Consider the following 71,190-nt stretch of genomic DNA (forward strand, 5'->3'; position numbering starts at 1 on the left):
GAGCAGGTCTTCAACTATGCCAGAGCAATCTGGTACGCGCAGCAACAGCAGGTACAAGGATACCTCATGGGATCTCTCTCTCGAGAAGTTCTCGCGCAAGTGGCGATGCTCCAGACGTCGGCCGAGGTATGGACTTCCATCCATGCCATGTTTGCTGCACAAACACAAGCCCAAAAGATCAACACAAGGATGGCCCTCACCAATCTGCAAAAAGGTAATCTAACCATGGCAGAATACCTTGGAAAGATCAAAACCCTTACAGATGAAGTTGTGTGCGCCGATGCACCGCTCGGAGATGCCGAGATCATCTCTCGCGTCATAGCCGGCCTCGACATCGACTACAACCCCGTGATCTCGGCCTTGGCCGCGCGGGTCGAACCGGTCATGGTTCAGGAGCTCTACAGCCAGCTTCTAAGCTTCGACGCCTGGCTCAGTATGCTGCAAGGAACCAATCTACGCCAATCCTCTGCCAACGCCGCCTCCCGCGGACGTGGCCGTGGGCGTGGACAGCAAGGGCGCAGACGCGGAAACGGCGGTGGAGGACGTGCCGGAAACCAGGGTCAGGCTCGCCCTGGTGGTGGTGGTGACCGCGGCGGCGGTGATCGCGGCGGTGGCTACAACAACGGCTACAACGGCGGTGGCTACAACAACAATTGCCGACCAAGATGCCAGCTTTGCAAGAAGCCGGGCCACGAAGTCATTGACTGCTGGCACCGGTATGATGAGGACTACACGCCCGAAACACGGCAAGCTGCTGCCGCCACACGGGAACACGGTGGAGCCGATGGTGAGATGGTTTGGTACGCCGACTCCGGCGCCAGAGACCATGTCACGAATGAGCTAGAGAAGCTGGCTCTCCGGGAGAGGTACCACGGCAACGACCAGATTCACACCGCAAGTGGTGGAGGTATGGATATTCTTCACATTGGTCAATCCTCTATTAATTCCCCTAGCCTCAAACGTGATCTTGTTCTTAAAGATGTTCTCCATGTTCCACAAGCCGATAAGAATCTAGCTTCCATGTCCCGTTTGACATCCGACAACAATATTTTCTTTGAAACTCATCCTACTTATTTTTTTCATTAAGGATCGGGCAACAAGGGAACTCATCCATCGCGGTAGATGCATTGGAGGACTATACCCCATCACATCAAGAGTCTTTAATCGACAGCGTCATCGCCAAGTTTACTCTGGCACCAAGCTGTCACTAGCCAGATGGCACCAAAGATTAGGGCATCCTTCTTCAAATATAGTTAAGCAAGTAGTCAATAAAGGCAATCTTGCATTGTCAAGTAGTTCCAATACAGAGTCTGTTTGTGAAGCTTGTCAATGTGCCAAGAGTCACCAACTTCCCTATCCCTTGTCAAATAGTGTGTCTCATGCTCCTTTAGAGCTTATTTGCAGTGATGTATGGGGTCATGCAAGAGATTCTTTTGGTAGAAAGAAATATTATGTCAGTTTCATCGATGATATAGCAAGTTCACATGGATCTATTTGCTTAAAAACAAATCTGAAGTTTTTCTGTCTTTCAAGAATTCCAAACACTTGTTGAGAGACAATTTGACAAAAAGATCCTTGGAGTTCAAAGTGACTGGGGAGGAGAGTATGAGAAACTTAACTCCTTCTTTCGTAGCATTGGGATTATTCACCATGTCTCTTGTCCCCATGATCATCAACAAAATGGTTCGGCCGAACGAAAACACCGTCATATTGTTGAAGTTGGCCTATCCCTTCTAGCTCACACATCCATGCCACTTAAATATTGGGATGAGGCCTTTATCACGACCACATACCTTATAAATCGTTTGCCTAGTCGAGTCATTGGCAACACTACTCCATTGGAACGTTTGTTTCATCAAAAACCACACTACAGTTCTCTCAAAATCTTTGGGTGTGCATGTTACCCAAACCTTCGTCCCTATAATCATCATAAACTCGAGTTTCGGTCCACACAATGTGTGTTCCTTGGTTATAGTAATCTCCATAAAGGCTACAAGTGTCTACACATCTCATCCGGTCGTATCTATATTTCCCGTGATGTTATTTTTGATGAAACCATGTTTCCCTTCGCTAAACTCCATCCTAATGCGGGAGCTCTTTTGCGTGTCGAAATCTCCCTTCTTTCCGAGCCTATTTCATCTTCTAATCATGGGGGTGAATTAATTAGGACCAATCATGTGAAAAATATCATGGAATCTGTTGAAACTGACGTTGAAAATGCGATCCGAGGTTGCCACCCAGCGCAGTCTGCCCGACGCGGAGTTCCAGGCGGATTCTCCCGCGCCAACACCCGCGCCAACCGCCCGCAACCGCGTGGTCGACAGCACCCCACCTGCGGGGTTCACCCGCATCGGCGGCTCCCACGCGCCAATCGCCAGCGGCGCCCGCGTGGCCGACAACGCCCCCCGTGTGGAGCCCAACTGCGTCGGTGGATCCCAGGAGGATCCTCCCGCGCCAACCGACAGCGCCCCACGTGCGGCGCCCACCCGCGTCAGCGCCGCCTTCGACGAGATCCCAGGCGCGGTGCCCATTGGCTCCACCAACAGTGGGCCGCCTTCTAGCACTGTTGGTGCGGGGGCCAGCCCGACCGGCTCGACTGGATCCTCTGCGGCTGACTCTTCTGTGGACAGACCTGCAGCAACTTCAGCTCCTCCTCCTCGTCGTCATACACGGTCTCGGTCAGGTGTTGTCAAGGATAAGAAATATACAGACGGTACAGTCAGGTATGACACACACAAATGTGCTTTCCTCACAAGTACTGGTGAACAAATAACTTTGCATGATGCCCTTGCTCACAAGGAATGGAAGAAAGCCATGGATGTTGAGTATGATGCACTGATTCAAAATAAAACATGGCGGTTAGTCTCACCAAAGAAAGGTGCAAATGTGATAGATTGCAAATGGGTATATAAAATCAAAAAAAAAGCTGATGGTAGTATAGAGAGATACAAAGCTAGACTGGTTGCAAAAGGGTTTCAACAAAGGTTTGGTATTGATTATGAGGATACTTTCAGCCCTGTTATTAAGTCAGCCACTATTCGACTTGTACTGTCTATTGCTATTTCCAGAGGTTGGAGCCTACGACAACTAGACGTCCAGAACGCGTTTCTTCATGGTGTTCTTGAGGAAGAAGTGTTCATGCGGCAACCATCAGGGTATGAAAACATGAACACACCACATCATGTCTGCAAGTTGGATAAAGCTTTGTATGGGTTGAAACAGGCCCCAAGAGCCTGGTATTCAAGGTTAAGTACACAGTTACAAAAACTTGGGTTCACACCATCAAAGGCAGATACCTCCTTATTCTTCTACAGTAAGAACAGTGTTACTATATTTGTTCTTGTTTATGTTGATGATATAATTGTTGCCAGCTCAAGTCCAGATGCTATAACTTGTCTGCTTAAAGATTTAAAGCTAGAGTTTGCTCTTAAAGATCTAGGAGATATTCACTACTTTCTTGGAATAGAGGTAAAGAAGGTAAAAGATGGTATACTTCTTACACAAGAAAGGTATACTACTGATATTCTCAAAAGAATAGGTATGGAAAAATGTAAGCCAGTTAGTACACCTATCTCTACTTCAGAAAAACTCACTGGTGAGAGTGGAGAAGCACTTGGGCCAGATGATGCAACAAACTATAGGAGTATTGTAGGAGCATTGCAGTATTTAACTCTCACACGACCTGATATTTCATATTCTGTCAACAAAGTATGTCAATACTTACATGCTCCTACTACTTCTCATTGGACAGCAGTAAAAAGAATTTTGAGGTATCTTAAGTTTACAGAAGGACTTGGTCTTCAAATTGTAAAATCTCTATCTATGCTTGTGTCAGCCTACTCTGATGCAGACTGGGCAGGATGTGCTGATGACAGAAGATCAACAGGTGGTTTTGTTGTGTTTCTGGGAACAAATCTTGTGTCATGGAGTGCAAGGAAGCAGGCAACAGTCTCAAGGTCTAGTACTGAGGCTGAATATAAGGCTTTAGCAAATGCAACAGCCGAGGTAATGTGGATTCAGACTTTGCTACATGAACTTGGAATCAAGGTGCCTCAGGCTGCCAGATTATGGTGTGACAATCTTGGTGCAACCTATCTCTCAGCTAATCCTGTTTTTCATGCATTAACAAGACATATTGAGGTTGATTTTCACTTTGTCAGAGAAAGAGTAACACGCAAATTACTTGATATAAGGTTCATTCCAACAGGTGATCAACTTGCTGACGGGTTCACCAAACCTCTCACAATGAGGAGGCTAGATGATTTTAAGTACAATCTCAACCTTGCTAAATAGGGTTTAGATTGAGGGGGAGTGTTAGACAATTGTATAGAATATGGTTGTAGTTTAAACCCTTTTCTATCTCTTCTCTGGTATTCCTTATCTCACGTAACCTCTTGATAAAATCTTGCCTTGTACTCCAAGATATTGTGCTATAAATACATTGCGGCCCGAGACAAAGGGTTCCACGCTTCGTCATACAAATACCTCAATCACAGCCTGACAGAACTTATACATTAACATCAGACATGTTGTCTCCCTCATACGTACATACTCATTCGATCTTGAAACGTCCGAACCAGCTCAGTTCAGTTCCAATTGTCAAGAGCGTTTTAGTGGCTCGCGTTTGAGATTCTCCGAGAGTGAGAGCAACGGCGCACGCCAAAAACACCCCGTCGTAAAACCGCGTTTTCCCTCCCCGCCAACAAGCCGGACGAAATCGTACCGTACACAAGCTCACCCAACAACCAGCCCGCCCACGACCGCGTCCGCAAAGCACACACTGACAGACACACAAACGCGCGCATGCGTCCAGCTCCGGCCAATATATAAACACCCACCCGCGGTTCTTGCTCGCCACCTACTATCCACCATTCCTCGCAAGCACAGAGCCACGCCGCGCCAACACCCAAGAACGGCGGCAGCCAGCCAGCTTTCAGGCTCGAGGCTCGGGGCCGGCCGTCTCCATGGACCGGTCGCTTTCTGCGGGGAGAGGGTACTACTACTCGGCGGCGCCGGTGGGCACGGGCGTGGGCATGGGCCCGCTCGCCGGCCAGCTCGGCGAGTGGCTGCTCCGCGCCGTGCAGCCGCCGCCGCCCACGCCGTGCGGGTCGCCCGGCGGGCCCCCGGTCACCGCCCCGCGGGTCCGGATGAGGGACGGCCGGCACCTGGCGTACGAGGAGTCCGGCGTGCCCAAGGAGACCGCCCGGTTCAAGGTCGTCTTCTCCCACGGCTTCACCGGCTCCCGCCTCGACAGCCTCCGCGCGTCGCCGGTTAGTGCTGCGCATACATTCTCCTGACCCGTCGTCCCGCCGCCCCCGCACGGCCGGCGAGCTCATTTTAATATGATCGCGCGTCTCTCTCGCCGTCGCTCACGCCGTCCGCGCAACGATTTGATTCCAGGAGGTGGCCGAGGAGCTTGGCGTGTACATGGTGGGCTTCGACCGCGCCGGCTACGGCGAGAGCGACCCAAACCCGGGCCGCTCCGTGGAGAGCGCGGCGCAGGACATGGAGGACCTGGCCGACGCGCTGGGGCTCGGCGACAAGTTCCACGTCGTCGGCTTCTCCCTCGGCTGCCACGCCGTGTGGGGCGCGCTCAGGTACATCCCGGAGCGGATCGCCGGGGCCGCCATGCTGGCGCCGGTGGTGAACTACTGGTGGCCCGGGTTCCCGGCGGAGCTGGCGGCGCGGGAGTACGGCCGGCAGGAGCGCGGCGACCAGTGGGCGCTGCGCGTGGCACACCACGCCCCCGGCATGATACACTGGTGGATGGAGCAGAGCTGGCTGCCCCTGCCCACCTCCACCGTCGTCGACAACACCACCCACCTCCCCAACAAGCGCGACGCCGAGATCCGGCGCACCCTCACCGCCGACGGCACCCTCCGGAAGAAGAGGGAGATGGCGACGCAGCAGGGGATCCAGGAGTCGTACTACAGGGACATGGCGGTCATGTTCGGCAAGTGGGAGTTCGACCCAATGGCACTGCCGGAGCCGCCGTGCCCGGTGCACCTGTGGCAGGGCGACGAGGACGGCCTCGTGCCCGTCGCGCTGCAGCGGCACGTCGCCGGGAGGCTCGGCTGGGTCAACTACCACGAGCTCCCCGGCACCGGCCACTTCCTGTCCGCCGTCCCAGAGCTCGGAGACACCGTTCTCCGGACACTTTTCGGTTGATGATCCACCAATACCAGAAAAGTAGTTAGCTTTAGTCGATGAAGAAAATTCGGAGAAAGAGTTGGCTTTTAGCTAGCTTGGCGTACGAGGCAATCTGGCAAAGTGCAGTACATTATGTCTATTTCTTGATTAATTAATTTATACAGCATGTAGATTTTGTATTTCTTGTTCTTTTGTTTTCGTTTGTTTTGTAATGAAAACTCTGAAAATTCAGTTTAGAAACTGTCAACCATGCGTTCTGAAGTTTTTATGTACAAATTGAGACTGTGACTGTGAGTGTTTTTTATTTTGTTTTCGTCTTTAGACAACAGAAGCAGGTTGGGATGTGTTGGTTAAAGAAATGAAGAGGTTTTATCTTATTACATACACTCAACGAGACCTGGTCTTGATGTCATTGATGATATCATTGGTGGTGGTAGATATAGAGGAAAATTGGACCACTTCCTCAACAAGGCAGCAAACACAATCAAGAATCAAAATAACTAGTACAAATTCGTAGTTCAGAGAAGAACTGGTAAGTTGGTGAAGCCGTGTCCTCCATCCCTACAAATGTCAACACTATATTATTGAGACAGAAACAAGGGAGTGCTTAGAACTCGGCTAGCTGAGATTTTTTATGGTCTCATTTATATAATACAATATTTTTGTATTATGTATTTGTTCTTTTTGTTTTCTTTAGCCGATCATTTTATTTTTTTGGGCTCACATGTCATATTTTGGTTGTTGCTATGCGTCCCATCTCATTCGATTCTTGTTGTTGCACGTTGCATCTTTTAAAAAAGAAATCGTCGATAAAGAAAAAAAAGAATAAGCAAAAAAAATTACGTAATGACTTGTTAGTTTCAACTACTTTGACCACTAAACATTCTTGTACAAAGAAGTAGTGTGTCCTTATTATATGAATTGTGATGTAATAATTTGTTTTTTTAGTAAAAAACAATTTGATTCTAGCTTTTCCATGTAGTTGTTGCATAAGTAAGATTTGCAGTTGCGACCCGATTATAAATACTTGCAATTGCGTCCCGACTATGAATACTTGCAACTGCGACTTGACTTTGAATATTTACAGTTGCGGTTAGACTTTAAATACTTACAATTGCGACCCTATTTTGAATACTTGCAGTTGCGGTCCGACTTCGAATACTTGCAATTGCGACCTGACTTTGAATATTTGCAGTTGCGATTAGACTTTGAATACTTGCAATTGCGACCCTACTTTGAATACTTGCAGTTGCGCCTCACTTCGAATACTTGCAATTGCGAGCTGACTTGGAATATTTGCAGTTGCGATTAGACTTTGAATACTTGCAACTGCGATCCGACTTTGAATACTAGCAATTGCGGCCAAACTTTAAATACATGCAATTGTCACCCGATTTTGAATACTTGTAGTTGCGACCCGACTTCAAATATTTACCGTCGCGGCCACATTTCAAATCTTGCAGTTGCGACCCGATTTTAAATATTAATGTCATGAAAGAGCTACACGTAAAAATTAAAAAAAAACTCATGAAAGGAAAAGTGAAAAATAAAAAACTACATGAGAAAATAAAAAATAAAAAAATAATGAAAGAAAAAGGAATAAAAAATATATTAAAACAGATAAAAAAGGCAGCGGTTCTTGTATGCAATGATGTAGCGGGCCAAGGGGGCTGGAAATAAACGGCCAGGAGAAACGGACCGCTAGCTGAAGAAAAGAGCTCCAAACAACGAACAACAGCGTGATACACAACCTGTCCAGCTAGGAAACGCACAAGAAAAAAGCTGACATGAAAAAACATTCAATGGCCGATACGATGAATGATGCCAAAGCCGCAGAAACAACGCTCCGTTGATGGCAAATTATATTTAGAAAATATAAGATGTTTTGCATGCAGTTGCTCGCCTCCCTTCCTCTCCTCGTTGTTGTTCACTGCGACATCCCCTTCTTTGACAAAGAAGCCACCTAATCCGAGTGGTGATCGTCACCGGTTACAATGTGTTCCTGGCTTGGCCGGTTGGGTCATCCCGCCTCACCGCATCGCCCCCGCCTTCAGCCTCGGCAATGCTTCTCTTATGCCTTCTTCCTTTTCCTTTATCACATACAAGAACAATAACAACAACAATAATAAAGCCAAATAAGTTAGGATAAATTAAAGGTGAAATTCATAAGATCTCGCGATCAACTCATGATTCTCGTACAAGGATAGCAAGCTTTCACGCATCCCTGTTCATGGCTAGTTCTCTGTTGATACTCGAGTCCTTCAAATCATTCTTTATGGACTTTTTTCATGTCAAATTCAGTCTGCCGCGACCTCTTCTAACATTATCAACATGCTTTAGTCGTCCGCTATGCACTGAAGATTCAGGAGATCTACGCTGAATATGACCAAACCAGTTCAGACAATGTTAAACAAGCTTCTCATCAATCAGCATTACCACAACTCTATCTCATATATCTCGTATGTCATCATCCTGGACTCGGGTTCTTTCTTGTGTGGCCACACATTCATCTTCCTGTATCAATGAATGCTTCTAAAAAATTCAGTTGCCTAATAAATAGCAAAAGTGAATTGAATTTGCTTTTTTGTTGCTGTGTGCATATTACTATTGTACTATATATATTAAAAAATTGCATACTTCTAAGTCTGATTCTAGTAGACATATCTCTGAGCTATTTTCTCCGCCCAAATTATTTGAAGCCCTAGCTTTGTCTTAACTCGAAAAAATAAGTTTAACCAAATTCATAGATAGTATGTCAATATCTATAACACCAAACTAATTTCAGTACATTCAACATATCAAAATATATTTTCACAATATATATATTTTTTGATAGAGAGTATATATTAATATCATAAAGATATCAATTATACCCAGTCTATGCAACAACGCAATGCCCTAATGGCATGACGGATGCACACAGTCAAAAAATGAAGAAGAAGCAAAAGAAGGAAAATTCCCACCACAAAGTTTCAATATTTGTAGCAGCAGCACAACAACCATCAAGACAACACCTAATGTCCAAGTACTTCAAAAACGACAGTTGTTGTTGATGCGGCGTCCCCTTCTTCGACAAGGAAGCTACCTAATCCGAGTGGCGATCGTCACCGGTTACAATGCGCTCCTGGCTCGGCCGGTCGGGGTCATCCCGCCTCAGTGGTGCTCGCCGGAGCGCCCCCGCCTTCCGCCTCGTCAATGCTTCTCTTCTGCCTATCTCGGTTGTTCTCCTCTTTTCTGTAACGATGAACAACGACAACGACGACAACAACAACAACAACAATAACAAAGCAAAATAAGTTAGGATAGGCTAAAGGTGAAATCCATAAGATATTAACTCATGGTTCTCGCATATGGATAGCCAAACTTATGGATAGTATGTCAATATCTATAACATGAAATTAATTTCAGTACATTCAACATATAAAAATATATATTCACAATATATATATTTGATCAAATATAAAGAAGTTTTCCCCCAAAGTTTGACTTCGAGTAATGTTAAAACTTTTAAAAAAATTAGAACGGAAAGATAGGTGCCAGCCAAGTCTAAAGATGGAATCTAGAAAATCAAACAGGCCAAGGAGTACTCCACCTTTACCACAGCACAATGTGCATTGACAAATTATGGTGAACAAGAGAAACTTAGGATAAGTCTTCACCTACTAAGAGCAACGTCCGCCGCCGTCCGTTTGGAACGGCGTGGACACAAAAGGCGGCTCAACGCGCCGATCCAAACGGACGCGCGTTCGGTTTTCGTCCGCGGGTGACTCATTTCCAACGCATTTTTAAGCCGGATTTGCATCGGCGCGGACACACGGCGGACACGTGCACGCTCGCCTTCTCCTCCCCCAGACCCGCTAGTCGGTGGCTATGGCCTCCCCCATCCAACCCTCGCCCGCCTCCTTCGTCGCCGACGCCGCCGCCCATTTTCCGACGACTCTCCCAGGTGTTAGTGCCTCCACATCCGCCCAGCAACGCCGCCCACTCCCACGTCGCCCGCCACCACCGTCTTGCCGCCGGGGAGCCGTCTGCTTCCCACTCCCCCCCCCCACCACCACCACCACCACACAGCCCGCCCCGACCAAGAAGCCACCTCGCCGCCCGGCCAGATCCTCACCCGCACACTCGTCGGACACCGGCCCACTCGTCGGACGTCGGAAGGGCAGCTAGCTGGTCGTGCGCGCCGCGACTCCCTTCGTCGATGCCCGCAAGTTGTTCGACAGTTTGTCAAGGTACAAAATGGACTCCGCCGACGAGTTATTTTTTCACAATTTCCTTTGCGACTCCGACGATTCGTCGTCCAATGACGACGAGGAGGTATTGGCTGTCGTGTTGGTCCATCACCACCTCAACATCCAGCGGCCGTTGTTCCGTGGCTCCATTCTGGGCCACCTTCCGGCGTTGAATCGCAACCGAGAGAGCGGGCATTTCCTTCTTTTGGAAGGACTACTTTGATACAACAAACCGTTGTTCAAACATCAAAAATTCCGCCGCCGTTTCCGCATGAGTAGGCATCTTTTCAATCGTATTATATAGGGGGTGGTCGGCTATGATGACTATTTCGAGTGCAAAGAGGATGCAGTTGGCAAGATAGGTTTTTCCTCTTATCAGAAATGCACTGCCGCCATCTGAATGCTTGCATACGGAGTGCCCGATGATCTCATTGATGAGTACGTCCGTATGAGCGAGTCTACTTGCCTAGAGTCCATGTATAAGTTCTGCAAGGCTGTTATTGTTGTGTTTGGCCCTGAAGACTTGAGAGAGCCGACTGCTCAAGATACCGCCCGTTTGTTGGCGATGAATGCGAGTAGAGGCTTCCCAGGGATGCTTGGTAGCATAGACTGCATGCACTGGGAGTGGAAGAATTGCCCTTCTGCTTGGCAAGGGAAGTATAAGGGTCATGTCAAGGCTTGCACTGTCATACTAAAGGCCGTGGCGTTTGAAGATCTCTGGATCTGGTATTCTTTCTTTGCCATGGTCGGATCACATAATAATATTAATGTGCTTCAGCGCTCGCTGGTGTTTGCTAGGCTTGCCGAAGGCAACAGCCTTCCGGTAACTTTACTGTCAACGGCCGCAAGTACGACAAAGGATACTACCTGGGTGACGGTATCTATCCTTAGTGGACCACTATTGTCAAGACAATACCCAACCATGTCGGGGAGAAGAGGAAAAGATTTTCCCAAGAGCAAGAGAGTGCTAGGAAGGATGTCGAGCGTGTCTTTGGTGTTTTGCAATCTCGATGGGGTATCGTTCGGTATCCTGCTAATGCATGGAGCACGAAGAAACTGTGGGAGGTGATAACTGCTTGTGTGATCATGCATATGATCGTAGAAGACGAGCGCCCGGAACGTCTGTACGATCAAGGGTTTCAGTTTCAGGGTGAGAATGTTGTGCTTGAGCATGGAGGAGCGGCAACGTTTGAACAGTTCACCCAATTTCATCAAGACATGCGTGATTGGAAAACTCACGCGCAACTGTAAAATGATTTGGTTGAACATATGTGGGCTCATGTTGGCAACCAATAGATTTATCTTCTTTTATTCGTTTGCAAAACTATGTGAGAACTATGTGGGACTTTTTTTTTATTCGGCTTGTAATAACTATGCTATTTTATTCGGTCCAAATTATATTTTATTTGATTCAAACTATGAAAATCATGCAAAATAGGGCGACCAGCCGGTCACGTCGGCACATATGGGTCGACGCGTTGGACGCGCTGTCGACCCATATCTAAAACAGGGAGATGCCGGACGATCGGCCGACCCAAACGGATAAAAAATGAACAAAATCGCCGTCCGTTTGGATCGTCCCATTGAAGTTGCTCTAAGAGAAACTCTAGCAGACCCTGTATAATCACGACCTGCAAATGCGTTTTGCAGTTCGACGAAATGGGGGTTTGCGGGACGAAAGTTGCGCTGCAGAACAGAAACTGCATAATTTGAAAAATAAACATTCGCGGGCGAAATTGGAACCACGGTCATGATCATAGAAACTACATTCAGTACTAGAGGGGGGGCATCACCTAGTGGAGCTCATCGGAGCTCACCAGAGCTACTACCTATCCTACCGCACTACGCAAAATGGAGCTCACCGGAGTCGAGCTCGTGCAGTAGTAGATATCCTACATTCAGTAGTCGTCCTCGTCATCCTCGTCGGAGGAGAGCTCGACGTAGATGCGCTTCTGCGCAGTCGCTTCGTGGAGCCACTCCTCCACCTTGTGGCCGAAGGCGATGGCCGACAAGACACCCTGCTCGTAGAGCACGATGTCGATCTCCTCCTCCCTCCGGGGGCGCTGCTCGTCCTCTTCCGCCTCTCGTGCACTCCGCGCCAGCAGCACGGGCAGGAGGCTATCTGCCTCTGCCGGAGGGAGGAAATCCTCTGGTCCGACGACGGCCCCGACACGTCGCTCCAGCACCGCTTCGGCCTCCGGCTCCATCTTCACCGACGGGAGCTCTTCGAGCTCCCTCTTCATCGGTGGGAGGGAGGAGGACGAGCGCGAGCTCGACGCCTCGAATGAGCTGCTGCCGGAGAAGAGGCGGCCGCGGGCGCGGTCGTACTCCTCTGTCTCGCGACGGAGGAGCGACGGCGACGGCGTCAGGCCCCACCGCGTGTACCGGCGGGCGGCGCGCTTACGGGCGGCGTCGGATCTAACGCAACGAGCCCTCTCGGGGTCGTCGTTCCTACAGCTACCGGAGCTGGCCATCAAGGGCGGTGGATTGGAGCGGCTACGCGGCGGAATGGAGGCGCGCGACGGCGGATTGGAGGCGCCTGTGGTGAGGTGGGGGGCTTTTCGCGGCGGCGGAGGGATAGGGTTTCGACCCGCATCGAGCGGTCGAACACGCAGTTATACCGGTCGAGCGATCGCGTTTACGGGCCATCGCAAAAAATTTACGAGTCGGACCGCATTTGCAGTGTCTGCTCTGGCAGAAAAACCAGACCAAACCTGTATAGTCGTCGGATTTTTTACGGGCCGACCGTTTTGCGATGTTCGCTAGACCGGAAGGTTACGTCCTCATCCTCACACTGGCCATTAGCCTACAGGCTCTCTCAACAATCGACAGGTCACCATTTGGGGTTGGTGAGAAGATTTCAGAAAGGTACTTTGACATGAGATGCCAAAGAGAAGAGAAAGTGAGATTAATTGTGCATTAGTCTGTTTCTCCATTCACACTTCTTCGCCAACTCTAACTACAAATCTAATGGATGACGTTCTCCTCCAAAAAGGAGTGTTGGTAGACAGAATAGATTCTTGGTGGTACCACTCCTCCATAGAAAACAACGGATGCTTTTGTGAAAAAATGGTCATATATGTCACACCCACGTAAATAAAGAAACTTCATTTTTATTCTAATAATGGTGGTTGCCCCGGCCTATGCATCATCATGATGCATGCATCCATTTTATATTAAAAATTTAAAGTGTGAATAAATCATGAAAACAGAAAAGAGGGGGATGATGGTTAAAACACGACCACAACAAGTCAAAAATGAGATTACATGATTCGAACACATAATCTACTACTGACTCGGTGGCCAAATCGAGTGAATAATCCCCGTGCGAACGTCTTCAAACGGCTGCATCCAAAGGCCTTGTTATACTGAGCGTCCACACATTGAAGGAATGTGCATGTATGAATCGACAACATAGCCTTGATGATAAACTGCAACGTTTTTGGTATAAATGATTTGTTAAAGACGCGGTCGTTTCTTCCAAATAGCTCATAGAAGGGCACAAGCTCCAACACAGAGGTTTCCGTTAGTTTTGAATGGATAACGCCCAGCCAATGGTCAAATAAATTTGTTTACTCGTTGTTGAAGACAAATTATGCGCAACATGAATCGTGCGTCAAATCAAGGTTGTGAAAGGGCAAGATAGAAAAAGATGATGTGTTTTCTATCACAGAAGCAACCTTTTTTACTACCCTGCCAGTCTCGTTTTGCTGTATATCGTTAATAAGAATTATCTGCGTGAACCACATGAAAACTTTAATTCTAGTGACAATCTTAATTTTTCGTATGTGTTGTGTGTGAAAAATAGGTCCAGTACTAATGAGGTCCACGTGGCCTTTATAGTGCCAACACTATTACTTCCTCCGTCCCATAATATAAAAATATATTAATATTAACATAATGTTTAGAACGCTTTTATATTATGAAACGGAGGGAGTATTATTCAGCCATCATTTACTGGAAAGGCCAATGTACATGAAAGAATTGTCGGGAGAGTATATCTAGCAATTTGATACTACAAAGACAGTATTTAGCAATTTGGATGATTGTCTTTTTTTAGCAAAATTTGGATAATTGTCGGGAGAGTAGAATTGGGGCAGCGATTTGGCGATTGCGGAGAGAGTATGCTTTCAAATTTTACCATAGACTACTATAGGGCCGGTTGTTGCGTAAGTGACCTTCTCGAGCTCGGTTATGAACAATAATTCCAAATTAATAATAAATAAATAATATGTTTTTTTGGCGAACTTTGACCAGTGTTTTCAATGCTTGCAAAACTTCATCATCGAATGACATTCATGAAAGCCGTGGAAAAAAAATCTGCAGCCCAGAATGCTTTTAAAAATAATGTTTTTGGAGCATCAATTTTGTTTTCCTGCCACGTCTTTCAAAAATGGCATTTCATGATGAAATTTGCGAGCAATCAAAAAAACATTTGCCAATGTTTGGTCTGTTTTTCCTTCATTTTTTTGGATTTATAATTCAGCAGAGCTCATATGAGCTCCAGCTCAAATAATCCGCGTCCCAGTAGTTGCCTTCTTTGGCTTCTTTGTGTTAAACCATCTCTTATAATTAATTAAAAAGGCACTCTTTCGGCATGAGCAGTAAGCTATCTGAAATCATATGATAAATAACTTAATAAAATAAGGCAAATCCTTCGCATTTATTTTGGAATTTTTAATTAAATTTGTAGAAATAATATGGTTGCAAACATACAATTCATTTCAATATTATACAAGTACTATTCTGGGATTGCCTTGCACTTGTAAGCTTGATTTTAGCACATGTTTCTTCGTGTAAATAACATAGGAAGGATAAGCAGCTAGCTGCTAACCAAGTCTAAAGAGAGATCCTAGCAAAGCAACCAGATGGGAGGAGTGGTGCACCTTGACCACCACACAATGTGCATTGACAAATTATTGTGAAACACACCGAACTTCTGAAACAAGTCTTTACCTACCAAGAACACTACCGACCCAGAAGGCCATCGTCATCCCCTCATTGGCCATGCTCGACAGGTCGCCATTGTTGGGGTTGGTGAGAAGATTCCAGAAAGGTGGGTACGTACTTTGACATGAGCTGACAGGGTGAAGAGAAGATTGTGTTGGTTCGTTTTCTCCATTCACACTTCTTCACCAACTCCAACCGCAAATTTGATGGAATATGTTCTCCTGAAAACGGAGGCAGGAGAGACAAGAATAGAGTTTTGGTGGTGGCGCCATTCATCATGGAGAGCAACAGTGCGTGTAAACTTTTTGTAAGACATCATCACCTATGTCACACCTATACAAATAAAAGAGAGCCATATTAAAGATCCGTGTACGACTTTCCAATTGTACATACTCCACCCCTTTCAAAAAACTTGTCTTAGATTGTGTAGATATGAATCTATCTAGTCACGTTTTAGTATTTTGATACAATCATTTTTAGACAAACCTAATACAAGAATTTTGAGACAAAAGGAGTATAAGTCTTTTTAGAGATTTTACTATGAAGTACATACTGATGTATAGAGACATATTTTAGAGTATATAGATTCATTTGTTTTGTTTTGTATGTAGTCTACAATGAAATTTTTAAAAGACTTATATTTAAAAACAGAGGGTGTAGATCATCGCCGGTCTCATGGTCCACTTGCATCCACAGGTTATTCGGTTCAAGACCTCAGTATTTTGACCACCATTAGTACAAAATGAGTATTAGCCCAAACCTAATCTATGGAGGTATGTTACATCACCCACCCACGCACACACACAGACACGAGATTGTTTAGGAGAGTTGTTGGTAATATTGCCTCCTACATTTTGTAGGATGAGTTTTTACGAAAAAACTTTTAATCTATTCATCAATTGTTAAGATAGTGCAAAGAACATCAGAAATAAAAATTATATCCAGTTTGTACACAACCTAGCGACGATTGCATAATAATGAATTCATGTCCTAAAAATTTCTTCAGCACCCGCGCAACCTTCCGGAGTATGGATAAAAGTTCTTATTCTTTATTAAAAATCCTCTATTTGTCCTCCAAATAATATTTTGTGCCCAAAAAAGCTTCAAGGAAAAGGACTCCTACCTGTGAGGTGTGCTTGGGAAGACCCCTTGAGTGAAAATTTGTGGTAGGTGAAGAGGGTTTTGCTAGGGATAATAATGCATACACATATGTACAAGGGCGTTGGTAGGTCGTGCCCTGGCCTCCACTACCTACGTACTGCATTTTCTTTCAGCAAAGTGTCACCACTATTCAGCTAGCACCAGCACTAGCTTGGGCCAATACCCAACATATTAAGCAGTCCTCCTCCTGCTCCAACAACGCCACACATCCTACTCCATTTCGATAAGGACCCCCAAAGCTCCAGCTCCTGCCGCCTCCCCTCCAATGGCGGCTGCCGCTGCTGCTTCCACAGGTAACAATGGCGCAAAGAAAACTGAGGGGAAACGATAAGGCAGCAGTTTTGGTGATCAGAGTCAGACGAATGCATGCATGCATGCACACGTTGCCGTGTACTGCTACGTGTGGTGTGGTATATTAACCAGTTGTGCGTCCATGGTGTGCAGGGAACGGGAGCCCGCCGGTGGGTCTGCTGGTGCTCATGGTGCTGGCATTGGCGGCCGGGTGGTTCGCGAACGCCGTCCGCCCGCCGCCGCCGACGCCGTGCGGGGCACCGGGCGGGCCTCCGGTGACGGCGCCGAGGGCGCGGATGCGCGACGGGCGGTTCCTGGCGTACGCCGAGTCCGGCGTGAGCCGGGACGGCGCGCGGTTCAAGGTCGTCTACTCGCACGGCTTCTCCGGCGGCCGCATGGACTCGCCCCGCGCCTCGCAGGCGCTGCTGGAGGAGCTTGGGGTGTACATGGTGGCGTTCGACCGCGCCGGCTACGGCGAGAGCGACCCCGACCCTCGCCGGTCGCTCCAGAGCGCGGCGCTCGACATCAGGGACCTCGCCGACGCGCTGGACCTCGGTGACAAGTTCCACCTCGTCTGCTCCTCCCTCGGCTGCCACGCCGGCTGGGCCTCCGTCAAGTACATCCCGCACAGGCTGGCCGGGGTGGCGATGATGGCGCCGGTGATCAACTACCGGTGGTCGGGGCTGCCCCGGGGGCTGGCGCGGCAGCTGTACCGGCGGCAGCCGCGGGGCGACCAGTGGTCGCTCCGCGTCGCCTACTACGCGCCGTGGCTGCTGCACTGGTGGATGAGCCAGCCATGGCTGCCCACCTCCACCGTCGTCAGCGGCTCCGGCTCCTTCCCCAACGCCCTCGACGAGAAGAACCGCCTCATGGCCCTCTCCACCGGAATGTTCCAAAAGGTTCGTTCGTCGTCCCTTCCCTCAGCTCCCCCATTGTCGATCTCGATCCAAGACCCGGCGATATAACCCAGACGCGACGATCGTGCGCTTTGCTTTGCGCAGAGGGCACAGGCGGCGACGCAGCAGGGGGTGCAGGAGTCCTTCTACCGCGACATGGCGGTGATGTTCGGGCGGTGGCCGGAGTTCGAGCCGACGGACCTCGTGGAGGCGCCGCCGTTCCCAGTGCACCTCTTCCAGGGCGACGAGGACGGTGTTGTGCCGGTGCAGCTGCAGCGGCACATATGCCACCGGCTAGGCTGGGTCAGCTACCACGAGCTCGCCGGGGTGGGGCACTTCCTGTCGGCGGTGCCGGGGCTCGGAGACAGGATCATCAGCACCCTATTGCCAGGGCCGGCGGGTAATGATAACAGCTCGACCGCGGCTGCCGGCGTCCGTGCGTACTGAAACCAAAGAGGACTGATGACTGATCTTCACTAGGTAGAGGACTGTAGGAAGCAATGCTGAAGGATGTATATAGACGCATTCTAGTGTGTTTGTTCGCTCGTTTCGGCCTGTATGTAGTCCGTATTGAAATATGTAAAACATCTTAGAAATGCATTTCATGTGCGGTCAGCTGAACCACTACTGTACTCGTGTACTGTACAAAGAGACTGAAGAGATTGTGGCATAATCTATATATCATTAGGGAGTGATTTGATGTCATTTTACATAGAATCTTATATCATCAGGATCAGAAGAAGCAAATGCCCATCCAAACCGTGTAATTTACATGCAGCTACAAAGAGCAGTAACTGGCTGGTGACTTCCAGGCTATGATCTAGACTCACTCACAGGCTCGTATGACATTACACAACAGATGTGAGCCAAATGTTACAACAATACAGTGAAAACTACGGCAGCCAAAAGCTGCAGGATCGATCACCAAAACACCAAAATCTTGGCCGTAAAACGGGAGAAAAAGAAACACAGCCGGGGAGGAAAGAATAACCGCCGATCATCTCCCGCATTGAGCTGCTATCAATCCAAATATATTCACAACCAGGTAAGGAGGAATCAAGCGTTGATTTCGGCATTGCACTGCTGTTCCCTCTGACAGCTTCTGCGACTCCAGAACATGCCTGAGCAAGTGGTCCGGTCAACATCCTGCTCTCCCCTCTTATCCAGCTCTGCGCTCGTGCTGTGCGAGGGCCGTGGAGATTGCGCCTCGGAGCCATCCAGCGTTTCTGTTGAGCCGCATGGATCGTCGTCACTGCACCTGCATGTTGGGAGGGCGGACGACGGAAATGGGCTGCAGGTCAGTGGACAGACCAACTCGGAAGAGAGAGCTGCCACACGGTTGCGCCTGATTTCAGCTTTACAGACAGTTGCTGGGGAGTCCACAGAACGGGTATTCAAAATGCATGGATTGCAGAATGTGAGTGCTGAGCTTGATTTGAGCCCTTCTGTCAGTGTGCTCGGTAGCTTGGTGAACGACATGATTCCATTCCGACAGAGAGGGCATGGGATCGACCCAGCTGGGCCTGTAAACTCCACACGAACGTTGCTCGTTGAGCAAAGATAAAGAGCGCATTTGATGCAGAACTCATGACCACAGCCTGAAAGAACAGAATGTAATGTTAGGATACCACCATTGCATTTTTCATCTGGTGGTGTACTGTAATGTGATGTACAGGCAGGCTCAGGCAATGCAAGTGAAATCCTATTGAAAATAACATGACTTCATGAAACCTTAAAATCACTCCACACAGGCAGGTTCAGGTTATGCAAGTGTCATCGGTGCTTTCGTATTTGGTTTCATGTTTCTGCTATTATCACTGTATATTAGCATTGTTTGAAACAAGGATATTTTATTAACATTGTTGAAACAAGGAAATTCACAAAAGGGTGGCAGCAACATATGCCCTTGTAAGGGTTGCATCGCCCGAAATTATCATTATAGAAAGTAATATTTGCAAACTCATCAACTGCTTTGAGTTTTTGATCGAATAAAACAGTCTTGGTGTTCTTTTTTCGAAAAACCAGTCTATGTGTTCTAACAAAATCAAATAACAAATTTCAATTTTTCAAGTGCTAAGATGCATAGTATTGTTCTCCAACAAAAAATGTAAGGATAATAAGATGATTCACTGGTGCATATTCAAGCTTACAAAGTAAATATGAACAAATGCATTGACAAATAGATGGAGCTTAGTAGATTGGATTAGACAGGACCGTGTCTATCTCCTGACAAATTGTTATGATTTTTTTTACCCAATGATCATTGAGCAGTCTGTAAAATATGCTTATGCCCTTAGTTAAGGAATGGGATAATGTTCATGCAAAGTGTGTCATGTAGCCCCCACCTTCAGCAGCTACAGAGCAAGATCGCTCCAGGCAAACTGCACAAAGGTCACTATCATCCACAGAGGATACGGTGTGTTGCAACCCAAATTCTCTGCAAAGCATATAAAGGAAATCTATAAGCAAAAGATCTGACAAGCGCATTCCTCGTTTTGAATATTGAACATGGAAGTGTCTATATTTTTTTATTTTTTTGAGGGGGCGTGTCTATAATTGAAACCATTATATGGTGACTGAACAGCGAGCACTTGTATCCAAGGTGAAATAAGTCAAGAAAGGCAAGCTCAACTCACTCTACGGTAACAACACCATAAAGATTGAACTCATTGAAGATGACAAAACACAAGAAGATAAGTAATGATATTTGCTCTATGTTCATTCCTACTCAAGAACAGACTTTAGCAGTTGCCTTGTTCAGGTATGCCTTTCTGCAAGTAACATTGCGGAAACCATTGTAATTCCGCAAGATACATGAACTGTCCCAATTGTTTACAAGAACCAGATCAGCTGGTATACAAAACGAAACTGTTTTCATTGCACCCTTGTGTGCTTTCTCAAAAAGCATAGATTCAGAAATCAAGCAGCACTCATTGTTGTCCATAAAAGTAACAGTTGTCATTATATTTTTCTTAGGACTGAAAATATGTAAAGTGGTGTGTGGTGAGTTGTAGGCACTAACCTGGCTATATTAAGTATGCTCATCAGTGGCAACGCAAGATAACTGGATGGCTGAATTGCTGGAATAATCGTGTGTGAATTTGGAGAAAGTAATGGCTCCAAGCAACGGCGTCCAAATATCCTAGCAACATCCATGGGAAGCCACCTAAAGAACAAGATCCGTGTTAGTATCATTTCAACAAGAAGATACACATCAGGTTCAAGTAGAGTCGGTCAAGCTAATATAATAAAATATCTGCGATGGGCAGAGTCAATCAAAATTTTGAAATACATCTTGGCATTAATAATTAGACAACTGATTCTTACCCATTGCAGTTGAGTGTCAACCTGCTAGCACCTTTTGAAAGAAGTACCTGTGATGATGGCATTAACAAACATTAGAATGTATGAATTCATCATGCGACAAGTACAGCCGAGAAATGGTACTTGTCCAAAAAATGCGATGCTCGTTTATGACAGTTACATACCTGGCAACACTCCAGACTCCCCCCGCCAGCTGCGTAATGCAAAGGAGTACTGCCAGCTCCTGATCCATAAAGATATAATTTGAGAACTCATTTTAGATAAGAAAAACATCATTATCTACTGCATATCGTCTGAAATAAGAATCATCACTTGCCTATCAAATTCGATGTAGTTCCGTAGGGAAATGTGACAGCCGAGACATTAGCACCTAACTCAATCAACAATTGCATGCAATCGAAATGGCCATTCAAAGCTGCCATGTGAAGAGCTGTAACACCGCCATCAGCAGGTTTGTTGATGTACCTCACACGAGCACTGAACAAAAACAAGGTACAGCTGATTACTAGTTATTTCAAACAAAATAGACAACACTAGATCAACACTTGACAAAATACATACGGTTCATTGAACTTTAATCCCAGTGAAGAAGTAGGGCTGCTGCCGCTATTCGCCTGAGAATCACCGCCATCTGCAACCGAAGAGGCAGTGTCGTCCAAGGGCCCGCTCGGGATGAAGTCAGCAAGTAACAGCCTTACACACCGAACAAGTCCGTCGTGCGCTGCAAAGTGCAATGCCGTTCGACCACTCAAGTAATCCGCCCTGGTAACCTTCCAAGCAACCCAAACACAAGCAGCAGTCAGCACCTTCCTTGTCTCAGGGCACACATTGTAATCACAAATACCGCCATACATTGCATCTGAAGAGCAGAAGCATCTGAACCACCTCCCAGTGTCCATGCCGACACGCATGCATCAACGCAGTCTTCATTCGCACATCCAAATAAACAAAAAACAATCAGCTAAATGTTTCACCTCGCAAAAGGATTGTAGAGACTAGAGACGGATCGGAATGTAACACGTATGTATCCCGTGGGCGAGCACAGAGCAGGACACCACGAGAGCCCAACAAGAATTCAATTTTCGGCTTGTCCCGATATTGCAAAGATCAGGTACTACTTTCACTAGAAACGCGACGCGGTGGCTGCCAGTTTCAGCAGGTATAAATGGCAGATCTTCCATTTTTGGGGTGGGATTCCTACATGCCTGTCCATGAAACGATACTCGGAAGGAAAGATCTACCTGGCCGCAGTAGTTCCGCGCGTTCACATCCGCGCCCTTCTCCAGCAGCAGCGTCACAATCTGGAAAACAGCCCAGGCAAAAAAAACACCAGCCCGTCAGTCGAATCAAATCGAACGGGAAACCACGCAAGCACGCACGCGGACGCGTAGAATCACGAGGGAAGCGGCACGGACGTCGAGGTGGCCCTTGGCGGCGGCGAAGTGGAGCGGGGAGTTGAGGCCGCCGAAGGTGGAGTAGCGCGCGAGCGCCGGGCTGAGCTCGAGCAGCATGCGCGCCTCGACGGCGTCCCCGTCCCGCGCCGCGGACACCAGCCGCTCGCCGGACGCGGAGCACCCCAGCGAGTTCCCCATCGCCGCTGCCGCCGCCGCCGCGGCCGGCGCTCCTCAGCCCGCGCCGGCGAGCGGCGTCCTCGTGGGCACGGGCACGCCGCCGGGGCGAACGAAGCGCGGGGGCCGACGACGGTCGGCGGGATCGCCGGCGGCGAGGCGTGCGGCCGTAATTTCGGGGCGGGGGCGGGGGCGGTGGTGGGTCGTCTTCGCGTCCTGCGTTCTGGGGTCTCAAATTTTTCCCAGGCCCGGAAGAAGGGGGGGAGGAGGAGGAGCAGAAGGCTTTTGATTTGATTTTGTATTTCCGTCGTCGCTTTATATATTCTTCGGTTTAAAATGTGCTAGTGCTAGTGTTTTAATTTAAATAGTGATTTGGCATGGCTCATGTGGCACTGGGACCAGATAATCCTGCATAGATTAGTAGCAGCTTGTGTGGGTGTGATTGTGCTTGGTGACTGATGATGGGGGTTGGTTGTAGATGATGGTCACGGGCCAAGCTTTTTTTCATCTTGCTTTTTTTTTTTTTGCTTGGATGAAGCGTGATGGATCATGGATGGATGGATGAGCCACGAGATTTCAAGTTGTTGTTTTCACTTCTTTTTGTTTGATTTTAGCGAGCCCGATAAAGTCGCCCTTCATGGCTGATTGGCAATACCACCTAACAAGTACCCACTAATCGACCCCTCTTTGTATCATCTTTAAACACAAAAACGTCTCTTTCCCCACCCTTCCCGTGGTGATGTGTAGTATACATAGCATACATACATTGATACATACCTACATACATACATACATACCCCGTAAAAAAAATGCATACATACATGATGGATGCCCGGTGTGTGTATCATACACTTATAACCGTCATCAGGCGAAAAATGAAACAGAAATGGGGTCAACATGGTAGGCGCGGTGTGCATCCTATTACTGCACTTGTTTTCCACGCCTGTATTTCATGATAAGAAAAAATAAAACGTGAAGAAAAAAAGGTCAATGTGGTAGGCGAGCGGGTTGTGCGCTGGGCGCTCGCAAATCACATGTTTTGATATGGACGGCGGGTTTGTCCTCCGATGATGCCCACAAGGAAAGGAAAGCAGGTCGGAGCACGGGACAAAGTTTGCTCAAGTGGACCGATGGACGGCACTAGTTAGTGACCACATGTACGGCCCAAGATCACCCGCTCAACTCAATGTGATTTTATCTCTCGCTAGCTCTAGCTCTAGGTGTATGCTTATTGAACATGTCGCCGTCGATGATGAGTGATTTATTTATATCGGGTCGGTGTCGCTGACGGTTCATGGGTAAGCATACCATCGTGTCATTATTAATGGGCGAGTGTATGAGTGACTCCTTGCATCAGACTCTGATGGATACATACTTACTACTCCCCGCTGTTTTGTTGACTTAAATGTTTCCTAATGAACTCGCAACATTGCCTGTAGAAGCATTGCTAGGCTGTGTGCGTACGATGTCGCAATTTATATCCGAAAAGTTTCTAGAAGAAAAAAGAAAAGAATCTTTTTGCCAGATATTTGTCCTCTCCTAACACGCATGGCCAGGAGAAATATCGCCACTCGTGCCGTGTCAGCCAACTTGTCACAACCGAGACAACAACCTTGCACGTAAAGTATCCGGGGTAAAGGACACGTCCTTGGCTATCTGGTGAGGTTTCGTTGAGCTGCCACACTACACTTGTCATCTTCCCTTCCCTTCCCTTTCCCTCTCTGCAGATCGCACCGGAAAGCCAAGATAAACAACTTGCTTCATCATATTCATTCATATCGGAGGCACATGCAAGTGGACCAGCCTCTTCTTTTAAAAGGAGTCCATTTGATTGTCAATACTACCAGATCTGGTGATCTGCTCGTACTCCGTGTGTACTAGTATTGCACTTGCATTGAAGCAATGCATATGCAGTTATGCTGGCCTTGATGGTCGAAAACGCGTCTGCTGGTAACTTGGCCAAGTCAAATGGTGTCCACCATGACTAAGCATGGGATATGGGATTCGAATTTTGACTAAGCATGACGTCATCATTGTCATGCATCACTGGGAAAATTCTGAATGCTGGAAACGAGCAACATGCTATTCTTTCATCAAACGGCATAAACACATACACTTAAAACAGGGGCCCACATCGATGCGGGCCTGGGCGCTGCTGGGCACATGCCACGCTTGCTGCCCTTTTCTAGCTCCAGGCCGAAGAGTCTACTCTGGATGAATCCACCACGAGACATGGATATGCTCCCGTTGTCCATTCTCGTCGTCTCCATACGCACAGAGGCGCCGTGAAAAAGTCACCGCTTCTCCAGCCGCCACCTCTTCACTTCCTCATATGCTCAGGAATGATCCGGTGGAGCAGCTCAACAGGGAGGCCTTCCAGCTCTGCGGCACACCATGCCCATGGGTTGCAACAGGTAAGGGTACAGAAAAAGCGCAACGCTCCACTTTTCAGTTCAAAATAATCGCACAGTCTTAGCTTTGTTTAGAGAAAGAAACTATGTATAGTTGTTATTTACCAGCTCCCGTGAAGTTGAACAATGGTGGTAATGGCCGTCCATTTGGCAAGCAGGTCTTGGGATCCCGCAGTTCATCAAAGAATGGATGGGCACATGCGTCAACCTGCAAAAATGTCTTAGTCAGATAGTACTCGGCTTTTTCAGGGATTTCTCTTCTTCATTCATGAGATTAGTAGGGCCGTGATACATAGATGCCAGGACAACACAACACTCTTTTTAGAAGCAATCAAAATTGTACTTTTACGTTAGCTAGAGAAAAATGTATAATTTAGCGTTGGCAAGCAATGAATCTGTGCTGACTTGTTCATAGCTTGGCTCAAATAGCCCAAGAATAAAATCATTCTTACAGCTGTGCAGCGCAGATTTGGTGAGTACTGAAGTAGCCTTGACACAAGATCAACTGCTTCAGGTGGCATGCGCTTGCCAAAAAGCTGTGTGCAGAAGAAAATTAGGCAAGCAGGTTGCAGCGGTCTAGGCTAACTGAATACAAATAGAGAGGTTACTAACCTTGTGCCAGGGATGAGCTTTTATCTGAGGGAACTTAAATTCAGAGTAGTTTGGGTTCATGCACCTGATTTCTTCCCTTGTTGGGGTACCCAAAATCTAGAATAGGGAGAAGGAATGATGACTTCAACCTACTGATCTAAATTACTGGACTTTAATGGTTTGGCGGGAGATACAAACCTTTATAATTTCAACCAACTGATCAACGCCACTTTCTCCAGGAAACAGAGGCTGCAATTTCCCCCAAAAAAAGAGAACTCAACAAAAAAAGTCCAGCTCATGTACAGAAAAGAGTTTGTCGACAGGAAAGTAATTATCAACTTGATTTTTTCCATGAAAGTATTAGCCCTCTAAAGTGAAGCAACTTCAAATGAATTTGATAACATATGCGTAGTTTAACAGAGCTTGATTTGTGCAATATTTGCTTATCCAAATATGCTTCAATGATACGATATGAGGCCTTGTAGATGTTACTGATCACACTCTAATGTTGAGAAACAAAGGAGTAATACGATCTATAATGATAAACAAAAAATTATGTGTCCACAGAAATCAATTGGTCTTGTTCAAGTAAGCATAACTTCAACTAATGAACTTGGCTGCAGGAAAACTGAGCTTATAGAATGAGATTCTATACCTGACCAATCAGAAGCTCAGCTACTACACAACCAACAGACCAGATATCAATTGCTGTGGTATACTCTGTAGCTCCAAATATTAGTTCAGGAGCCCTATAATACCGCGAGCAGATGTATGAGATGTTTGGCTCTCCAGGGACCTGAAATAAAGCCATGTACTGTCAAATACATGCAAAAACACAAGACCAAGAAAATAAGTGACAAAAGCATACCAGTTTTTTAGCACTCCCGAAATCACAAAGCTTAAGTTGATGCGTATGAGGATTGACCTGGAAGATCAATCCATTGCTGTAAGTTGATCGTTATTTATGATACAATCAAATAATATTTGGAAATATTGCAGGCAGTCATCATTGAAGGAGGGAATCTGCAAGCATGCAATGACACTGCACGTTCAAGCAAGAAGATATGTCTAATAATAGTCTAATGAACTTACCAACAGATTTTGCGGCTTAATATCTCGATGGCATACACCAACAACACGATGGATATATGCAAGGGCCCGGCACATCTATGCAAAGATGGAACAACAAATAACTTCTTGAGAATCACCGGAAGTAACTGAGAGAAAGAATATATAAACTACAATGGGACATCTTCACAAACCTGATATGCATACAACTTAACATATAGTATGGGTACACGCTGGTTCAGCCGACAATAATATTTGGCAACACGATAAACTGTCTCCGAGACATATTCAAGTACAAGGTTTAGGTACACTTCACCCCTCTCGGTTGTCGAAAAGAAGTGATGCTTTAGCTGAACTACATTTGGATGGTCAAGTAACTGCATTGTTTGCAGCTCTCTGTTCTTATATCTCTTATCCTGCAGCACCTTCTTAATGGCAACAGTCTCTCCAGTTTCCAAGCACTTGGCCTGTTGTACCAGATATTATCAATGACTTAAGGCCCAGCATTAGATATATCCACTAACAGAAACTGTAGTGTGATATACAAGGGGGAAAGACGGCAAATTAACACACCTGATACACTACACCAAACGAACCAGTCCCAACGACGCGTTCTGCCATGTATGAGACCTTCTGTAAAACAGTTGGAGTATAAGTATTATAATTACTGGGCCGTCCAATGTTCTGAGGAATAAATGCAGTAAGAGTTCCCCAGAACAAATAAACTCTCAGTCCATGGACCATACAGAGGTTTCCAATATGGAAATACTGCATCTAGAATCCGGCAGTAGAATATGTATGAGAGTAGTAAAGATATTGATCAAGGCATGACCTGCTTTGGCTTCCCATTTTGACCTCCTATTGTTGTCACAATGATCTGGCCAGCTTCTGTTCCATTTCCATCAACGATAATCCCTTCAGCTTCCTATAGTCAGAGAAGCCATCACATAAATAGCAAAAGAATAAATGACATCAGGTCAACAAGTCATGGGCAAAGAATTGAAATAACCTTATCATTATTATGGCCATCAACTTTATTATCGTTTATTGTCATATCATGCATTCCTTTCGGAAGATCTGCACCTGTGTCTTCAGCTTTAGCAGGATTCATACTAGTAGATGTGCTTGCCTCAGCATCTCTATGAGATGATGATTCTTGGTCTAGATGCATAGGTTTGTCATCAGATAGATGTGGTTGAATGACAATATCGCCCAATCCATCCTGATCAAATTTTGGCCTTTTTGAGCCAGAGTCGCCACCCTAATAACAAGAATATTTGCAAAAAAATATTCATAACTGGAGAGACCAATAGAGAGGCTAAACAGGAACTTCAATTTGGCAATCACAGAAATTAATAGATCTTGCAACGATGGAAGCCATTTTCTAGCAGTCCCAAGCAATGACCAACAAACTGCATCCATCAAACTTTTCCATCAATCAAGAATTATACACACCAATATCTTTTAACCAAATATGCATTCTGTTTTTAACGTTTATAATACTCCCTCCGTCCCAAAATTCTTGTCTTACATTTGTCTATATATAAATGTATCTAGTCACGTTTTATTAGTTGAATACATTCATTTTTAGACAAACCTAAGACAAGAATTTTAGGACGGAGGGAGTATTGGGTAACTCATAAAGCTTATATCCGCAAGAAGACTTGTAAAGCTGCTCCATAGAATGGTTTTTTCTTCTTCGAAAAGGAGGTTGGAACCATAAACAAAAAGGATCCAATGGCAATAGTTATATGGTAAGCCAATTCCATCTGAGTAGAAATGGAGCATCAGATATCTTCATGAACCTATAAAATAGCTGGCCTGAACCCCTAGCTTGGTTCTTGCGACTTCCGTTTACATATGTCACTCTGCTGTTCCATTATCTTCACAATGACCTTGTGGTCGTTTGGGGGTAAAAATGAACCTATAAAATGGATGAATCGTGCTTATTCGGAAATAAACATTTCACGGTGCTAAAGCATTATTAATCACTAAAAAAATGCCAGTATCGTTTTCATCGTACACGTCAAACAAAAGCAGAAGGAAACGATCACCTTTAAAGCGCAACTAGGTCAATGCCAAACCCGGCGAAAGCAAACCGAAGCATTTTCCACCTGACAGCGCAACATGCATTTAAAAAAAAAAACTTTGCCCAATAGCAACTAAGCAAGCCAACGAATGAACGACGACGCCACCGCTCGAGCAAGACTAGTTAAGAACATCGCGGAGAAAAGAACCAGCGCCACGGGTTTGACGTCGTTGACGGCAAATGCAGCTGCGCGGACGGCCTGCGCCGCGAATCGCTGGGCGGGGGGCGGATCGAGCGTGCGCACCGGATCGGAGACGGAGGAGCGGCCGGAGGCGATGCTCTTGAGCCGCCGCATCATATGCATCCTCCTCCGCGGGCGCCGGCTGCCGCGGCTGCAAACCCTAGCACCGTCCCTCCGCCGTCTGCGAGGCGGCCTCGCCGCTACCGGAGGCGGCGGTTCGTGGGGGGGAGGCGGGGGCGGCGGCGGCGGCGGCGGCGGCGGCGAGGCCCTAGAAGCCTCCGGAAGCTTCGGGGGTCGTCGGCGCGGGGGGAGGCCCGGGGCCCGGGGGCGTGAGGTGAATTTTTTTTGGAGGGGTGGGAAACGGAGGAAGGGGAGGGACGCCTCGCTACGCCACTAGATTTGCTCGCTGCTTTTTTTAGCTTTGTGAGACTCTCTCTCTCTCCTCCCTCCTCCGGATGTTGCTCCCCGAAATGGCATAGTTTTGGAGATCCTGCCGCCTGGATTCTGGTGTGAATTTCTTCAGATGGGGTTTGAGTTTCAAATGCTTCCATTTAATGCCATATGCCATGTACGGGTGATGTATCTCTTATGAGTAATTGAGTATACCTGGCCAAATGGGCCGGGCCGGCACGGCACGAATATTAGCCGGGCCATGTCGGGCTGGCCCTGTGCACAACCTCCCGGCCCAAGCACGGCACGGGAGCTAAACGGGCTGATCCGCCGACACGCTATGCAAAATTTTATGCTGCTTTTAGTTAGTTTTTGGTCGATTTTGATTTATTAGATTATTTTATATGTTGTATATATATACAAATATGTAAATAAAAAATAAAAACGGACCGTGTCGTGTCGGTCAGCATGCCCAGCCTTCAGACCGAGGCACGACCCGTGGCGGGCTACGTGTCTCGCATGGGCCTGTTTAAGTCGTATCGTGCCTGGCCCATGACGGGTCGTGTCGGCGGGCTCGCAGGCCGGCCTGTTTAGCCTGGTCCGTTTGGCCAGCTATACTTATGAGTAATAAGTCAAAGTACACGATCGAAATATACTATAACAGAAGAACAGATTTTACCGTGGATTGTAGTAAAAACGGTGAAATTGGCTCGGTTATTCACATCGCCCCAAAATTCCCGAGTACGACATGTATGAAGTGGCTCTGATTCTGTTTTGAACTCGCGAGAGGATGATGATGTAGATAACTATAATGTAGAGAACATGGTGTAATAGCAACATGGTTGGGGACATTTTTAAAATGCCTTCCGGTACAATATGTATGAAGGGCTCTGAATTCTATTTTGAACTCGCATTATGATGATGACGTAGATGACAACGATGTAGAAGACATGATGTAATGGCAACACGGTTAGGGACATGTTCAAAGTGGAGAACCTAAACAAGGCCATAGTTGTGGTGGTGTTTTCAGATAAACCCTACTCATTAACTTGTCTATCAACTCTCATCCCGAAAAGGTCGATTTGTATTGTCCACGAGACCCTAATTATATGCTAGTCTTTTGTCCTAAAAAATATAAGATGCCCTTGATTTTTTAGGTTTTTAATACGACTTTGACTATGATTTTCATGTATAATAAGTCTATAAAATAAGTAAAAATACACATGACATGAAAGATTTTTCCAACAAAAATATAATGATGTCATTCATATATGTCCATGCCATGTAAGTTAGTAATATGTTAATGGTCAAATGCATCCATCAAATACCATGAAAAATTAGGTTTGTCATACATTTTTTGAAATGATAAAGTACTAATTAAATATTGTTCTATCTATTACGGGGAGGTGATTTGTGGCACGCGGGTTGGGTGGCACACGGATTGTGTGCCGCCAATCTGCGTCAAGATTGGAGATACTGGGTCATGTATACACAGTTGTAATCCATTCATATAGCATGCGGTATATATATGTTGGTGTGGGGTCACATACATGTCGACTAGGGTTCCTTGACAGTGGAAAATGGAAAGTAACGAAGATATACTTACAAAACGGATGAGGAAAAATGGTTCATCATGTCATTCTTTGGATGTTCATTTTAGTTCTTGCTTGTTCTTATCTTCCCGCCGTACGAAAGCAAACATCCACCTTCAAGCATCATTTCAACTGGAGGAAGAGAGGGATCATCACTTGTTCTTCCAAATTGAAGACCTTCCAATATATGAGCACACTGGCAGTATATTTGGTGCAAAAAGGTAAATATTCAACGAGAAGTGTTTATTTTCTTATGTATTACCTCCATTCCAAAGTATTTGTCTACATAGGGATGTATCTAAATGTAAGGGCATTCTCCTGCTTAAGTGTTTTGGTGATGATGACAACTCACTATGTTATCTAACCGGGTATCAAGTATGCAGGTATCATATGTTAGATACAAGACGGTTAGGTATCCCCTCCAAATGGAAAAGATCGAAGACGTGTTCCCTGCGTGTTTATTCTCTTTGGTCGTAGGGATCCCGTACTACTAAGAGGGGATCCACATTGGAAATCTATGGGTGAATCAATTCTTCTCACACACTTTTGCACCCATCTTGTTCCATCGCATCATTGAGAGAGAGGCCCCTGTTTTTCTAACTGATCGATTGTACCGCTGTTATGGGCGGTTGTACCGCTGAACAGCTGGGCGGTTGTACCGGCCCTGCACCGGTCCACAACTGGTCACAGATGTGTTTCACTACGGTTGTTGGGCGGTGGTGGCCCGGTTGTACCGCTATATTAATTATAGCCGGTACTGGCGGTGTTCCAAGCTGTTGTACCGCTTGGGACTTAGCCACGCCAGCGGCCGTGGCTGGTGGAACCTCAGGGCCGACTTTCTGTTTTTGGCCCGGTTGTTGGGCGGTGGTTGGCCAGTTGTTCCGCTAATATAGGAAGACCGGTGGTACCGGCCTAGGAACCGGTTGCACCGTCCAGTGAAAAATAGTTGTAATGGTTATAAATCCGGGGGGGCTATATAAGGAGGGTTTTCTTCCTCCTCCCTCTTATCTCTTACCTCTCTCTCTCCACCATTGATGCACTCAAGGTTTCTTGCCCGATCTCTCTCCCTAGCCACCCAAACTTGTTGTATTGCTAAGGATTGAAGGAGGAGACCTAGATCTACACTTTCACCAAAGGAAAATTTATTCCCCCAAGTTCTTGGGTGTTTGAGCACCCTAGACGGAAGAGGTCACCTTTGAGCCACATTCCATTGTGGTGAAGCTCCGTGGTTTTGTTGGGAGCCTCCAATTGAGTTGTGGAGAGAGCCCCAACCTTGTTGTAAAGGTCTGGTTGCCACCTTCAAGGGCACCACTTAGTGGAATCACGACACTTCGCATTGTGTGAGGGCGTGAGGAGAATACGGTGGCCTTAGTGGCATCTTGGGGAGCATTGTGCCTCCACACCTCTCCAACGGAGACGTACTTCCCTTAAAAGGGAAGAAACTTCGGGAACACATTCTCGTCTTCATCGGTTTCACTTGTGGTTATTTCTTACCTTCACTTGTATTTACTTATTGCTTTTTATTGTTGTTGTTAGCATCTTATAGGTTGCTCTCCTAGTTGCATATCTAGACGACCTAGTTTTTGCTAAACCTAATTTGTTTAAAGAAAAGCTTAAAACTTGTTAGTTGGCTACCCCCCCCCTCTAGTCAACCATATCGATCCTTTCAATTGGTATCATAGCCTCGTCTCTTTATTAAGGGTTTCACCACTCAAAAAGTATGGCTGGCGACGAGGACCGGGTTGGGGAGGTATCCGAGGGAGTGATGCAATCTCGGTCGCTCGTGAGGAGTTAAATGAGGTCATGTCCACATTTAAGTCCTCAATGGCTATCGAGGTCAAAAACATGCTCAAAGATTTCCTTGAGGGTTTCAAAACTTCTTCTGAACCATTGTCCGTGGTTAATCCCATTGCCTTTGGTTCAGAGACCAATCCTGAAAAGGAAAATGCTAGTACTGATAGAAACAAATTGCCTCAGAGATCGAGTGGGGCGAATACCTTTGCATGTGTCCCACCTCCCATGGACCATGGAGGACCAGTTCACTCACCGCATATTGTTAACCATGGTCCTCCTCCTAAACTTGTTAAGAATGATTTTGCTAATTGGGTTTTTTGTATCACGTCTCATTTGAACCACAACTAAACACAACTTTGGAGAATTGTCGAGTAGGGGTTCTACCCGCACGATCCAAGCAATCTCACGCCAAGAGAAGAGGTTAACAAACAACTCAATCACTCTGCTTTGTTCATCCTTCAAGAACCAGTCCCTGTTGAAGACCATTCTCACTTGCGTCCCTTCACTCGTGCCAAAGATTGTTGGGAGCACATCATCTCCATGTAAAATGGAAGCTCAAGCATTCGATGGTCTAACTATGAAGTGGTTCTTGATGAGTCCAATGAATTTGCTATGATCGAGGATGAGGAACCTCGTGAGCTCTATCGAAGAGTTACAACGCTTGTTGTTGGTCTCCAAGATCATGGAAGCAAAGATGTGGATGACAATTGGATTAAGGTAAGTTTCTCAAGGTTATCATTCCCTTCAACAAGTCCATGTCCTCCATCATCCTTCAAAGGACGGACTTTCACTCCTTGTCCTCAAGCGATGTGTTGGATGAGTTTATTGTCATGAACATATTGAACAAGATCGCTGACAATGCTCTAGCCCGAGTTCAACGGTCAAGAAAAGACTCCCCTGACCTTGCTTTGAAGGCCAAGGCTGCTGTCGAGGAAGTTGAGGAAGACGAACAAGAATCTTGTCCTGAAGACACCAAGTATGCATACCACGAGCACATGGCTCTTGCATCAAGGCAGTTTTGGGGCAACAAGAAAAACTCAAGGCCCAACTTCTCCAAGAACAACTCAAGCGGGTCTAAGGGAAAGCAACGCATGCGAACTTGCTACAACTGTGGCAATGTGAGTCACTTTGTGGCAGATTGTCCCTATGAGCAGAGGGAAGACAATGGTGGCAAGCTCATTCGCAAAGACAAGACCAAATCTTTGCCAGACAAGAACAACTTCCCCAAAAAGATTCCCCCTAAGGGGTTGGTGGCTCAAGAAGAGTACCTCTCCGATGAGGATGATGACGATGAGACAAGTGGTGAAGCAATGGGAATGGCCACGGTGCCCATTGCATCTCCTTCTCCAAGCAAGGTGTCTCTCTTCAAGGCCCCCAACGAAAACCGTGTTGCCAAGTGTCTCATGGACAAGGCATCCAACAAGGTAACATCTAATGCTCAAACTTCCAACATCAAAGCTATCATTTCCGCTACCCATGGATAGCGGAGATGAAAAGGAAGAGGTAGAGCAGGAGGAAAACTCCTTTGGTAATTTAATGAGAAATCTCAAGGGTAAATCCAAGAAGCATGTTGTTGCTCTCTTGGAATAACTCGGTGAGGCTAATGACCTTATTGAATCTCATGAAGATACTATCTCTATGCTACAAGGTCATAGTCGTGACTATGCCGATGAGATTGCGGATCTTTCCATTGCACTTGAAAAAGAGCAAGGAGTTCGTTTGATTCTTGAGGAGTCACCTAACGATGACCTTGCTAAGTTAAAAAAGGATCTTCATCATGCTCTTGTTCTTACTCGTGCCTTCAATCTAAAAAGAGTGCACTTGGGATTGATCATGATAGACTCAAGAAAGAGCTCACAACACTTTACAAGGCTCACAAGGCCTTGAAGAGTGCTCATGTCTCTTTAAAAGAGTCTCATGCTCAACTCCAAGTAAAACGCACTAAGGAAATAGCCACTTGATCTCAATTTGTTTTAATTGATAATGTCCATGCTACTAACCCGTAATGTGAGCATGCACATCTTGTGAAGGAGAATTCCAAATTAAAAGAGTAGCTTGAGAAAGGCCTTGTGACATGCATCCAAGGTGAAAATATTCTTAATGACCTTTGATACGTCCATTTTGCATCATGTTTTCATGTTAATATTTATCGCTTTTTGGGCTGTTATTACACTTCACGGTACAATACTTATGCCTTTTCTCTCTTATTTTTCAAGGTTTACATGAAGAGGGAGAATGCCGGCAGCTGGAATTCTGGCCTGAAAAAGGAGCAAGTTTGAGATACCTATTCTGCGCAACTCCAAAAGCCGTGAAAATCAACGAGGAATTATTTTGGCATTTATAAAAAATATTGGGCCGAAGAAGTACCAGAGGGGAGCAAGCACGAGGCCACAAGCCTGCAAGGCGCGGCCTACCCCCCTGGCCGCGCCTAGGGGGCTTGTGGGCTCCCTGGTGGCCCTCTGGCCCCCTCTTTTGCTATAAGGAGGGTTTCGTTCGAGAAAAAAATCAAGAGGAGGCTTTCGGGAGGAATCGCCGCCGCCACGAGGCGGAACTTGAGCAGAACCAATCTAGAGCTCCGGCATGGCCGTCCTGCCGGGGAAACTTCCCTCCCGAAGGGGGAAATCATCGCCATCGTCATCACCAACACTCCTTTCATCGGAGGGGACTCATCACCATCAACATCTTCATCAGCACCATCTCATCTCCAAACCCTAGTTCATCTCTTGTAACCAATCTCCGTCTCGCGACTCCGATTGGTACTTGTAAGGTTGCTAGTAGTGTTAATTACTCTTTGTAGTTGATGCTAGTAGGATTACTCGGTGGAAGATTATATGTTCAGATCCTTGATGCTATTCAATACCTCTCTGGTCATGAATATTATTATGCTTTGTGAGTAGTTACTTTTTTTCCTGAGGACATGGGATAAGTCATGCTATATGTAGTCATGTGAATTTGGTATTCGTTCGATATTTTGATGTGTTGTATGTTGTCTCTGCTCTAGTGGTGTTATGTGAACGTCGACTACATAACACTTCACCATTATTTGAGCCTATAGGAAGGCATTGGGAAGTATTAAGTAGATGATGGGTTGCTAGAGTGACCGAATCTTAAACCCTAGTTTATGCGTTGCTTCGCAAGGGGCTGATTTGGATCCATTAGTTTAATGCTATGGTTAGACTTTGTCTTAATTCTTATTTCGTAGTTGCGGATGCTTGCGAGAGGGGTTAATAATAAGTGGGATTCTTGTCCAAGTATGGGCAGTACCTAAGCATCGGTCCACCCACATATCAAACTATCAAAGTAGCGAACGCAAATCATATGAACATGATGAAAACTAGCTTGACAGAAATTCTCGTGTGTCCTCGGGAGCGCTTTATCTCCTATAAGAGTTTGTCCAGGCTTGTACCTTGCTATAAAAGGGATTGGGCCACTTTTCTGCACCGTTGTTACTTTTGCTACTTGCTACGAATCATCTTATCACACAACTATCTGTTACCGAAAATTTCAGTGCTTGCAGAGATTACCTTGGTGAAAACCACTTGTCAGATCCTTCTGCTCCTCGTTGGGTTTGACACTCTTACTTATAGAAAGGACTACGATAGATCCCCTACACTTGTGGGTCATCAATACTCTTTTATGGCACCGTTGCCGGGGAGTGAAGCACCTTTGGTAAGTGGAATTTGGTAAGGAAACATTTATATAGTGTGCTGAAATTTATTGTCACTTGTCACTATGGAAACTAATCCTTTGAGGAGCTTGTTCGGGGTATCTTCACCTCGAACGGAAGCACAAGGAGTTGCTCCTCAACCTTCTGCACCTACTGAATATATTTTCTATGAATTTCCTTCGGGTATGCTTGAGAAACTGCTGGCTAATCCTTTTACAGGAGATGGAACATCACATCCCGACTTGCATCTAATCTATGTAGATGAAGTTTGTGGTTTATTTAAGCTTGTAGGTTTGCCCGAGGATGAGGTCAAGAAGAAGTTCTTTCCCTTTTCTTTGAGGGATAAAGCATTGACATGGTATAGGCTATGTGATGATACTGGATCATGGAACTACAACCGGTTGAAATTGGAATTTAATTAAAAGTTTTATCCTATGCATCTAGTACATCGTGATCGGAATTATATTTATAATTTTTGGCCTCGTGACAGAGAAAGCATCGCTCAAGCTTGGGGGAGGCTTAAATTAATGTTATATTCATGCCCCAACCATGAGCTCTCGAGAGAAATTATCATTCAAAACTTCTATGCTCGGCTTTCTCATGACGATTGCACCATGCTTGACACTTCTTGTACCGATTCTTTTATGAAGAGAGATATTGACTTCAGATGGAATTTATTGGAAATAATCAAACGCAACTCTGAAGATTGGGAGTTTGATGAAGGTAAGAGTCAGGTATGAATTTCAAGTTTGATTGCATTAAATCCTTTGTCGAAACAAATACTTTTTGTGATTTTAGCGCTAAGTATGGACTTGACTCTGAGATAGTAGCTTCATTGTGTCAATCATTTGCTGCTCATATTGATATCCCTAAAGAGAAGTGGTTTAAGTATCATCCTCCCTTAGAAGTCAATGTAGTTAAGAGCATCTCTAGTAGAACCCTCAAACCCTTAAATCTAAAACCAGTTTTAAGGGTTGAGAATTGGCCATTTTTGTCACTTTTAAGGGTTGAAAAATAGGGGCAAAGACTAGAACCCTCAAACCCAACCCTTATAACAGAATATTCCGTTATAAGGGTTGGGCTTGAGGGTTCTAGTCTTTGCCCCAACCCCAACCCTTAAAAGTTTCATTTGGCATATCACAATTTTCACTAGAAAAACACAATAAACCTTCAAACAAACATGGAAATAAAGATCATTGATGCATGGTTTAATAGTTTTTACATCACACAATCATCATCTTCCCCCTCTCATCGGCACCATCATCTTCCCCCTCTCTTGTCAAAGGTTTGAAGAATTGCCCAAGCATGCTTAAATGGGAATGGCTTGCCCTTGGAAGCGGCCATCTCCTTGTACCTCATGCCGGCAATTGTCTCCTATCAACCACACATAATCACATAAGAACCCACCAATAGCATAGTACACACACATAATCAAAATAGTGAAGAGATATGTACTCACATAGTCACTCTCCACGGTTCCACTAGGTGGTGCATCCCTCACTTGGTCCATGGCCGCACTCCAACGAGCACAAGCGGGCTTCATCAACTCCCACCGGCCTTGAAGCGACCGGTAACTACGAGAGATGAACCCACTATTCTTCGGCTTGATCCTACAATAGTTGCCCTTGATCCTGTGCCAATACCATTTACCGGTTTGATCGGTGCCGGTGGTTGCATCCATCCCCACAGATGCCCAAGCACGAACAAGGAGGATATCTCCCGCTTCGGTGTAGTTTGTCGACCGCGCGTGTGGGCGGGAAGCGGCGGTGAATGCCTCCTCCCCTATCTCGGCCACCTCCTCCTCGTCATCCCCTTCATCCTCCTCATCTTCCTCCAAGTCGTCACCAACCCTAAAGGGTTCTAGAGGCGGAGCCCCGAGGTCCACCTCCGCATCTTGGAGGAGGTCCATGAACGAGGATGGGGTTGCCATTTCCTCGAACACCTCGTGCACGGCGGGAGGAGGTTCGGCGACGGCGACGGGCGGGGCCGCGGGCTTCTTCCGCGCCGCGACCTTCTTCCGCTTCGGGGACGCGTCAAAGACCTTGGAGGAAGCCCCTCGCGACCCACGGGAGGACACCTTCGGCCGACTCTCCTTGGGGGCGGGCGCGGCGGTGGGGGCGGGCGCCGGGGCGGGGACGGTGGCCGGGGCGGGAGCCGGGGAGGCGGCAGTAGGCGGTGCGAGGCCCGCCCGCTGCCGCTTGGCCCCGACGTGGGTCGCCGCCACCACGTCGGCCACGGTCGGCTGTAGGCCGGGGGCGGGGGCGGGCGGGGCGGGCCCGGCGGCGGGCGGGGCGGCGGGCGCAGCAGCGGGCGTGGGCGCGGCGGCGGGGGAAGCCTCCATGGCGGCGAGGCGGCCGGAGGAGGTTGGGAAGCGGGGGAATTCCCTCCCGCACGATCTGGGAAGAGGAGTGCGGGTTGGGGGAGTTTTTCCTCCCAACCCTCACTTCTACAGGCTGGGAAGGCATTTGAGGGTTGGACCTCTAATTTTTTTTACGGGTTTAAGGGTTCTAGTCTACGCCGTTTTTTCGACGAAAACTGTAAAAAAAGCGGTTATTTTTAAGGGTTTGAGGGCTCTACTAGACTTGCTCTAAACCCAATCCAGTTGAAGAGAAAGTCATTGCCTATAATGATCCTATTGTTCCCAGTGCTTACATTGAGAAACCACCTTTCCCTGTTAGGATAAAGGATCATTCTAAAGCTTCAACTGTGATACGTAGAGGCTACATTAGAACATATACACCCCCTGAGCAAATTAGAGTTGAACCTAGCATTGCTATTACCAAAGATCTCCTGTCCGACGATGTTGATGGCCATGATATTCACTTTTGTGAAGATGCTGCTAGAATTGCTAAACCTCATGCTAGAGACAAACATAGGCCTGTTGTTGGCACGCGTGTTGTTTCTGTTAAGATAGGAGATCATTGTTATCATGGTTTATGTGACGTGGGTGCTAGTGTTAGTGCAATACCTCAACCCTTATATGATGAAATTAAAGACGATATTGCACCTGTCGATATGGAAACTATTGATGTCACTACTCAGCTTGCCAATAGAGATACTATCTGCCATGTGGGAATTGTTAGAGATGTTGAACTCTTGTGTGGTAAAACGAAGTATCCTGCTGATTTCCTCGTTCTTGCTACCACACAAGATAGCTTTTGTCCCATCATATTTGGCAGACCTTTCCTCAATACTGTCAATGCTCATATTGACTGTGAGAATCAAACTGCCACTGTTGGCTTTGAAGGTGTGTCACATGAGTTCAATTTCTCCAAGTTTGGTAGACAACCTCATGAAAAAGAGTTGCCTAGTAAGGATGAAATTATTGCCCTAGCTTCTATTGCCGTGCCTCCTAGTGATCCTTTAGAGCAATACTTGCTTGAGCATGAAAATGATATGCATATGGATGAAAGGGATGAGATATGTTTGAACAATATCATATCCTTAAGAGTAATTTGCCTATTGAACTGCTTGGAGATCAACCCCCACCAAAGGGTGATCCTGTGTTCGAGCTCAAACAGTTGCCTGATACTCTTAAGTATGCTTATCTTGATGAAAAAGAGATATATCCCGTTATTATTAGTGCTAGCCTCTCAGAGCATGAAGAAAAGAAGTTACTAAAAACTCTGAGGAAGCACCGTGTTGCTATTGGATATACTCTTGATGATCTTAAGGGCATTAGTCCCACTCTATGCCAGCACAAGATTAAAACCGATCCTGATTCCAAACTAGTTGCCGATCATCAACGGAGATTAAATCCTAAGATGAAAGAGGTAGTAAGAAAACAAATACTAAAGCTCTTGGAAGCAGGTATTATCTATCATGTTGCTCATAGTGATTGGGTGATTCCGGTGCATTGCGTCCCTAAGAAGGGAGGTATTACGGTTGTCCCTACTGATAAGGATGAATTGATCCCACAGAGGATTATTACTAGCTATAGGATGGTGATTGATTTTAGGAAATTGAATAAAGCCACTAGGAAAGATCATTACCCTTTGCCTTTTATCGACCAAATGCTAGAAAGATTGTCTAAACACACACACTTCTGCTTCCTAGATGGTTATTCTGGTTTCTCCCAAATACCAGTTGCACAATCTAATCAGGAGAAAACCACTTTCACCTGCCCTTTCGGTACCTTTGCTTATATACGTATGCCTTTTGGCTTATGTAACACACCTGCCACCTTTCAAAGATGTATGATGGCTATATTCTCTGACTTTTGTGAAAACATTGTTGAGGTTTTCATGGATGACTTCTCCATTTACGGGTCTTCTTTTGATGATTGCCTCAGCAACCTTGATCGAGTCTTGCAGAGATGTAAGGATACCAATCTTGTCTTGAATTGGGAGAAGTGCCACTTTATGGTTAATGAAGGCATCGTCTTAGGACATAAAATTTCGGAAAGAGGTATTGAAGTCGATAAGGCTAAGGTTGATGCGATCGAGAAATGACATGCCCCACAGATATCAAAGGTATAACAAGTTTCCTTGGTCATGCTGGTTTCTATAGAAGGTTCATTAAAGACTTCTCTAAGATTTCTAGGCCTCTTACCAATCTCTTGCAAAAGGATATTCCTTTTGTTTTTGACGATGATTGTGAGGAAGCCTTCGAAATACTTAAGAAGGCCTTGATAACTTCACCTATTGTTCAACCACCTGATTGGAACTTACCTTTTGAAATCATGTGTGATGCTAGTGATTATGCTGTTGGCGTTGTCCTAGGACAAAGAATTGATAAGAAGTTGAATGTTATTCACCATGCTAGTAAAACTCTAGACACTGCCCAAAGAAACTATGCTACTACGGAAAAGGAATTTTTAGCAGTCGTGTTTGCATGTGAAAAGTTCAGATCTTACATAGTTGATTCCAAAGTCACTATTCACACTGATCACGCTGCTATTAAGTACCTCATGGAAAAGAAAGACGCTAAACCTAGACTTATCATATGGGTTCTCTTGCTACAAGAATTTGATTTGCATGTTGTCGATGGGAAGGGTGCTGAGAACCCCGTAGCAGATAACTTGTCTAGGTTGGAGAATGTTCTTGATGACCCACAACCTATTGATGATAGCTTTCCTGATGAGCAATTGAATGTCATCAATGCTTCACGTAGTACACCGTGGTATGCTGATTATGCAAATTATATCGTTGCCAAATATATACCACCTAGTTTCACATACCAGCAAAAGAAGAAATTCTTCTTTGATTTGAGACATTACTTCTGGGATGATCCTCACCTTTATAAGGAAGGAGTAGATGGTGTTATTAGACGTTGTGTAGCTGAACATGAACAGGGACAGATTCTACAGAAGTGTCACTCCGAGGCTTATGGAGGACACCATGCGGGAGATAGAACTGCACACAAGGTATTGCAATCAGGTTTCTATTGGCCCACTCTCTTCAAGGATGCCCGTAAGTTTGTCTTGTCTTGTGACGAATGTCAAAGAATAGGTAATATCGGTAAACGTCAGGAAATGCCTATGAATTATTCACTTGTCATTCAACCATTTGATGTTTGGGGCTTTGATTATATGGGACCTTTTCCAAAAATCCAACGGGTATACTCATATCCTAGTTGTTGTTGATTACGTCACTAAGTGGGTAGAAGCTATCCCAACTAGTAGTGTTGATCTCAATACATCTATCACGATGCTTAAAGAAGTTATTTTCCCTAGATTTGGAGTCCCTAGATATCTAGTGACTGGTGGTGGTTCACATTTCATCCATGGCGCTTTCCATAAAATGCTTTCTAAGTATGATGTCAATGATAGAATTGCATCTCCCTATCATCCTCAGTCCGGTGGTCAGGTAGAACTAAGCAATAGAGAGATTCAACTAATTCTGCAAAAGACTGTCAATAGGTCTAGAAAGAATTGGTCTAAGAAGCTCGATGATGCACTGTGGGCTTATAGAACTGCTTATAAGAATCCCATGGGCATGTCTTCGCACAAAATGGTTTACGGTAAAGCATGTCATTTACCTCTTGAGCTAGAGCATAAGGCTTATTGGGCAATCAAAGAGCTCAACTTTGATTTCAAACTTGCTGGGGAGAAGAGGTTATTTGATATTAGCTCACTTGATGAATGGAGAACTCAGGCATATGAGAATGCCAAGTTGTTCAAAGAAAAGGTTAAGAGGTGGCATGATAAAAGGATACAAAAGCGTGAGTTCAATGTTGGTGATTATGTCTTGCTATCTAATTCTCGTTTAAGATTTTTTGCAGGCAAGCTTCTCTCTAAATGGGAAGGTCCTTACATTGTTGAGGAAGTATATCGTTCCAGTGCCATCAAGATCAACAACACGGAAGGTAATTTTCCGAGAGTAGTAAATGGACAAAGAATCAAGCATTATATCTTAGGTACTTCAATAAATGTTGAAAGCAATATTATCAATACCATAACTCCGGAGGAGTACATAAGGGATATTTATCAGCGTGTTTCAAACTCCGAAAACGAAGAGGTATGTGATTCGGTAAGTAAACCGACTCCAAAACTTTTCCAGTAGGAATTTTTCTCCGTTTTGGAATTTTTGAAAAAATAGAAAAAATTTAAAGCAGTACGAAAAGCGCACGAGGAGGCGACAAGCCTGCGAGGCATGGGCCACCCCCTGGCCGCGCCTGGGGGGCTTGTGACCACCTCGTGTGCCTCCCGGACTCCGTTTTCTTGCGGAGTACTCCTTCTGGTCGGAAAAAAATCATTATATATTCTCCCGAAAGGTCTGACCCTCGTATCACGCAAATTTCCTCTCTTTTCGTTTCGAGCCTGTTTCTGCTGCAGATCTAGATCGCTATGACGCCCCCAAAAGCTCTGAAGGACAAGATCTTCGAGAAGGTCATCAATCCCTACCTCGCGGGAGTGCTGCAACACCCTCAATCTATCGAGATGCGTGAGGGGATGCTGCACATCCGTGATGTTGAGGGGCCCAAGAAGACCGGAAGCGTGGAGGCAAGGCTCGAAGCAATGGAGCAACAAGTCTTCAAGTACCAAGGGATGGTGGAACGCGGACTCAACGTCAACCACATGATGATCACGGAGTTCACCAACAAGCACAAGATCGATGCCAATGACATCAGGAAGCACCTCTCCAGGCTCTATGACATAATTGCTCACCTCCAAGCCCAGATCTATGACCTGCAGAACCAAAACTGTGAGTATGAGTATATATTTAAATCAATACGATTGGCTGTAGATTTGAGGATTCCGGAGACTCAATCCTCTTTCCATGATGGAGCACCTATGACTTGGAAGACAGAGGATCAAACCCAGGTTGCAACAACTCCACCGTCATCACCTCCAAAGGAAGAGAACTAAGCACGAGTATGGGCAATCCCCTTGGCTTATGCCAAGCTTGGGGGAGTTGCCCCAGTATCATATCACCATCACATCTTTTGCCTTTACCTTTTCTTAGTTCGATCCTTTTTGGTTTTATCTTTCTCTAGTAGGATAAAGTTCTTAGTGTTTTAGGCTTGAGTTTTGCTTTGTGTCACCCCCGATGTATTCGAGCTCATGAGCCATATAATAAAGAGTGTCTTAGTTAAGGGCCTTGCTTCATGCCATGACCTGAAAGAAAAGAGTGATAAAAGAACAAAAGCATGAAAGATCATGTAATGATATTATGGAAAGTGATGGCTTCACATATAAAAAGAATGTTGATTGAAACTTGTTGAGGGTAGACAAACGTAGACCTTGGTCATTGTTGCAATTAATAGGAAGTGATAAAGAACGAGAGGTTCACATATAAATATATCATCCTGGACACCATCTATGATTGTGAACACTCACTAAACTATTGCATGCTTAGAAGTAGATGTTGGAAAAGGAAGACAACATAATGAATTATGCTTGCTTGGTTCCGAACAATGATTATATGACTAGAGATCCCTTAGGATGTGACGATTGCTTCCACCCCTTATCAGCCAAAACTCCCGCACTAAGTAGAGATACTACTTGTGCATCCATAAACCTTCAACCCAGTTTTGCCATGAGGGTCCACCATACCTACCTATGGATTGAATAAGATCCCTCAAGCAAGTTGTCATCGGTGCAAGCAATAAAAATTGCTCCCTAAATATGTATGATCTATTAGTGTGTGGAAAATAAGCTTTGTACGAACCTGTGATGAGGAAGATATAAAAGCGACAGATTGCATAATAAAGTTCTTTATCACAGGAGGCAATATAAAGTGACGTTCCTTCACACTAAGAGGACACACATCCCAACCTCAAAAGCGCATGACAACCTCTGCTTCCCTCTGCAAAGGGCCTATCTTGTACCTTTACTTTTTGCCCTTAAAAGAGTCATGGTGATCTACACCAATTCCTTACTTCGCCTTTATCTTGGCTAACGTCATATGCTAGGGAAAGATCTATATTCATATGTCAACTTGGAAGTAAGTATTCATGAATTATTATTGTTGACATTACCCTTGAGGTAAATAGTTGGGAGGCGAAACTATAAGCCCCTATCTTTCTCTGTGTCCTACTGAAACTTTGATCTCATGAGTACCACGTGAGTTGTAGCAATTGTAGAAGACGAAAGGATGATTGAGTATGTGGATTTGCTTTACGAGCTCCTATGTGGCTCTTTCCGATGTTATGATAAATTGCAATTGCTTCAATGACTATATGCTATTGGTTGTTAATTCTCAGTAAGGTTCTTGATCCTTACTTTACTTTGCGAAGGAATTGTCACTTTAGCATGAGAGATTATATGATGATATTGCTGTTCTAACTATGATCATGATGCCTGCATGTCCGTATCTTGTTTTGTCGACACCTCTCTCTCTCTAAACATGTGGGCATATTTATTGATCTTGGCTTTTGCTTGAGGACAAGCGAGGTCTAAGCTTCGGGGAGTTGATACGTCCATTTTGCATCATGCTTTCATGTTGATATTTATCGCTTTTTGGGCTGTTATTACACTTCACGGTACAATACTTATGCATTTTCTCTCTTATTTTGCAAGGTTTACATGAAGAGGGAGAATGCCGGCAGCTGGAATTCTGGCCTGAAAAAGGAGCAAGTTTGAGATACCTATTTTGCGCAACTCCAAAAGCCGTGAAAATCAACGAGGAATTATTTAGGAATTTATAAAAAATACTGGGCCGAAGAAGTACCAGATGGGAGCAAGCAGGAGGCCACAAGCCTGCTAGGCGCGACCTACCCCCTGGCCGCGCCTAGGGGGCTTGTGGGCTCCCTATTGGCCCTCTGCCCCCCTCTTTTTCTATAAGGAGGGTTTCGTTCCAGAAAAAATCAAGAGGAGGCTTTCGGGAGGAATCGCCGCCGCCACGAGGCGGAACTTGAGCAGAACCAATCTAGAGCTCCGGCAGGGCCGTCCTGCTGAGGAATCTTCCCTCCCGGAGGGGGAAATCATCGCCATCGTTATCACCAACACTCCTCTCATCAGAGGGGACTCATCACCATCAACATCTTCATTAGCACCATCTCATCTCCAAACCCTAGTTCATCTCTTGTAACCAATCTCCGTCTCGCGACTCCGATTGGTACTTGTAAGGTTGCTAGTAGTGTTAATTACTCTTTGTAGTTGATGCTAGTTGGATTACTTGGTGGAAGATTATATGTTCATATCCTTGATGCTATTCAATACCTCTCTGGTCATGAATATTATTATGCTTTGTGAGTAGTTACTTTTGTTCCTGGGGACATGGGATAAGTCATGCTATAAGTAGTCATGTGAATTTGGTATTCATTCGATATTTTGATGTGTTGTATGTTGTCTCTCCTCTAGTGGTGTTATGTGAACGTCGACTACATAACACTTCACCATTATTTGGGCCTAGAGAAAGGCATTGGGAAGTAGTAAGTAGATGATGGGTTGCTAGAGTGACAGAAGCTTAAACCCTAGTTTGTGCGTTGCTTCGCAAGGGGCTGATTTAGATCCATTAGTTTAATGCTATGGTTAGACTTTGTCTTAATTCTTGTTTCGTAGTTGCGGATGCTTGCGAGAGGTGTTAATAATAAGTGGGATGCTTGTCCAAGTAGGGGCAGTACCCAAGCGCCGGTCCACCCACATATCAAACTATCAAAGTAGCGAACGCGAATCATATGAACATGATGAAAACTAGCTTGACAGAAATTCCCGTGTATCCTCGGGAGCGCTTTACCTCCTATAAGAGTTTGTCCAGGCTTGTCCCTTGCTACAAAAGGGATTGTGCCACTTTGCTGCACCGTTGTTACATTTGCTACTTGCTACTTGCTACGAACCATCTTATCACACAACTACCTGTTACCGATAATTTCAGTGCTTGCAGAGATTACCTTGCTGAAAACCACTTGTTAGATCCTTCTCCTCCTCGTTGGGTTCGACACTCTTACTTATCGAAAGGACTACGATAGATCCCCTACACTTGTGGGTCATCAACCTTTTGAGCAGTCAAATGGAAGTGGTTGCAAAGGAAGGTGTTGTGTTTGCACCCAAGTCCAAGAAGAAGAAAAGGAGGAAGAAGACCAAGCAACCTCCCAAGCTTATGGAAACCTTTGTTAAATCAGGGAAGGGTACTCATGGGAATAAAAAGGACCAAGCTAAGAGTGGTAATGCCGTGAAGGGCAATACTCCTCTACCCAACACAGCGAGTGACTTTAATCCCTCCTATGTGTTGTGTCGTGCGAGTGATGGAAACGTTTTTGCTAAGTTTGTTGGTTCTTATGATGAGTACATTGCATGGTCTATTTGGGATCCTAAGACCCTTGTTGCTAACATAAGAGGACCCATTAAAGAATGGGTACCTAAATCCAAGCATTGATCTTATGCAGGAGTTTGCTTCCGTTGGGGTGTCATGGTTGCTCGATAGTGGAGCAATAAATCATATGACCAGAAGCAAGGACTTGGTGGTCGACGTTCATCCCGACCCACCCATTGCCACCCAAGTCTCCTTTGGTGATGATGCAATTTCAAAGTTATTGGGTCTCGGCAAGGTGGTAATACCCTCGCACACAATTTACTTTCCGTTCATCAACTTGCACTTATGGGCTTTCGTACTTTCTTTGGCATTGACTCTGTGGCCCTTTTGTGGAGCAAGACTCTTAAATTAGCCTTTGTTAGGCATGTAGAGAATGGTCTCTATGTGGTTAACTTTTCAGAGCGACCCACTAAGACCGCGACTTGCCTAATGGCTAAAGTTGACGTGGGACGGCTTTGGCATCGCTGGCTATCCCATGTAAATATGAGATCTTTGCAAAGTCTCCTCAAAGGGGATCATGTTCTTGGACTAACCAATGTGAGTTTCGCTAGAGATCGTTCTTGTAGTGCATGTATTGAAGGAAATATTCATGAGACAGCTCACCGCCCCAGGACTATCATCTACACAAAAAGGACCTTGGAACTCCTTCACGTGGATCTCTTTGGTCCTCCATCTTATGACAGTCTTGGGGGAAGAAAGTATTGCTTGGTGATAGTGGATGATTACTCAAAATATACCTGGGTATACTTTTTCAAGATAAAGAGTGAGAGTCAACAAACCATCATCGACTTTGCTAATGAAGCTCAACGCCAACATAATGAAAAGATATTGATGATCATAAGTGACAATGGCACTGAGTTCAAGAATGACACCCTAAATGAATTTTTGAGTGATGAAGGAATCAAGCATCAATACTCTGCTCCTTACACTCCTCAACAAAAATATGTGGCGGAAAGGAAGAACCAGACGTAGATGGATGCGGCAAGAACCATGATGGCGGAGTTTAAATCTCCATATAAATTTTGGGCCGAAGCCATCAACACCGCATGCCATGCATCCGATCGCCTCTACCTTCGCAAAGGCTTGAACAAGACTCCATATGAAATTCTAACTCGCAACAAGCCCAACCTCAAGTACTTCCGGGTGTTTGGCTGTAAGTGTTTCATTCTTAAGAAAGGTGCTCGTTTGTCTAAATTTGAACCTAGAGCCCAAGAGGGCATATTTGTTGGTTAGGCTACAAACTCTCGCCCTTATAGTGTCCTCAACAAGTCCTCGGGACACATTGAGGAGACGTGTAACATGGAGTTTGACGAGAATAATGGCTCCCAAGTGGAGCAAAGTGGTCTTTGTGATGTAGGTGATGAAATTCCTCCCCAAGACATAAGAAGAATGGGCGTGGGATACTTCCTGCCTATTGAGGAACCCATTTTGGCTAAAGGAGAAGGACAATGTTCCACTTGTGTGGAACCATCACCGACGCAAGACCCACACGCTTTCGAAGAACGCTCTAAAGGCCCTCATCCCCGTGATACCAATCAAGGAGAAGATCAACCACAAGATGATCCTGCACCAAATGATGTCCTTGATCCTGCTCACCCCTCCGAGGATGCTCGAGATCAAGAGGAAGCTCAAGATCAAGACCAGGTTCAAGATCAAGAGCAAGCGCAAGAACAAAATCAAGCTCTAGATCAAGGGAAAACTCAAAAAGGTGGTAAAAGTCTCTAACAGGCTTATGAGCTCACTCCTGAGGAGATTCAAGAAAGACGCGTTGCCAAGGCTGCCAAAACACTCAAAAATCTTTCTCATGTGCTCGAGAATGTCTACGACGGCTTACAGAGATGGGTAACAACACGTCGTCAATTATCAAACTTTAGTGCCCATCATGTGTTTGTTTCTTGCATTGAAACACTAAAGGTACAAGAGACTCTCGAAAACATGGATTGGGTTGAAGCCATGCATGAAGAACTCAATAACTTCGAGCACAACAAAGTGTGGCGACTAGTGCCAAGACCAAAGGGGAACCACAATCTCATTGGGACAAAGTAGATCTCTAAGAACAAGCAAGATGTGAACAGTGTCGTCACTCGGAACAAGGAAAGATTGGTAGCACAAGGCTACTCCCAAGTCTAGGGTATCGACTACGGTGAAACATTTGCTCCTGTCGCTCGTCTTGAATCTATTCGCATGTTGCTTGCATCTTCTTCTCATCATAACTTAAAATTATACCAAATGGATGTGAAGAGTGCGTTTCTTAATGGTCCCCTTAAGGTGTTGGTTTATGTCAAGCAACCTGCGGGGTTCGAGGATCCCAAGTTCCCTAATCATGTGTATGTTCTCGCTAAGGCACTCTATGGCCTTAAACAAGCCACACGTGCATGGTATGAGAACCTCACCGAGATGTTACATGACCGTGGGTTTGAAGTTGGGAAAATTGAGCCCACTCTTTTTACTAAGAAGGTCAAAGGTAACTTGTTCATATGCCAACTATATGTTGATGATATTATCTTTGGTTCTCCTTACACAACTTTTAATGAAGAATTTGCTGCATTAATGACTAAAAAGTTTGACATGTCTATGATGGGAGAGTTGAAGTTTTTCCTTGGATTCGAAGTCAAGAAACAAAGTCAAGTAACCTTCATCAATCAAGCAAAATACACTCAAGACATGCTCAAATGGTTCAAGATGGATGATCTCAAACCAGCCAAGCCAACACTCCCATGCCTCTCAACTGCCATCTTGACCTCGATCCCAATGGTAAAGCCGTGGATAAAAAGGTATATCGCTCTATGATCGGATCTCTGATTTACCTTTGTGCATCTAGACCGGATATTATGTTGAGTGTGGGAATTTGTGCACAATTTCAATCCGCACCTATGGAAAGTCACTATTTGGCAGTCAAGCGAATCTTTCGATATTTGGCTCATATCCCAAACTTTGGCTTATGGTATCCCAAAGGGGATTCATTTGATCTCTCGGGATATTCGGATTCGGATTGGGTGAGAGACCGTGTGGATAGGAAGTCAACTTCCAGAGGATGCCAATTCCTTGGTAGCTCTCCGGTAAGTTGGTCTTCCAAGAAACAAAATTGTGTTTCCCTCTCATCCACCGAGGCTGAATATAAGCCGGTGCAAGTTGTTGTGCTCATTTGCTATGGATGAGGCCAACTTTAAAGGATTACGCCATCACTTGTGACAAAGTGCCTCTTTACTTTGATAACATTAGTGCCATCCCAATCTCCAGCAACCCAGTTCAACAATAAAAGACAAAGCACATCAATATTCATCACCAGTTCATCCGGGAGCATCTCAAGCATGGGGAGATTGATCTCATTTACCTCAACACTAATGAACAACTTGCAGGTATCTTCATAAATCCGTTGAACGAAACAAGATTCCGCGAGTTAAGGCATGAGCTAAATATCATTGATTTGAGCAATGTACATTCAAATGAGGCATATCCCACCACTCTCATCATTATATTCTCTTTAGATGTAGGCATGAATTTAGGGGGGGTGTAATTCTCTCAATGAACTATCCCTCCTTCTATTATGCATAAAACAATCAAAATCTTTCACATTCGCCATTTTTTATGGTATTTCTGTCACAGAGACGAGTTTTGGTCATGGGCCCAAGGTTAAAATCTTCGCGGTGTCATACTAGTTCACTCAAACATAGGTGACCTCGGCCACCGCCCCCTCTTAGTGAGGTGTTTGCCTTTGGTGCTTCTTTTCGTTGCATCTTTTTTGGTCCTTCTGTGTGCTTCTTGTTTGCTTACGTTTGTAGGTGTGGTATCCTTCAAGGTTTGTACTCCTTTTTGTGATCACCTGGGAGCTTACCCCACCATACCCCCTTGCATGTTCTCTGTCCCAAGCTCTCCTCACCCCAAACCCTCTCATTTCCCAATTGTACACTTTGATTCCTTGTGGTGGTGACTGAGGCAGGGCGGTACAACCGGTGGTAACAGCGGTACAACCACTAATCACCCGATGTCTCACCCCAGAGGTACAACCGGTTCTAATTTGCAGCTCTAATGCTAATTCCCTGGTTGTGCTGGGCCGGTACAACCGCTCTTCAGAGCGGTACAACCATCTACGACAATCGGCGCCTAAAAGGAGGGACAGGCCGAAGGGGTACAGAGTTTCACCTTCGTGCCCAACTCCTCCTCTCGATGCCCTAGTCGCCTGCCGCCGTCACTACCACGCCGGAGTGCCTCCAGCACCCCGGATTTGGTGCCTCCCCTCAAATATGCTCCGTGGAGACCCTTTCTCCCCTGATCTCCTCCAATGGACACTGGTAATTCCCTCTTCCCTTCTTGTTCTCGGATCCTCTTCTTTGGATCCACTTTTTCGTAGGTCATTGCTAGGTTCCCGCATTTTTGGACAAACTATTGATAGGTGGAGGTCCTATATATGATTCTTATCAGTCATGTTGCAGCACCTAGAATCACTACCATCGGTCTCAGATCCAGATGTACCACACTCCCTAAAACAACGGTACAACCGCTTACATCGGCGGTATGACCGCTTGCAACGACGGTACGACCGCTTGCATTGGCAGTACAACCGCTCATGCGGTACAACCGCTCCGGTGACCGGTACAACTGTAGGATCGAAAGTATGTATAGAGGGGGGTGATTAGACTACTTGACACGATATTTTTTTCCTTTTCCCAATTTTACTTGAGAGGCAGATACGACAGTTATAACAAGTCAAGTACACCCTACACATGCAATTCTAATAGTATAGCAGTGGAAAGTAAAGTATGTAAGTGTAAAGTAGAGGAGTAAGGTAGGGAGATCAAACGCATGAGGTTGACACGGTGATTTTTGGCATGGTTCCTATAGGTGGCGCTATCGTACGTCCATGTTAGTGGAGACTTCAACCCACAGAGGGTAATTGCTGCGAGAGTCCACGGAGGGCTCCACCCATGGAGGGTCCACAAATAAGCGACCTTATCTATTTCACCACGGCTTCCGTCCATGGAGGACTAGCCTTACTCATGGTCGATCTTCACGAAGTAGGCGATCTCCTTGCCTTACAAACATCTTGGTTCAACTCCACAACACGAAGTAGGAGGCTACCAAGCGACACCTAACCAATCCAGGAGGCACCACCCTCAAAAAAGAAATAGATGCGGTGGATCAATGAACTCCTTGCTATTGTGCTCCTAAAGATAGTCTCCTCAACACAAATCACTCTCTCATAGAATATGCATTGGTAGGAGAGGTTGATTTGGTGGAAAGCAGTTTGGGGAGGCTAGAGATGAAGTTTCAAATGATAGGATTGGAATATCTTGGTCTCAACACATGAGTAGGTGGTTCTCTCTCAGAAAATGGATCTGGAAATGAAGTGTGTGTTCTGAGTGCTTCTCCCACGAATGAGAGGTAGGTGAAGGGGTATATATAGGCAACAGCCAAAATCCAACCGTTACACACAAAAGTGCAAACTCGATGGTACCGACTAGCACAAAGGTGTGAACTTTTGAATCTCGCTGAGAGCAATATATGAAACTCGATGGCACCAAAAAGGTGACTAACGGCCAGATGGACAAACTCGGTGGCGCCAATACTCAAACTCAGAATTTTCGATTTTGTGTATCTTGGCAACAATATGGTGGTCACACTGAACTCAGTAGCACCGACTTGGTTTCGGTTGCACTGATTTGGTGGGAATGGCTAGGGTTTTTGTCTGAGGTCAAACTCGGTGTGTCCGATATGGAAATGTTGGTGACACCGAATTTGTGTATGTGGATCTTGACAGAGTGGATATGTGGGAAAAATGACTGAGTGTTTTGGTGGCTAACTTTGAGCATTTGAGCAATCAGTTCATTTTACTGCCTCACCCCCTTTTAATAGTATTGGCTTTCCTATGGACTCAAAAGTGATTTCTCACATATATAAAATGAAGAGTCTTCTAGCTTGAAGCTTGAGCCAACATTGTTCCTTTCTTGCATCCAGGGGCATCTCCACATAAACCTTAAGCCATAGAATCTTTTAAACTTTTTCTGAAATATACTTGGAAAACATATTAGTCCAATGATGCATATGTTGTGATCAATTATCAAAACCACCCTAGGGAGCAACTGTGCTTTCAGTCTCCCCCTTTTTGGTAACTCATGACAACATATAGATCAAAGCTTCAACAATAGATATAATCAATGATTAGCATCAACGCTTTGAGAAGTATGTGAAAAGAAAGATCTCCCCCTAAACTTGTGAATTATTTAAAATTTGCGTTTGAATGCAAATGCACAATCGAATAGGATCATGGGTCACTCTTCCATGTCACATACATCTTGGTGGTGTGTATACAAAATAGGAAAGAATAGCAATGCACATGGCACCAACAAGATAAGTGAATGATCATCACAAAGATAGCTAAGAGATAATAGTGTAGCATCAAACAAGATAAATCGTATGATCAATCACACAGATAGGATAAAGTCATCCAAAAGACCAAAGTTTTTAAAACCAAATGGGAGCAAATAAGGTCAAAAGCTCTCTCTCTCTCTCTCTCTCTAAGTCCATGATCTATACATTTCTCCCCCTTTGGCAACAAGTTACCAAAAAGTTCAAAAGTATAGAACTACTCGTCTCTCTGGGAAGCTCATGACAGAGTCGACAGAAGAGCATCTCCGAAGGCTTCTGCTAAATGTCCTGGAGCTAGAGGAGTTGATACCGAAGGTGCTTGAGCTGGAGCTGGTGCTGAAGGTGATGAAGCTTGTGCTGAAGATGTCTGTCTTGTCTCCTCAGCACGTACAACTGTTGACCAAGGCCTAGTGCTGAACTAAGTAGTAGTGGGAGGAGGAGACTCTTCCTCGTCATCATCATCATATTCATCTTCCTCATCTAAGTGTGGGATCTCCACTGAGTCAACTTCGTGTTGAAGCTGTTTGACTATAGTTGTCAACTCAGAAACCTTCACATCCATGTCATGAAACTTTGTTTCCACGACTCTTGCAAGGCTTTTCTCACTTTGTAGTATCTCCTAGATGTTCCTCTCCATGCCTTGGACAGAGCTAACTAGAAATGTCATTTGCTCAGCTTGAGTTATGAGCTATGGACTGATGGTGGCCTATTTCTAGCAGCCTCAGCTTATGTTGCCTCAGCTGCCATTCTTGCTGCAACCGAGTTGGGATCATTGTCGTCCATTACCACTTCATTGTCTTCAAACTCTGGATGAAGAGGTAGATGGGGATGATCAAGTAGATATGCATGCTCGCCTAGCTTGGCATTATGAGCATTTGAATGTAAGGAGCATATCCACATGATCTCTTCTGATCCGCAGCACTTCTCCGGATAGTCTCTACTATCAAATCCATCACTCTGAATCTGGTATGGGTGTCTAACAAGTGCAGCAGGTTGATGGAATGTCCTCTGATCATCTTTTCATCTCCTGATTGAGGCATGAGGGTGTATCTCAGAATAGTGTTTGTAGTAGGAATGCCTGCTTGCAGAAAGTACACTCAACCCATCTTGTGACTAGCCAAGTACTTGTGTGAAATTGTCTTGTACATATTGGCCATTGAGTTGTGAATCTGCTTTGCTTATGCATACACATCTACATCTCGATCTTCCTGCTTGGGGGCACCAATGATAGCAGCCCATTCATCAGTTGTGGCTTCATACTTGTGACCACCAGTCATCCAGACTAAAGAATCACCATAGAAATGAATAGTTGCATAGAATTGCTTGATCGGCTCGTCATTCCATGGAGTCATGTCTTTGCCAACAAACTTTTCAATGTCCACTAGCCTAAAGTTCTCCTGGACACGGGGAAAGAAATTCTCATTTTCCTTGATATATGACCAGTCAACATACCTCATATCACTGACGGTGGGACTCTTGTCAAACATGATAGTATCATAAAAATCTTGTTGTTCCTTGGTGTGAAACCTTGGATCAACAGCAGTTCTTCTCCTGACAGCATATGGATCATTAGCACTTCACTTTCCCAGTCTGACATCCTTCCTCTTCTTCGTATCTTCTGCTATTGGATGAGCAGCATTGTGAATAGGCAGGGTTGGTCTGAGCTTCCTGAAAATTGGCGCATTCTCATCTTCTACCTCCTGTGCAGCATGGGCACTGGATGCAGGACCTTTGCTCTTGGCAACTGTAGGTATGTCCTTGGTAGTCCTTCTACGAGATACAACCTTCTTTGCTTTGGCACGAGGCTTAGGAGCAGATTTCATAGCATCAGCCATCAACTTCTTCTTCTTGGGAGGAACTGGGATCTCATGAGGAGCTTCTTCCTCACCAGCTTCTGGGTCTTCATACATTGAAGTCTTTCTTCCAACAAGATCAACAGTTCTCTTCTTGGGCCTCTTCACACCAGCCTTCTTGGCAGGTACATCACTGGAAAGTGTTGTGCTCTTCCTGGCATATTCAGGTGCCGTCAGATCAGCAGGGGTAGCAGTTACGTTCGTGATAGCCTTCCTTGGAGCCTTTGAAGGAGTTGAAGTTTCCTCCGACATAAAGTCTGAGTCCTCTTCATCAGAATTCAACTTCTTCCTCTACCTGGTGGCTGCCTTGGGAAAACCATGGGAGCTGTAGGATTCAGGGTCAGAGTCAGACTTCTCTGGACTAGTGCCTGAGTCCATCTCAACACTCTGTTCTCTGAAGTCATTTTGACTATCTTCTGAACCAGACATATCTGACAAGCAAGCACAAACTTAGCAGCAAACAACAAAACCTATGAAGTGGATACAGGAAAGACGGAAAGGATGAGCATCACAAAATTCAGATGTTCTTAAAAATTTGAACAGAGAAATCCTTAGTTTTACCTTTCTGTAGAACACATATCGATGGAACCGAGTTTGAACTTTCGGAATCTCTGAGACACATCAACTCCTTAACAGAAACTTGGTCATCATTTCGATGGAACCGAAATTGACAACTCGGTCTCACCGAGTCCATTCTCACAACCCTAGGTCCAAAATTGGTAGAACTGAGTTTTTGTAACTCGGAGGCACCTAGATGGGGTCTGCGGACAGTTAACCCTAAATATTTCCTAGTTCTGTAATCTATGGAATCATCTGGTGGATAGAGAGGATGCACACGGTGGCTTGTGGATAAATCTTCCCATTGCTTAAGAATTGGATGGAGGAACACAGAGGGGATCCGAACCATACCCTAACTCGATCATGGTTTGGCTACATCGGTGATGGTGGTGAAGAATCCGTCGGCGGTGGCAATTCCCAGTGGCAAAGACGCACGAGGGTTCAAGGGCGACGACCAGGGGTCCATAGGCATCATAGGGTTTTGGGACGAAACGACTTTGACTAAGTGAAATCAAAGATTCGGTCCGCTCGAATATATACCCATTCGTTGTCGGTGTCACCAAGATTACGAAATCGGTGTCACCGAGTTCCTCTACTGTCAGTTGACAGGGAAACTCGGTGGAACCGAGTTTGCGATTCCGGTGGTACCGAGATGGAAAACCTGGATCAACTCTGGAATTTGGTGGAACCGAGTTTGTGAAGTTGGTTTCACCGAGTTCATTCACAGAGAGGTTTTGGAGGTCAGCCATCAACGATATGGAACTTCGAGTGCACCTTCACACAAAGGGATTGACAAGTTTTTGTTCAAGTTTTGTGATGAAGCATGAATAGAACTTGAGATGAGATAACATAGATAGCTAGAGAAGGGTCCTAGGCATTCTTGTCCATCCAATTGGCAAAAGATAAATCTAGAGCCAAATAACAACAATTGGATGTCCTCAAATGATCAAACACATGGAGACCAACATGCTCACACATTAAGAATGATAGAGAAAAACACGATGAACATGCACAAACATCCTAGCAGCTATCAAGAACTTGGGCGATGACAAAGTCCTCTATATATGAGTATATTGACATAGGATCCAAGTAAGAATACTTGATCATAGGTCATACTCATCGTTCAACACAAGTGGGGTTACCACTTTTACATAAGCATTTATGTGTTCATATCCTTAGGAGATGCTTATACTCAAGTCTTAGGGTAAAGCTCCCCCTTGATATGACATCCCCACTAAGAGGGATCAACTAACCTTGGGTTTTGTCGTAGAATACTTCAAGTAGGTGAAGTAGTGGTGGATGCTCAATGTTGATGAAGATTATCTTGAGTTGGGAGAAATCCTTGTTGTTTTCATACTCTTCTCACCTACACGGGTTAGTCCCAAAGCATGAGGAACATATGCAAGAATATCAATGGACATGGAGTGAAACACAAATGGGATGATGTCCAAAGATGCATCAATTACCTTGTTCCTTGCTTACCTTTGAGGGAATATGTGACTCCTTGAACTAATGCATATGGTTGAGATTGGTTGCAAATAGTTCTTGCCAAAATGAATAAGAGTGAATTTCATTAGCAGAGTTGTTGGGTAACGTAGTAGTAATTCAAAAAAAAATCCTACATCGTACCATGATCTATCTAGGAGAAACCTGCAACGAGAGAGGTTGTAGAGCATCTTCATACCTTTGAAGATCGCTAAGCGGAAGCGTTACTAGAACGCGGTTGATGGAGTCGTACTCGTAGCGATTCATATCGCGGAACATTCCGATCTAAGTGTCGAACAACGGCGCCTCCGCGTTCAACACACATGCAGCCCGGTGACGTCTCCTTCACCTTGATCCAACAAGGAGAGAGGAGGGGTTGAGGGAGAGCTCCGGCAGCACGACGGCGTGGTGACGGTGGAGCTGTGTGGTACTCCGGCACGGCTTCACTAAGCGCTACGGAGGACAACGAGGAGGAGAGGTATGGTTGCGCCGAGGAAGGATGAAACTTGTGTGTCTAGGAGCCCCAAACCCTCACATATATATATAGGGGGAGGAGGAGGAGGGTGTGCCACCCCTAGGGTTTCCCTAGGTGGTGCGGCAACCCTTAGATGGGAGGGGCGATGACCCAAGAGGAGGAGGAGGCGGTGCCCTAGGGTGGCTTGCCACCCAAGGCAGCCCGCACGCCTAGGTTTAGCCATCCCTTGCCCTCTTGTGCAACCTAGGTGTCGTGGGTATAAGCCTGACAGTAGATGTGTAGGGTACGAATGAGATGGGCAGAGTCCTAGCTACGGCGAGGTTGTATGAGTTCGGGCCCCTCTGCGGTGGAGGTAACAGCCCTACGTCTCAGTGCTCTCGGAGCTTGTTACCGAGTGTGATATGGAGTACAAAGATTTGCTAACCCTTTTACCAGTGGGGGAGGGCGGCTTATATAGAGTGCGCTGCCCTCCACAACGGTTCTGATTCAAGGGTGGAGTAGTGGCGATTGAATGCATACGTTACAGGTAACGTATGCTCTAAATGCTAGTAAATGCACCCGGAAACATACATCAGTTTCCCTCCACAGAGGTTACGACGCACCGAGTGTATCCAGTCGGTAGGCCCGGTGCCCTCCGAATGTTAGTCTCCGACTGGATGATTCTGGGCCAGTTACCGACTGGATGATGGGGCACCTTAATACAGTCGGGGCATACTTAAGGTCCTGTCCCTTGTGTGGGGTAGTCTTTGGGTAGGACATGTAGGGCAGGCCTATGACCCTACCCTAGGACTATGACCCCATCATTAGTCCCCGAATGGATTGGGGTTGAAACGTCGAAGCAGTGCTCGAGGTTCAGATCTGACTGGACTAGGTTCGGCTTGGGCGTTGCTTGCCTCTATCCATTTTATCTCCTCTAACCAATGATCCGAGTGGAGGTGTTTTGCGAAGCAGACTGTCGGGAACCGAGTGCTTTCGCGACATCTTTTGATGCGACCGGTCAACTGACAGCGGCGGATTTTCCGGGATCTCAAATTTCGGGTTCCGCGCGCTTAGCGGGGACGACGTCAGCGCGCTCGAGTAGCGCCTGACTCCTCGATCCTCGCGCCTTCAACTCCTCCACTGATATCGCCGCGGCTGGTTGGGCAGATAAGACTCCGGGCCCGCTCGCCAGCGACCCAGTCGGTGCTCTATTTAACTCTGGGTGACGAGACCCTTCGATTACGCTCGTCGAATCCTTTGCTCTTGCCTGCTCCGTCTTCCTCGCCACCTCCTGCGCCCATACACCCTTCTCTTCTCCTCCTTCTCGAGAGCTCACCGTCGCCGCCATGACCAAACGTCAGACCAGTAAGATGGAGGCGAGGAAGAAGAAGACCAAGGCGGCGGCCGCTCAGCGGCGGCAGCGACCGTTGCCGGCGGGGTGGATCCAGGGAGACTTTCTCCCCTCCACAGTGACGGAGGGGGACCTGCTGGAGCTGGTACAGCACGGCCAGCTCGTGCATAAGTCCTGGAGGCTGCCGGCGGACGACGAGGTCGAGCCGGCGCCACGGGAGGGGGAGCGCGTCTTGCTCCTCAGCCATGTTCACAGAGGTTTTTCTCTCCCCCCGCATCCCTTCTTCAAAGGCATCATGAATCATTTTGGTGCTCAACTCCATCACTTCCCTCTGAATGCCATCGCCCACCTTTCTGCCTTCATTGTTTTGTGCGAGTGCTTTATCGGTTGCCCCCCATTGGGGTTTATTCAAACATATCTTCTCCGCCCGCTCTCAAACCATCAAACGTCTTAGTCAGTCGGATGACAAGACGCATCTCCTCCAGCTCTGCGGGGGTTTAGGGTTTCAGAAGAAGAGTCAGAGCAGCTACCCTGCTCTCCAGTTGAGCGAGTCGGTTAGGAACTGGCAGTCGACGTGGTTCTACCGCCAGGACATAGCCTGTCCGAACGCGTCGACTGGGCTGCCTCCGTTTAGTCTAGACCGTCCTGCTCCGCCCAAGCAACTCGCCCTCTCGAAAGCCGAGAAGAACGACATCCAGCCTTTGGTCGAGGCGCTCGTGGATGTTGTTAGGAGGGGGGTCACCGATATTGACCTGCTGGAAGTCTTCATCGGTCGGCGAATCCAGCCTCTGCAGGCCCGCCACCATGCTGTGTGGCACTACACAGGGCCCGAGGATTCCACTCGGACCAACGTGGAGGGCATTCTCGAGGAGAAGGTGACCTCATGGGTGCTCCAAATCATGGGCCCCTGTGAGAACCCCAAAGGAGCCCGCCGAGTGACGCCTTACAGCGCGGACAACCCTCCACCGAATCAGGTGAGTAGCATTAGCCGAGTGCATTGAACTGTCTTGATTTCAGTCGTTTATTTATATCTCCGTGTGATGCTTAATGTTTCCGATTGAATCTCATGCAGGAGTGGACCAACTGGTCTTCCCCCGTCTCGAACGGGAATCCGTAGGAGGAGGAGGAAGAAGGCAGCCAGGAGGGGAGCGTGGAGAGCGCCGAATACGTCTCCGACAGCGGGGAGTCGGAGGAGGAAGACAGCGAGGAAGAGGAAGAGGATAAAGAGCCAGATTCGCCACCTCCGCGGCCAGAGCATCGGAGTAAGCGTCGGCATGAGCCTGCCGTCCCTTCAGCCCCTCCTACGTCGTCGAGTGCTCTGCCTGCTGCCCTAGCGGTACCGAGTGTTCGAGGCACCAAGAGGGCCAGGGACGCAGCCGCTGAACTTGCAGGCCAGTCCTCCAGGGCGCCCAAGCCGAGTGGGCCCAAACCTAGGAAGGCTCTGCCGCGGATGAGGATGGCCATCCCCGTCACCTCCACGTAAGTGAATCTAACTTTCGGCTCTTTCTGTTGACCGAGTGAACTCCTGCTTTACAAGTCGAATGGACTTCACTCGACAGGGTTGCCACTTCTGCAACCTCGCTAGCCCGCCAAGGGGACGACCCCATGGACACGGACAACATCGTTTCGTCTCAGCCAGGTATGTTGTGGGAGAGTCGGGTATTTTATTCCTGTAGACTGCGCCATCCTTTTCTTTTTTTGAGGCGTTATGTTATTTGGCTTGTCAGGGGCGATCTTCCTGGACGAGGGTGACCAGGGGAGAGCCGACCCCATCGTGGAGCCTGTCCTGGAGCCTGTCCTTGAGGCCGCTCTTCATGCTGCCGCCGACGCTCCCCGACCGAAGTGCCTCCACCGACTGAAGTGCCTCCACCGACTGAACCGGTGCCGGTGGGTGAGGAACCTACTGGGACGAACCTTGGGATGCCCCAGGGACTTTCCACGATTCCCGGTTCGTCGAATGCTGAATTCAGCATTCGGTGTGTCCCAGAGGAGCAGGTGGGAGCGGCCAAGGGGGCCATGATCCAGGCGGAGCTGATGGCCGGAGAGGCCAAGAGGGCTTATGACTCCATTGCGGCTCTGTACCGGCGGAGTTTGGAGCTGCGCGATGACATCCGAGTAAGTAGTCTAGTAAGTACTTACTTTTGTTCTGTAACCCACTGGGTGTTGTCTGCTGTTTGCAATGAGTTCACTCCGAGTGAACCCAGTGGGTGTAGTCCCCGAGACTTCTGTCGAGTGCTTGCACCGACAGTTGTCTTCATACATTTGGTCTTTAGTTTAGTTGTGTCCGTAGAAAATATTTCCGAGTGCGAGTACTTATTGCAGTCGGATCGCTCTTGCGGGAAGAGTCTCCGAGAGTAAGTGGCACACAGGTGGAGTAGTATTAGCCTCTGAGGCGTAGGTGAAAACATGCATCTCAATAGGGCGGGCCTGCTTGAGGTGCATGCCAGTGGGGTCACTCTTAGTGAACCCACTGGGTGTAGTCCCCGAGACCGCTGTCGACTGCTTGCGTCGGCAGGGGTCTGAAGAACTTATACTGTGTATTAAGAAACTTGCTGATTACCCTTTGTTTCGTGGTGTAGAAAACTTGTGAAATGGGCACTGCTTATGAAGCCTTGAGGGCGGAGAGGAACCAGTATGCTGGTGAACTGGAAGCTGCAATGCTCGCCATGGCCGGCATGAAGGATGCGCTGGAAGTTCGAGAGAAGTCCTTGGAGGAGGCGCTAGAGGCGAACAGGGTGTTGGTGGCAGAGGTGGAGAGACTGAAGAAACAGAGGACTGAACTGCACAATCAAATGGCTGTTCGGAACAAACGATGGACAGCTCAGGAGAAGTATGTCAACGACTGGGCTGTTCAGATGATGACTCGTCTGGCAGGTAAGTTTTATGCTTTGTCGAGTGGTTGTACCGTGTGACGAACACTCGGTTTTTTACTGTCTGTTTGCTCGTTTGGTGCAGATTTTTGCGGTGACGCCGAAGCTGAAGCGGCGGCCGTGGAGTGGTCCATGAAGGACAATGTGCCACTCGGCGAGGACGCCAACCGGGATCTGCTCTGAGCGCATATCCGCATAGGCAAAGTGGGTCCTTTCATCCGCCGACTGAGAGAAGTCATCGGCCGCATTGAGAAGGAGCTTTGGCCGGAAGACGAGTCGCGGCAGGAGATGGAGACTCTGTTGGGGCGACTGGAGGAGATTCCGGACCGAGTGCAATCCTGGAAGAAATCGGCAGCGCGTTGCGGTGCTGATGTTGCGCTGTCCTTGGTCCGAGTCCATTGCAAGGAGGTGCGGGAAGATAAGCTGAAAGCATTGAAGGTTGCCAACACGAAGAAGCTTCAATTCGAAGACTTCATGGAGACGTTCCTTGAGACTGCTACCCGTATCGCTGATGGAATCAACTTGGACACTTTTGTGGAGCCCTCTAGTCCTGACGCCGGCCCAGCTGACGCGTGATCAAACTTTATCCTCGGTATGCTGAGTGTTTACCTGTAAGATACTGTGGCCACTTTTGTTGGCCGTCATACTTTTAGATCGGTGCGGGTAATCTTGATCCGCACTGAGTCAGCTATCGTTTTTGGACATATGTTGTCGGAATGAAAACATTTAGTCTTTTGTTGAAATGTTGTTTCGAGTGGAACACTTAGTGCGTTCTCGGAGAAGATTAAGACTTAGGTGATTCTTGGTCACGTCTAAGTCCCCGAGTGGTACTTGTAGTGCACACTCGAAGGAGATTAAGACTTAGGCGATTCGGGATCGCAGCTAAGTCACCGAGTGTGACGTATAGTTCACGCTCGGAGGAAGTTATTACTTAGGTGATTCTTGATCACAGCTAAGTCTCCGAGTGCGACGTATAGTGCACACTCGGAGGAGGTTAATATTTAGGCGATTCGTGATCACAGCTAAGTCTCTGAGTGCGACGTATAGTGCACACTCGGAGGGAGTTATTACTTAGGCGATGCAGGATCGCGGCTAAGTCCCCGAGTGCGACGTATAGTGCACACTCGGAGGAAGTTAGTACTTAGGCGATTCATGATCATAGCTAAGTCTCCGAGTGCGAAGTGAAGTGTACACTCGGAGGGAGTTAACACTTAGGCGATTCAGGATCGCAGCTAAGTCCCCGAGTGTGACGTGAAGTGCACACTCGGAAGAAGTTAATACTTAGGCGATGCAGGATCACAGCTAAGTCGCCGAGTGCGACGTGAAGTGCACACTCGGCGGAAGGTAGTACTTAGGTGATTCTTGATCACATCTAAGTCTCCGAGTGCGACGTATACTGCACACTAGGAGGAGATTAGTACTTAGGTGATTCTTGATCACATCTAAGTCCCCAAGTGCGACGTATAGTGCACACTCGGAGGAGGGTAGTACTTAGGTGATTCTTGATCACAGCTAAGTCCCCGAGTGCGACGTATAGTGCACACTCGGAGGAGGTTAGTACTTAGGTGATTCGTGATCACATCTAAGTCCCCGAGTGCGACGTATAGTGCACACTCGGAGGAAGTGAGTACTTAGGCGATGCAGGACCGCAGCTAAGTTTTTTTTATTTGTGTGTGAGAACTATGAATCTGCACAAAACTGAATCTGCTGAATATATTATTTCTTCAAACTTGTTCGTTACACTGCTTCAGTCGACGATCACGTATAAAAATGCTTGAGGAGATCTCTGTTCCATGCACGCGGCTCGTCTGTCTCCCTCTGAATATTGTAGAGTCTGTATGCTCCGTTATTCAGCACCTTGGAAATGATGAAAGGCCCCTCCCAGGCCGGAGCCAACTTGTGGGGTCTTTGCTGATCCACTCGGAGCACTAAATCGCCTGCTTGGAACGTGCGGCTCCTGACATGACGTGCATGAAAGCGTCGCAGATCTTGTTGGTAAATTGTTGAACGAGTGAGTGCCATCTCGCGTTCCTCCTCCAGAAGATCAGCTCCATCTTGCCTTGCTTGTTCCGCTTCGACTTCAAAGAAGAGTTCGACTTGCGGAGCATTGTGAAGCAGGTCACTCGGAAGGACTGCTTCAGCTCCATAGACGAGGAAGAACGGCGATCACCCCGTTGATCGGTTTGGAGTGGTGCGGAGACCCCAAAGTACTGAAGGTAACTCGGTGACCCATGCACCAGCAGCATGTCCTACCTCTCGCAAGAGTCGAGGCTTCAAACCTTGAAGGATAAGTCCATTCGCGCGCTCAGCTTGTCCATTGGATTGCGGACGTGCTACGGAAGCAAAATCCACTCGGATACCCTGACTCGCACAGAAACCTTTGAATCTGTCCGAGTCGAAGTTTGTCCCATTGTCCGTGATTATGCTGTGGGGCACTCCGAATCTGAAGATGATGTCCCTGACAAACTTAACGGCTGTGGAGGCGTCGAGCTTCTTGATGGGCTTAGCTTCTATCCATTTAGTAAACTTGTCGACTGCCACCAACAGATGTGTGTAGCCTCCTTGGCCTGTCTTGAATGGTCCGACTGTGTCTAATCCCCAAACTGCAAATGGCCACACAAGTGGGATTGTCTTCAGAGCAGATGTTGTCTTGTGGGACTTGTTTGAGTAGAACTGACAGCCTTCACATCGGTCGACCATAGCTTTGGCCATCTCGTTAGCCTGCAGCCAGAAGAATCCAGCTCTGAACGCCTTGGCGACGATTGCTCTCGAAGAAGCGTGATGGCCGCAGGTTCCCGAGTGGATATCTTCTAGGATCAACTGTCCTTCCTCTGGGGAAACGCAACGTTGGAGGACGCCTGAAACACTCTCCTTGTACAATTGACCGTCAATGACAGTGAAAGCCTTCGACCTGCAAACTATTTGCCGGGCTTGGACTTCATCTTCTGGAAGTTCTTGTCTCAGGATATATGCCATGATTGGCGCAGTCCAATCGGGAATGACTACCAGAATTTCCGTGACCAGATCAACCACCGCAGGTACATCGACTTCAATCGGATCTGTTGCGCTCTTGGGTTGTATCGGCTCTTCAGTGAAGGGATCTTATTTGACTGAGGGAAGATGGAGGTGCTCGAGGCAGACGTCACTCGGGACTGGTCTCCGAGTGGATCCGAGTTTCTCCAACTCATCAGCTGCTTGGTTCTTCAGTCTCGGAACATGATGGAGCTCTAGACCTTCAAACTTCTTCTCGAGCTTCCTCACTACATTGCAGTACACTGTCATGGTGGGGTTCCTTACGTCCCACTCTTTTATCACTTGATTGACCACCAAATCCGAATCGCCATAGACCATCAGGCGACGGACGCCGAGTGAGATGGCCATGCGAATCCGTAGAGGAGAGCTTCATACTCCGCCTCGTTGTTGGAGGAATCAAAGTGTATCTGGAGCACGTACTTGAGTTTGTCGCCTTTGGGTGATATGATCACAACGCCAGCGCCAGATCCATTCAACATCTTAGACCCATCGAAGAACATCGTCCAATGAGCCGAGTAGATGTGAGTCGGTTGCTGTTGTTCTACCCATTCTGCTATAAAATCAGCCAGGGCTTGAGACTTAATAGATTTCTTGGCCTCGAACTTGATGTCACAGTACAACATCTCCATTGCCCACTTCGCCACTCGGCCTGACGCGTCTCGATTGTGGAGAATTTCCGACAAAGGAGCATCAGAAACGACAGATACCGAGTGGTCTTGGAAATAATGGGCCACCTTCTTCGCAGTCATATAGATCCCATAGATGAGCTTTTGATAATGGGGATACCTCTGCTTGGAGGGGGTCAGGACTTCGGAGACGTAGTACACTGGCCGCTGAACTTTGTATGCTTTGCCTTCTTCTTCTCGTTCGACTGTAAGAACAGTACTGACGACTTGATTTGTAGCCGCGATATATAGAAGAAGGGGCTCTTTACTGAGCGGAGCAGTAAGAACCGGCTGGGTGGAAAGTAGGACTTTGAGGTCGTCGAATGCGACTTGGGCTTCGTCTATCCACTCGAAGGTATCTGACTTCTTCATGAGTCGGTACAGAGGAAGTGCTTGTTCGCCGAGTCGACTGATGAACCTGCTCAAAGCCGCTAGGCAACCTGTGAGCCGTTGAACATCGTGTATTCTGACCGGCCTATCCATTCGGACGATGGTCCTGATCTTTTCGGGGTTAACATCGATTCCTCGTTCGGAAACGAAGAAACCGAGTAACTTTCCGCTGGGAACACTGAATGAACACTTGGCTGGGTTTAGCTTGATATCGTACCTACGAAGGTTGGCGAATGTTTCTGCCAAGTCAGTCAGCAGGTCAGAACCTTTGCGTGACTTGACTACGATATCGTCCATGTATGCCTCCACATTGCGACCGATCTGGTCGAGGAGACATTTTTGGATCATGCGCATAAAGGTAGCTCCTGCATTCTTCAGACCGAAAGGCATAGTGATGTAGCAGAAGCACCCAAACGGGGTGATGAAGGCTGTTTTCAACTCATCGGGACCATACAGACGGATCTGATGATAACCCGAGTAGGCATCAAGGAATGAAAAACGCTCGCATCCCGTAGTCGAATCAACAATTTGATCTATGCGCGGGAGTGGAAAATGGTCTTTCGGGCAGACCTTATTGAGGTGTTTGAAATCAATGCACATTCGGAGTGATTTGTCCTTCTTGGGCACCATGACGACATTGGCAAGCCACTCGGAGTGGTGAACCTCGCGAATGAAGTTGGCAGCCAGCAGCTTGGCCACCTCTTCTCCGATTGCCTTCCTCTTGCACGCGGCGGATCGACGCAGGCGCTCTCGGACGGGCCGAGCGACGGGATCCACATGCAGTCGGTGCTCAGCCAACTCCCTGGGAACACCCGGCATGTCAGAAGGCTTCCATGCGAAGATGTCCCAGTTCTCACGAAGGAATTGGGTGAGCTCGGCTTCCTATTTAGGATCGAAGGTGGTGGAGATGTTCGTCGGGGCGGCAGACTCGTCCGTCGGGTGGATGCTGATTTTCTTCGTCTCTCCCGCCGACTGGAACGCGGACTCAGAAGCTGGTTTCTTCGAGGGCATCAGGTCGGCAGGGTCGACTGTCTTCTTGTACTCTTCGAGCTCAAGTACAGCCATCTGCTGGTCGGCGATCCTTGATCCCTCTTGCAGACACTCCTCAGCTCGCTGACGGTTGCTGGTGATGGTGATAACGCCTTTTGGACCTGGCATCTTCAACTTCAAGTACACATAGCACGGACGTGCCATGAAACTCACGTACGCCGGGCGGCCCAGAATCGCATGGTAAGCGCTCTGGAAATCCACCACCTCGAATGTGAGCTTCTCCTTGCGAAAGTTTTTGTCGGAGCCGAAAGTGACGTCCAACGCGATCTGACCGAGTGACTTGGCCTTCCGCCCTGGGACGACTCCGTGGAACTGCATATTGCTCTCGCTGAGTCTGGACATCGGAATGCCCATTCCCTTGAGGGTGTCAGCATACATGATGTTCAGTCCGCTACCGCCGTCCATGAGGACTTTGCGCAGTCGGACTCCTTCCACCACCAGGTCGACGACCAGAGCCTGTCTTCCTGGAGTGGGGACATGCGTTGGATGGTCCGACTGATCAAAGGTGATCGTAGTCTGAGACCATCTAAGGAACTTGGGAGTAGTCGGAACGGCCATGTTGACCTCTCTGTTCACTAGCTTCAGTCGACTCTTTCTTTCGACGTCAGCAAAAATCATGAGGGTTGCATGGACTTGGGGGAACGAATCCTCCTTATCCTCCTCATCTTGTTCAGGATTCTTCTCACTCGGTTGTCCTTCGCTGAACCCCTGAATCAGGAGACGACACTGCCGAGTGGTATGCTTCGCGTATATGGGATTGCCTTCTTCGTCCATCTTCGTGTGTATTGGACAAGGCTGATCCAGGATGGGATTATTGAATGACTTCTTCTTGGGGGTAAACTGCGCTTTCCCTTTGCCCTTGAACTTGGCGCTGGTTACAGCTGCAGCTTCTGCTTGCGGTGTGGGTGGAACCTTCTGTTTCTGCTTCCGAGTGTTACCTCCGTCGGTATCGCCGACTGTCTTGTGTTTGCCGCTCCGGATGCGGTCTTCTTCCTCGCCATTTGCATAATGAGCAGCTATCTCCATCATCTTGCTCATGGAGATGTCGCCTGTTCGGCCGAACTTTAGGTACAACTCTCTGTACTGTACGCCTGCCTTGAATGCGCAGACTGCTTGATGCTCGGTGACGCTCTCCACTGTGTGATAAAGAGTCGTCCATCGCTGGATGAAGTCGCGCAAGGGCTCATTCGGCTTCTGGACACAATGCTGAAGCTCCACAAGTCCTGCAGGGCGTTTGCACGTCCCTTCGAAGGTCCTGATGAACACTCGGGCAAGATCTGCCCAACTGTAAATGCTTGAGGGGGCTAACTGGTTCAGCCAAGCTCGCGCCGAGCCGTCGAGCATCAGAGGGAGGTGCTTCATAGCGACATAGTCGTCCCCTCCTCCGATCTGGACTGCTACTCGGTAATCGTCTAGCCATGTTTCAGGCTTGGATTCCCCCGTAAATTTACCGATTCCCGCTGCCAATCGGAAGTTGGGCGGGATGTCAGCCGAGCGGATGGCTCGACTAAAACACTCGGGGCCGGACACGATGGTCCTGCCGCCACTTGGACGATCTAGATCATGGCCATCGCGGTGGGCTCGACCCCTGTCGACTCTTCGCTGGGCGATTCGCCCTCTTGCGTTGGGTCTCGGGTCGTATGTGTCGCCGACTGAACGCCGATCATCATGATGTCGAGACCCATAGGGCCCACCCTGCGGAGGGGTGCGCGAACGGCGACGATCTTCACGGACCATGGAACGACTGCCTCCCCTGTGGTGCTGATAGGAGCCGGGGCTGTGAACCGACCGATGTGTGTTTTCATGGGCGGAACTATTGTGGATCCGATTGTGCGACTGGGAGACTGCTCAATTCTGCTGCTGCGCCGTGTGCAACAGAGCACGGATCTGCCCGATTCCTCTTCCTGCCTCTGAGTCAGTCAGCTGGAGGGAATCGGCGATCTTGGCTGCCGCAGCCAAGTTGAGGAGAAGTGTGCAGAACAACTCTACGTTGCTCTGCCGGGTGTGCCAACTGGCTGTAGCGACCCGACTCGACGAGTCAAGCCTCTGGTGTTTCTGTACCATCCCAAGATCATGCTGGTACACACACAGTACATAATGTATATATTCAAGAGTGCAATCACACAGCTTTATTAATCGAAATCTCATAAAGAGTACTTTATTACAATAAATGAGTACAATAAAGTGGCTGAAGGCCATCTCATGAGATTATCTAACGAAGACTAAGCGGAAGCATCAGGTAGACGAGTCCATCCGACTCCAAGGGCATGTCGCTGAGCGTAGAACCGTAGCCTCACTCCTGGTCGGAAAAGTACTCTGCAACATGATACGTTGCAGCCGTGTAGGTCAGCATATTGAATATGCTGGCAAATCATCAAGAGAGGGAGTAAAATAATAATCATCTATCTCTACATGCATATTTGGCCGGTGGAGCTAAGTTTTGCATAAAGCCAGTTTTATCCTACAACAAAAGGGATTGAAAGCAAAATTTACTACGATGTTTGTTGTTAACGAGATGGTTCCGCCAACCAGTTCTCGTACCCGAATAGTTGTTAACACCCACATCATTATTAAGTTGTGTCGAGAGTTCAGGGGAAATTCAATGCCTTCGGCTCAAGTTGTCCATGACCGTGGACACGGCTAATCGATTAGGTTGAGTACTCTGCAGAGTTTTGCACACGTTCCCCACAAGATTTGATCGCCTCCAGGTTTGTCCTCGCACTTCAGCGTGTTTGAAGACCGGATGATCAAAACATGGTCTTTCAACGGGTCCCTCTGAATCCCTGTCGGTGCCCATCCATTCCTACCGTTCGTCTACATCTGCTAGCACCGCCTGTCCAGAGTCGCCGCGTTGTCCAACCAAGCCAGAGCCCATAATGACTTGTGGCTGTGCAGGTAAGCCTTGAGTCTTGAAGTCTCCGTCCGTCCCTTTGAGCCTGGGTGAAGCTTTCCGCAGGATGACATGGCCTCTCCAGCATCCCGGGCATCCACTGGGTTTTCCAGGGAGCCGGTCAACCGTCCTTCACCCAGTGTTGCATTGCGTCCGAGGTCTTGAAAATCTTGTCTTAGTCCGGTCTTGATTATAATATCAATCTCTCATCACTCGTGGCATTCACTCAACCGATAACCCGTCTACTAGAGCATAGCATATATAACATTGTCGTCCCGGGGGGCCAAGTATCGGGGTGTTGGTGTTCCTACCACATGATACTACACCTATGACTAAAGTTTCCAAGTACCTAGGCAGCATGCAAATAGGGCAAAGAAGGTGATCTACTATGCATTGAAAACATAGGTAAAAATAACATGATCAAAGATGACTTGCCTTGATGATAGTTGTCCTGCTCGAGCGTCTCTAAGTAACACGCTTCGCACTCCGGATGATCTACCGATACAAACACAAAGCATACCATAAGCAATTCAATCATGCCATGAGTAAAAAAATAACATCACATGCAATGATTTGCAAAAGACTACGCAAAAGCATTTATCGCGCGCCGGTATGGCAGAAACTTGTTTCTGTTTAAAACACCAGTAAAAATACTTTAAAAAATCTGAAAGTTCTACCACAGTAAGATTTTATTACTATAAAACAGTAGCAAAAAGAATCATCTCAATATCATTTTTCAAACTCCTGGAATAGGCAAAACAGTGTTTAAACTAAATCTGCTCTAACTTATATTTAAAAATTTCAAACACAGACAAATTATATATTTTTAAAAACTACAGGAAATTTGTGAGCTACTGGAAAAAGAATCAGTATCATTTGGCGTAGGGATAAAAAGTTGTGGCCAAAACAAAATTGAAACTTTCTGTTTTTGCAGTCAAAACCGAAAAAAACTGCTGCTACTTGTACTAACACGTGGCAAGCTGCGGTGGCGTTTGTTTCTATGCTTCGGGCAAACTGCCTATCTCTAAAAACTATTGGTTAAACATAATTGATCTAAAAACCACTGGTTTTTCTCACTAGACCGAAGGGGTACTAGTGTTTTAATCTTAGCCGTTGCATGGGGATCTAAGGGCTAGGAATAGGATCAAAAGAAAAACAGAGAGAGAGAGAGAA

At 46.7% G+C, this 71,190-nt stretch overlaps 4 protein-coding genes across 4 annotated transcripts; 2 read left to right on the plus strand and 2 right to left on the minus strand.

The window, feature by feature from the left end:
- Window positions 1-4,828: 4,828 nt before the first annotated feature.
- LOC123410581 lies at window positions 4,829-6,397 on the plus strand. Its single transcript, XM_045103529.1, has 2 exons — window positions 4,829-5,270; window positions 5,401-6,397. Exons 1-2 carry the CDS (start codon window positions 4,965-4,967, stop codon window positions 6,166-6,168), a joined length of 1,074 nt encoding a protein of 357 aa, XP_044959464.1. The 5' UTR covers window positions 4,829-4,964; the 3' UTR covers window positions 6,169-6,397.
- A 10,146-nt stretch (window positions 6,398-16,543) lies between these two features.
- Window positions 16,544-18,307, plus strand: LOC123434965. Its single transcript, XM_045115545.1, has 3 exons — window positions 16,544-16,786; window positions 16,938-17,683; window positions 17,786-18,307. Exons 1-3 carry the CDS (start codon window positions 16,759-16,761, stop codon window positions 18,125-18,127), a joined length of 1,116 nt encoding a protein of 371 aa, XP_044971480.1. The 5' UTR covers window positions 16,544-16,758; the 3' UTR covers window positions 18,128-18,307.
- A 35-nt stretch (window positions 18,308-18,342) lies between these two features.
- On the minus strand, window positions 18,343-22,793 carry LOC123434933 (probable E3 ubiquitin-protein ligase XBOS33). The gene is made up of 10 exons (XM_045115543.1): window positions 22,420-22,793; window positions 22,246-22,305; window positions 21,857-21,928; window positions 21,566-21,774; window positions 21,321-21,481; window positions 21,169-21,227; window positions 21,008-21,054; window positions 20,703-20,846; window positions 20,026-20,117; window positions 18,343-19,278 (listed from the first exon to the last, which is right to left on the minus strand). The coding sequence occupies exons 1-10, from the start codon at window positions 22,594-22,596 to the stop codon at window positions 18,737-18,739; spliced, it is 1,563 nt and encodes a 520-aa protein (XP_044971478.1). The 5' UTR covers window positions 22,597-22,793; the 3' UTR covers window positions 18,343-18,736.
- Window positions 22,794-24,541: 1,748 nt separating this feature from the next.
- Window positions 24,542-29,354, minus strand: LOC123434949 (shaggy-related protein kinase alpha-like). Its single transcript, XM_045115544.1, has 13 exons — window positions 28,976-29,354; window positions 27,652-27,903; window positions 27,475-27,567; window positions 27,216-27,275; window positions 26,837-27,109; window positions 26,667-26,741; window positions 26,443-26,499; window positions 26,230-26,370; window positions 25,773-25,823; window positions 25,596-25,691; window positions 25,436-25,519; window positions 25,089-25,191; window positions 24,542-24,954 (listed from the first exon to the last, which is right to left on the minus strand). Exons 1-13 carry the CDS (start codon window positions 29,033-29,035, stop codon window positions 24,893-24,895), a joined length of 1,407 nt encoding a protein of 468 aa, XP_044971479.1. The 5' UTR covers window positions 29,036-29,354; the 3' UTR covers window positions 24,542-24,892.
- Window positions 29,355-71,190: the final 41,836 nt, after the last annotated feature.

The sequence above is a fragment of the Hordeum vulgare genome, chromosome 1H (genome assembly GCF_904849725.1).
Source record: "Hordeum vulgare subsp. vulgare chromosome 1H, MorexV3_pseudomolecules_assembly, whole genome shotgun sequence".
In the NCBI taxonomy this organism is placed as follows: Eukaryota; Viridiplantae; Streptophyta; class Magnoliopsida; order Poales; family Poaceae; genus Hordeum; species Hordeum vulgare.

Coding starts and splice junctions, on each gene's coding strand:
- LOC123434949 (XM_045115544.1), bottom strand. CDS start 29,035: ATGCATATGATGCGGCGGCTCAAGAGCATCGCCTCCGGCCGCTCCTCC. Junction 25,192..25,435: donor CAAATCTGCGCTGCACAGCT/GTAAGAATGATT, acceptor ACATTTTTGCAG/GTTGACGCATGTGCCCATCC. Junction 24,955..25,088: donor GTTCAACTTCACGGGAGCTG/GTAAATAACAAC, acceptor GGTGTGCCGCAG/AGCTGGAAGGCCTCCCTGTT.
- LOC123410581 (XM_045103529.1), top strand. CDS start 4,965: ATGGACCGGTCGCTTTCTGCGGGGAGAGGGTACTACTACTCGGCGGCG. Junction 5,271..5,400: donor ACAGCCTCCGCGCGTCGCCG/GTTAGTGCTGCG, acceptor ATTTGATTCCAG/GAGGTGGCCGAGGAGCTTGG.
- LOC123434933 (XM_045115543.1), bottom strand. CDS start 22,596: ATGGGGAACTCGCTGGGGTGCTCCGCGTCCGGCGAGCGGCTGGTGTCC. Junction 22,306..22,419: donor CCGCCAAGGGCCACCTCGAC/GTCCGTGCCGCT, acceptor GCTGTTTTCCAG/ATTGTGACGCTGCTGCTGGA. Junction 20,118..20,702: donor AGCATACTTAATATAGCCAG/GTTAGTGCCTAC, acceptor TATGCTTTGCAG/AGAATTTGGGTTGCAACACA.
- LOC123434965 (XM_045115545.1), top strand. CDS start 16,759: ATGGCGGCTGCCGCTGCTGCTTCCACAG. Junction 16,787..16,937: donor TGCCGCTGCTGCTTCCACAG/GTAACAATGGCG, acceptor CATGGTGTGCAG/GGAACGGGAGCCCGCCGGTG. Junction 17,684..17,785: donor CCACCGGAATGTTCCAAAAG/GTTCGTTCGTCG, acceptor TGCTTTGCGCAG/AGGGCACAGGCGGCGACGCA.